This window comes from Empidonax traillii, unplaced genomic scaffold (genome assembly GCF_003031625.1).
Source record: "Empidonax traillii isolate 1590-97213 ecotype Southwest subspecies unplaced genomic scaffold, ASM303162v1 scaffold39:size2480183, whole genome shotgun sequence".
Classification (NCBI taxonomy): domain Eukaryota; kingdom Metazoa; phylum Chordata; class Aves; order Passeriformes; family Tyrannidae; genus Empidonax; species Empidonax traillii.
The window spans coordinates 1115350-1177766 of record NW_020955232.1 but is presented as its reverse complement, the minus strand read 5'-3'; the positions used below and the strand labels follow the sequence as shown (position 1 = coordinate 1177766).

Below are 62417 nucleotides of genomic sequence, written 5' to 3'. Positions count from 1 at the left end.
AGCTTTATTACTTAATGAAAATCATACATTCTGGAAGAATTCAGTATTAGACATCTAATGAACTGTTAGGACATCACATTTCATATTTTGATCTTAAACTGATTTCTGATAAATATTTTCAATGATGAAGGCTGGCTATTGTGACTAATCTTGGAAAAGTATTTCATACCAAGAGAAAGCCACAAAAGATTTGCTTTTTGTACATAACCCACAGAGAATAAGCATGATACTACAAACTGATTTTCAGTTATACAAAATGCTCTGCTAAGGCTGCTGGAAATTTTTCCATTAAGATGGAAACTGTATTGTTAGATGAACATTTTTATTAGTATTTGCTTTAGTTACATGTCCATTTTCAAGCAGAAAACTGATATTTTTTTGGCTGAAAGTTCTTCCCTCCTCCAGTTCCCAGTGCAAAAATGTCCAACCATTTTCTACTAAACAGGTTTTTGGCTTTCAGGTTTCCAAGAAACAAGGCAAATATATCCACTGTATCCCCTGTCTAAGCCGCTTGATTTTACTACAGCACTGGGGAGGTTCACAGCTCAGTAGAACAACAGTGTGCAGTGTGTGCCAGCAGATATGCAGGAAAATCATGCCTCTGCCCCCACAGCTTGCGGTGTTCAGGGAAGAGAGGGAGAGGAAAGAGAAAGAGTAAAGATGTGCCTGAGCAGAGATTTAGCTGTATTTTATGAGTCCAGTCATTCTTTCCTTAGTAAGAGTTCCAGTGAGACCATATGCCTTGGGGTGAAATTTGGAAGAGGATGTTATGAGTGAGGTAGGAGGGAAGAATGATGGAAAAATAATAGTGGAAAGGAGAGAAGGAAATGTGTGAAGTGGGAGAAAAATGATATAGAGAGGGAAGAGATCAGAAAAGGGGGAAAAAAAACCCACAATAGAGGAGAGTGATGGTTGATGGGGGACCTGAACAAATAGGATGGAGCAGGACAGAGGGGTCGCTGCAGGTGAGGAGAGCAAAGCCTGGAGTCTCAGAGCTGAGGAGGTGGCTGGGGCCCACAGAGATGCCTCTCCCCAGGGCTGCTGCTCTTCTGTGTGTGGGTCACCCAGTTCTGTGTCCTGGCCAGGTTCCTCTAAGAGGGGAAGGTAAGAACTAGAAGCCTGTACAAGGGTTAATGGCTTCAAACTGTCAGAGGGCAGATTTAGATTAAACGTTAGGAAGAAATTCTTCCCTGGGAGGGTGGTGAGGACCTGGCACAGGCTGCCCAGAGAAGCTGTGGCTGCCCCATCCCTGGAAGTGCTCATGGCCAGCTTGGATGGGGCTGTGAGCAACATGGTCTAATGGAAGGTGTCCTTGCCCGTGGCAGTGGGGTTAAAACTGGGTAATCATATGGTCCCTTCCAACCCAAACCATTCTGTGATTTTATGACTTCTCTCCCTTCCCATCTGCTGCTGGGACACTGTTGATCCCAGGGTTTTTGCCCCTGTGGCAGATCAGCGATGGGGTGTCTGGGAGCTCTCGGTGGGGAGCAGAGCACAGTGGATGATTTGATTAGAGTGGTGGCTGCAGAAAAACTATTTACCACAGTGGAAAAGGATACACACAGATGCATTTCATTCTTCTACTCTTAAATCGGTAACAGGCAGCACGGCTGAGCGAGCCAGGCGATCCTATTACATTTCAAAAGGTAGCTCTAAGAATTCATCTTCCCCACACTCTGCGCTCCCATATGTTGTGTGAAGGAGATGGCTTTACTGGAGCTACTATCTCCTATTGGCACGATGGGTATATTCCAGGAAAGCTATTAAGTGAAACATCTAAGTCTGGTGCCGATGGTATTTTTCCTCCCCCACCCCGAGCAAACTTTCTTTCTTATCTCTGGCTGTCTCATGTATTAGCACACATGAAAATTTCACTGATACGAATTGTATAAATCCACTGGAGAGGCTGCAGAACAGGGAGGCTCTACTGTAAAACCACAAAAAGCACCTCATGGATGAATGAATATAACAGAACAACAGAAAATCATTAACAATCCACAGGCCAGCTAAGTGTGCTGACCATAATTTATTCGTATTTGCTTAGGTTTCTCTTCTGATTCTGACTAGGCATAAATTAGAAAACCTGTTCAACCATATCATGATCTCAGGGACAACTGCACCTTAAAAAACTGATGGCAGAAGTGCCTTCTTTTCAGCAATCCTCACAGTCTTCAGGAGGGTAACAGACATCGTTTGGTGAATTGCATCCAAGAAGTGTAAGATGTCACCACCTCCCTGGTAGCAGAAGATAACACCCAAGGTCAAGTAGTCCCCAAGCCTCCAGTGGCCTCTTTCATCACTTTGCTCCTCCATAGATGGCTTGGACATGGTGGAGCAGTGGAGTGAGGAAGAAAAGACAGTGAGGGGAAGACCCTCACATATCACAGAATATTCAGAGTTGGATGAGATCCACAAGGATCACTGAGTCCAGTCCACTCTTCAGTGAATGGCCCATACAGGGACTGAACCCACAACCTTGGTATTAGTAGTACCCTACTCTAACCAACTGAGCTAATTTCAGGGTCATGGCAGGTCCTGGGGTGCTTTAGGTCTAGAGGTCAAGGCCCAAATCTTCTGCTGGCAAAGCACAGACAGCCTGAGAAGACCTGTCACAAGCAGTGGTGGAGGAAAGCCTCATCCCAGGCAGGTGTTTGGACAGGGGGCTCTGGTGCTCCCTGCATACCCAGCCTGCAGGAGGAAACAGAAATGCCAGGAATGTTCCTTGGAGCGGTGATGAGCAAAGTAGTGGAAACACCTGGTTATAAGCTATCTCCCTGAAACAGCTTGTGGAGAAAGAAGCAGCCCTGGCTCTCTCCAGCACCACCTGGTAAGTTGTTGAATCTCTCCCCAGCTGTCCCTAAGTCATGTTCACTGAAACACCACTTAGAGACACCATTTTTATCTGTTCCTCAATAAATATTTCTCTCTTTGGGAGGAGACAGAGCCCACCCAAGTCTGGCCAGACAATGAAAATTTGCTGTGCATTTGGCCATCTGAGTCAGAGACAAGAAAAAAAAAACTCATTGTGTGCATGAAAGTCCTTTTTGTCTGGTGTGTGTGTGGGTGAGGGACCCTGCCGGCATTTTGATGATCTCTTCTGTTTCCTTGCTGAAGTTCTCATCTCTGTGCCCTGCTCCTTTGATAAGCTGGGGACACTTCTGAGAAGCCTCATATGGTGTCAGTCCACTGAGGAGAACCTGGCTGGTATTTTAGGTGAAGATACTGCCATAAAATCCTTTGAAACGAACAAGCCTATGTCATCTTCTAACTTTCTGAGACTCCTTGATGCTCACTGAAAGAAACAAGGTGGAGAAGGGCTGAAGTGAAGTCTGAACTAAGTTACAGAAGGGTTTCATGGTCATCTTCCCCTTGACCGAGGGTACGAGTTCCTATAAATGTATTTGTAGTTATGCAGGTGGCTAGGTCAGCCTCCTTCTCTATCAGCAACAGAGGAACAGCCAACCTGAGATGTTTTCAGAGCCACCTTCTGGAATTGAAGGAGAGTGTTCCCCAGAGGGTGCAGGTCGACAGCTGCCTCTGCTGTTGAGGCAGGATGAGACCAAGGCAAGGAAATAAGAGATGCTGCTGAGGCAAAACTTGGATGGTGAGGTTGCTTTGGTGATAACTGGCATATGGGGTCCTAATTGCTTTAGGGGACTGACGACATGGTTTGGAGTGGCACAGGTAGTCATCAGCCTGGTTCTCATGGACTTTGAAATCTGAGCCACTGCACAAAGAGTTGGGCTGTTCTCAGCTGCTGATTTTTTCAGCAAGGCAGTCCTGATTTCCAGCCCTTTTTTGAAAATAGGTCTTGAGATCTGAGATTAACATTTCCCAAGATATCTAAATAACTTAGGGGCCTATTATCTGTTGCATTTTTAAGCAACAATAGATGTAGCCTGGATGATAGATTATTTTTAATAATTAAGAAATTACCTAGGTAAGTCCTCCAAAAGGCTGTGCAGCTACTTCTGGGTTTCCAAGACATTCTGCTTCTGTATCTTCTGTGTGGGATCTGTGGTTCTCTATCCCCAGGGAACAGGCAACCACCCATCTTTTCTTGATGGCTACATGGAAAAGGTCCCAAATTTTTCTCTCTTGAAGTATGGGATCATGTCACAGAAGAGGCTGAGAACCACTGGTCTATATTTATAATTTCCTATTTTGTGCCAATCGTGTTATCGTTCTCCTACTATACTGCACTTTCAATCTTCCCAGGGGTCTAGTTCCTTTGAAATATTTTCTTGTTTTGTTTTGTGTTTTTTTATTCTCTGCATTTTTGTACTGAGATCATCTGATTGAAAGTAAACCTTTTTATTTTGTTTTATGTAGTACCGGCATTTTTGAAGAAAGATATTGCTACATTTCCTAGGACTTTATTGTATTTAGGTCTAATTGCTCTTTATTTAAAATCCATGGCTAAACTCCTGTTGACCCAATAAAAGAAAGTTCTATAAAGAAAAAATATATTTATAGGATTATGAAAAGAATGGATTATTGCATAAGCTTTTTGTGAAAGCAGTAATTAACCAATTGAACTGTGTTTGCATGGCCTATTTATTATCAGGTATTGTCAATGCTTCTATACATTTCCTTTATACATTTCTAATTCCCCGCTGAGCCAATAATATTTCCAAAAATACTTAGGCAGGGGGTGAATTCATGCCTGTCCTACTAAATGGTGGCGTGCCTATATTTCTGTGATCCAGTCACAGCAGGAAGGTTAGCAACGTTTGGAAAAAAAAAAAAAATGCTGCAACCTATGTAATTGTTCTCCTGCAATATCTGGGGCAGGGAGTGCAAATCACATGTTGCAGAAACCTCGTGGGAGAGGCACGTGGAGGAGCAGGAATCCAAAGAGCAGCAGTGCTGTGCTGTGCCGATAATGACAATCGCTGCGAGGACCTCTGACATCACCAGTCGCTCCCAGGCACCCAGTTAATAAATATCCATGATGGAATTATTGCTGAGTCACTGTGGGAATACATCCCCTTTGGCCTCATCAGGGCCAACGGGAGCCGATCTCCGCCATGCAGATGTTGGTCTAAACCAGTCTGCCATTAAGCAGATTGCCATCAATGAGTTCTCGGTGGAAGGGCACTCAGGGACAAGTTTTGGCTTCAGTGACTGTGTCAGACATTAACTGTGTGGCTGTAGATACAGCCTGCTGGTTTGCTACCTGGTAACCAGTGCAGGATTAGAGGTAGTTAAAAAAAAAAACAACCACACAACAACTTTGGAAAATGTCTAGAGGGGGAATAAGTATCAATTTTCCATTACAAAATAATTGGTTAGGACACTATCATAAATTCTTTCTCTCTCCCACTTTGCTTGTCATTCAGGCTTGTTACTGGGGGGAAGAACTGGCACCTCCAAGGCACGGTGGGTTCCTGCCTTTTGTGCCTGATGTCTACGAGCTGCCCTGACACAAGTAGTTAATAGTGAGAGCAGTGAGCAGACTTCAAATGGTTGCAGCCCAAAATACATCCCTTGCATCAGAGACCCTGTGTTGCAAAGGGGATACCACGTTGCTCAATGTCCTCAGTGACTGCTGGCTTTTAGAGAGTTGGAGCAACAATCTGTTTGGAGGCCTGAGCTCACAGCTGGACTGAGCTCTGATTTACCCTTCCAATGTGTGGGGATAGGTCTGCCTGTGTCTTTTGTTCTAAATTTCCATTTTTGTCCAGTACTGTCAGCTACATTTGGGTTGCCAGGACACAACATAATGGTGTAGCCCTAAGGACAGAGCTGCTTCTGACCCAGGGCTGAGCATTTCTGCTTTTATTTTATTTTATCCAGGAGTCCTACTATAGGAAAGCAACATTAAGCAAAGTCATGTCACTGGTTCACTGCATTCTCAGTAAGTCCTGGGCTTTGTCAATTCCTCACGGAGGTGCTCACACACGTTAAGTTCTGAGATGCCAACACTGAAATTTTTCCCAAGCATCTGTCGATGGATCATCCTGTTGTTCTCCTCCCTTCTCCCACCCATCACCATTCCTTAAGCCTCCAGAGAAATGATGCAGTGAAAGTTTGCATGGAAAACAAGGAAGAAGCTGTAGACACTACTTTCACCTGCTGTGATATGCACAATAGCTGGATGCTGAAAAGGCTCTCCTCATTCTTCTAGGAGGAGAGTCTCATGTGAGCTCTCAAAATAGGACTTTAGCAAGCCAGAGCTGAATTTCATCCAGTCCCATTCTCTGCTGGAGAAGGAAAAACTTGATATTATTAACGTAAGAGGTGAGGTTAGCTCAGGAATCTGTGCCAGAAGAGGCTGAAATCCCTGCTGTACGTTTTGGAGAGCTGGAGTGTGATGGTTACAGCATGGGGTAGGTGCCCAGTTCTGTGGAGTTTCAGCTGGAACTGAATGGCTGATGTGCCCTTGAAAATCCCAGCCTGCAGTTCCTCCCCACTGCAGTTACAACAGCACAAAGACAATGTGGTAATGTCTGCTGTTTTACAGAATCTCTTTATCTGGGAAAAAAAAAGTCCTGTCAGACTAATCAGAGAATTAACAGTATTACAAAAGTGCTCCTCACAAATGCTAAAATGCAGACATGACTCAGATTAATTTTCAGATCAGGAAACTTATCTTTCTAGTGTGCAGCACTAGTCCGTGTGAGAGGATTCTGGCTTTAATATGGATTTGTTTGGTGGCACTTGGCAGAGAAACAGAGAGCTTTTTTTTTTTTTTTTTAAATTATTATTATTTCAAAATCTACTGGAAAGGATTTAGCAGCCTTTTGGAAACATTACATTTTCTCTATTTTGGGGAGAGTTTTGACCTTTCCTATAGACTTTAGTTGTCCAGGATTGTCACATCTTATTTCTTTAAATACCCATAAGAGGAAAAACTCACAAAGCAAATGGAAGGTTAGTGAACTTTGCTTTATTTTGCTCACAATGCGAACTTTCAAACGATTGGAAAATAATTTCCTTCTATTTTGAATGATAGAAGTTAAAGATAGGAATGACCTATTAGATCACTGCGAGCATTTCCTTGACAATGTGGTTCTGTTTCATTAACTGGAAGAGAGGAACACAAATTTTGTCGGCTGAGCAGCTCCAGGGGCCAAGAATGGTGTGTGGAGACCCTCATGGTGAGGAAGACCTGAGCCAACTCAGCAGGGACCGGATGCCTTCAGCACCAGCCCTCTGTTTGGTGGCCTTATGAAATGAATGAGTTGCGTCTGCCCGACGTGGAGTGACCGGGGATGAATAGCACAAAAAGCACAGCTATGACTGCTCCATTTATTGGCCGTTTTGGCAGCATGGCTGAATAGCAAATGGATGTGGAAAACTGCTCAGAAACTCCCAAACAGGGACCCAGCTATGTGGAGGAACCTGCACTTCCTTCACCCTTTGACATTTTATTATTAACTACTAATTTTGCAATCCATAGCCCATTTGAAGGGCACAAAGAGAGGCAGCTTAGAACAACAATCATCTTGTTGGGTAAAAGCAGCAGTCTGTGCTCCAACGCTCACATGACAAAATTTGTTTTCCACAATGTTTCCTGGGCACTGCTTAACCGCAGGGTAAGTTTTTAATAGCTTTCTTCTTTTTTCCCCTTTCTTCCCTTAAACCAGTGTTACACTGGTAGAATGTATTTCAGAGGGCAGGGAAAGATTTGTTCTTGTCCGGTTTGGAAGTAATCATGGAAAAGTCTCTATCTCAAACAGAACAAATTGTTTGGATCTCCTGCCCACTGGCTCTGCAGAAGCTCCTTGGGACAATATCATTCAGTTCGAGGATTTTCCATGGCCAATCTGCCCTGGAGTTTAAAGGTCCTTGAGCAGTGTCAGAGGGTTTTGCTTTCTCTACATCTCCAGAGGGTGACAAACACAATTACTGCTGTTCCAGCGGAAATTTATCCTGAGCCTTCATGGCACTTTATTGACTTTGGCTGAGGCTGGCTCAGAGCTCCTGTGCAGCAGGATGATGGATAAGGCACATATTGCAGGTTGTCAGTCCCGTGCACTCCTGAAGCTACGATGGCACCTCCCAGTAAGCTGAGAGCTGGGTATTCAAGCACTGTGATCTTCAGAAAGCTGATCTGTACCCCACCAGCAGACACTTACCTCTTCTTCTCATGGATCCAGAATGAAATCCTCCTTCTTTTAGGAGATGGGAGAGGAGTAGGATACTGTCCCAAGTGTGCTACGGGTAGGGAGAATTTAGTGGGAGCCAAATTGTCATAATGTCCTTGTTACAGCCAAAGGCAAGGGTTGCAGAAGCAGCTGTTTCCTTATCAGAGACTTGAGTGTGATATGCAGAGTTTGGATATGTAATACAGCTGTAGAGGATCACATCTGGAATGGAGTCAGATCTAAAGAGGCTGAGGTTGTTGGGCATCATTTTGTCACTGGGAATGTCCTGTCAGGTTAAATGCAGACCTGTGGCCCACACTGCATCTGCAAGAACTGAGAAGTGAAATGGGAAAGAGGAGAAAGTCTGCTGAGGGATGGGCAAAGAGGAGGGTGGTTGTCCAACTGCAGGGCAGTGTCCTCATCCAAGTGGCCCACCAGACAGGACACGGGCACGCTGGCTCCACACATCCCTCACGTGGCCTCTGCCATGGGGCTTTCTCTTTTTAAAAGTGCTCTTTCCTTTGTGGCTGTCACTTTGGTCCTCTAAGTGGGGCAGTTCCCTGTAGAAGATGCTGCTGATGTAGAGATTTGCATGTTCCAGGTTCTCCTCCATGGAGGCCAAATCCAGGTCATGGTTGAAAGATGAAGCAGATCCACATTTGCTGAGCCCTGTGAGAACTCCAAAGCTACAGGAATTGAGAAGCACAGTGCTGGGAAGTCCATCCTCCTGCAGTCTCAGGTATCAGGCCCAATAGTCCCCCACTGATTTGAGAAATTAATTTCTCTCTGTCCCCTCTCCCTCTGTCTCTCTGGAGGGTGAGAAATACATACAGATGCTGTTACAAGGCAGGGAGCTGAGCCCCTCTGAAGCTCTGTGTCTTGTGAGGTGTCAGTCCAGATTTGTCCTGCGGCTGGGAAGACAAGCCCACATGTCACCTGATGCACCTGACAGTCTTGCTGTGGGGTAAATACTACACAGATGAAGATTTATTTCCATGTGTATAATGCCTCCTTAAAAGACTGAGATGGAAGAAACAAACAGAAAGGCAACAAACCCTGTTGATCTGTGTGTGCCCATTTATGTTCCTGAATAGAAGTGCCCAGCAACTTTTGAGATGCCTTTGAAAACTTTGGCCAAACTCTTTCCTTATAAAGGATTCAGTTTGATTTGGTTTTCCCAGCATGGTCTCAGCTGCAGAGCATTTAATTCTCTTGAAATAGGTAGACTTTCTTTAGTCCTTCTGTATTTGTGGAATTTTGCATGTCCCTTCATTTCCTAGGTTTTGAGAACATTATTCTCTAATAGATTTGAACTATATTTATCTCATAATTTATATTTTCTCCTTGTTATCCTTTACCCTGACATAAATTGCTTTGGGGTGGATTGGCCCTTTGAGCTCTCTTGCTTTCCCTCTGTTTTCCAGTATTTCTTTTGATATGTTATACAAGAACACACATTTCACCTTGGCATTTGGCAGCACCTTCCCCTCTTATCTTGCATTCATGAGCTTTTAGAAATGTCCTGCAGTAGCCTTGCCTGACTGCTGGGTGTCTAAGGCTTTTAATAGTTCTGCTAAGTTTAATTGTACTTGATTTTGCTGCTTCGTTTTTATACGCATGCCAGACAGCTCATCCCCTCAAGAATGTCCTGAAGGCATCCTCTGCCATAATAAATAACAGAAGTGATAGTTAAAGTATACATATATAAATAAAGCTTGCTCTGGTGTGTGAGTTTGCCCAGCAAATATGAAAATGCGACCGAGGGCCTGCACCTCTGCATTCAAATCCTCGCTGCACAGTGAAATGAGCTGGAATGTGCTACAGTGATTTTCTTTGATAATGTCTGGTTTATAATTTACTTTTGGCTGAAGCATTCAGTGAGGGAAAGCCATTTGAATAGCTTTGTAAGAACGCTTTCTCTTTCTGGTGCTGCAGGCTGCAACTTTCACACTCTGAGACTAAATCCCTTTTGCGTCGTCCAGGTCCTGGGGAGAGACATTTATTTAAAAGTAGCTGAAATGAAGCACAGAAACAAACTGTAAGTGATTTTTGGCATTACAAGTGCAGTGACTGTAAAGCAGTGGCTCGGCTCCATACTTTAATAGGCTTTAACGTATCAATTATAGTGCTGAGTAGTAATTAGGGCAACACAGCAAAATGCAGAGTGACCTCTAAACTGTTCCAAAGTTGTGGGAACTGGTGGGAAGGGGGATTTGGGAGCAGACTGAATTCTGGTAATCATACCACAGGGTACAAAAGAGAAAATGTGACTATTAATAGTTGAACTTGGTTTCAGCAACGCAGGCAAGCCTTGTGGGAAGAGGGTGAATCTTCCCAAAGCGTGGAGGTAAGTAAATGGGCTGAGCAGTGGGTAACACTTCTGGGACCACAAGGAAGAGCGTGCTGGTCCTGCCAGCCTGCCCACTCCATTACATGAAATGTGTCTAAAAGCCCTGCACCACTCCACTGAGCTCAGCTGCTCGAGAGCCTCTCAGGAGGAGGGTGAAAGCTGAGAGCTGGGGAATTCTGCTTCTCGTTTCAGCATGGCCTAACGACACCCCCAAAAATTCCACGGTACAAAGGGATGCCAGGCCTCCAGATACGCTCCTTCCACCCTGCACTCAGATGCTGAAAATGCACTCATCCTGGCTCAGAACGGGTGCTCCAAAAATTTTGGAGGACAGAGGCACTGCACCCCCTTCATGGTAATAATGATAATGTTAAGAGCGATATAAACCACAAAATTACAAGTTTTCTTCTGTTAATGGTTGTTTTCTGCTCAAATTGCCCTGGAAACAGAGTGAAATGTCCGGTGGTACTGTGTATGTTTAGTTGTAGGGATGGCAACCTATATCCACGTGTGCCCTGAAAGGGCCAAAACCCAAACTCTTGTTTTCAGGGTGGAGTCAAAGCCCTGAAACACTTCTCCAATGTTTATAGCCAGTGATCAGTTCTAAGCTAAAGAAATATTTATTTTAAAGCGTAAACTGAGCAGTGTGATTTTTTTTTTTTTTTTTTGCCCAGGATATTCCTCTTGATGTTACTATTTTGATATGCCTAAGTTCATTGGTATAAATAGGGTGCAGTTGTCATCACATTTAACTATAAAAAGCCCTCCTCAGCTGACAGCATAGGTATCATAAAGTCACATCACCCCCTACTAAGCAATTTTCACTAGAGCCATATGTAAGCTTCTGAATGACAAGCCTGCCTTTCTGGCCTTGGCTGGCATATAATTTAGGAACAAGGGAAGAAGCAAAGATTTGTAGGCTTGACATAGAGCACCAATGAATCATATACTTGAAAACTTTATCCACTATAGCTGAAAACAAAAATCACATACAAGCCAAAAATGCAAAGTGGGCCCCCTGGATGTGACATGGCTTGGCTCACCTCCAGGAGGCTTCAGCAATCTCCTAGCACGGTTGGAAACGTGCCAACAAGTGTCCTTCACGAGGGTGGAGGGAATGAAATGCTCAAACAAGAACTAATTTCTTCATGTGAGATCTTACAGGGAAAAATGGCTGTACTATCCTCATGAAGAGCGAGATGAAAGCTTATCCCATTTTAGGACTCGGTCTTGTCTACCCAGCAGAGTACTTATATGGGCCCCATACTGTCCTGCCTGAGCGAGTCGTGGTCTTGAACACATATATTTTTGTGGGTAGGAAGGGCTGATATTTGTGCTTCAGCTGGTGAAGGCATGAATGGGAATGCAGTGTTACACCCCACACTGAGAGAATGGAAATTAGCACTGCTTGTCTCAGCAGCAGAGCAAGTCAGGAGGAGCGTTACTTGAGCGTATCTGAGCATAAAAAAAGTAAAGGAGAGGAGAGTCAGACTGTGCGAAGGTAGGGAGAACTGCCAAGACTCAACTGGATAAGTAACACGTAGTAAATGCTTAGAGTCACCTTGCCAGACAAATATTTGCCTTTCACTTTGAATGAAGACCAAATCATGTTCTAACTAGTAGGACCAAGAAATTCCACACATTTTAGTTAAGTTGAGTGTCCTGCAGAAACTCCATTGGTAAGTGTGTGAGGGCAGACTTTGGGGCTTTGCTGGACAGACAGGAGGAAAAAAAAATAACTCAGGAAGATATTTCAGTGCAGGAAAAAGATCAGAGGGAACACTGGAAGCTGGGAACGGAGTGGAAAAAAGCTTTGTAAATGAGTGTGGCTAAATACACCACTGTACTATATGGATAGACTTCATATGTAGCAATGGTCAGAAGGGTGGAATCCAGGAGCTGAAGAGATCAAAATCTCTGGAGAAACACTGGAGACAAGCTGCATTTCCTCCCTAAATCAGGTTATCTCTGATAAGTATATTATGGGAGGAATTAAAATCTAGACTAAAGACCACAGTCCCTGGACATTTCCAGTAATTTCTTGCAACCATGTAGACTTCCTTCTCTTGTTCAGTGAACCAAATGCAGAAGATGACAGCAGACAAAGGACAGTAGTAGAATTGTCCTTTTTGTGACAGATGTGATCTTGGTGTCATTATTTAAGGACTAAACTTACAGGCAGTATTCATTGTTCTCAGGCCATTTGTTCTGTCTTCTGTAATAGCTTTTTATGACCAATTTTTTAGAAACTAATCTTAAACTGTTACTAGGTTGTTACTAGGTGAGTAGCTCTGATTGGGCTTAAATGCGTCTAACTCAGTTTTAATGAAAAACAATACAAAAAAAGAGGGAGAAAGGCTGAAATGGACCAGCTACTTGATCATTGGGCTGTGCAAGATCGTTGGGCTATGGTGTGATCCCTGTTAGTGCAGACTACCCCTCTAGTTTTTTTTTTTTTACTTTAAAATGAGCCAGAAATGACACCTTCACAATTTCCCTAGGGAAACCTGGGATCCAGAGCTCTTTGCATTCAGTAGGAATCTTTCCACTGACTTTGATGTCCTTTGGACTAGACCTCATATTTCCACGGTATTTCTGGGATGTGTGTCTGAAATTCACTTGCTTTCCTCAAGCTTTCTCATGCATCATTCTGGCCAGCACATTTACTGCCATGGATACAGCCTGGTGCACAGTTACGAGTTCTCCAGTTTTTAGTCAGTAGCAAACACTGTCTGATAGTCTCTCTAATTTTCCTTTCCAGCTTCATCCCATTACAGCTCCTGTATCCCCTTGGGCAGCTGTGATTTCTCTCCATTCTAGCACCTGTGCAGTCACGTCTTGTGACCTTGTATCATGTATGTAAACATGAAAAAACTTAATTAAAATGAACAAATATATCAAATTGTTCCACAATATACAATCTAAGTACTCATGTACCCTTCAAAGGCGTATCTGAACCACCGGAATAACACACTGTTTAGCAACTATTAATTAAATGATGTTTATACAATGCTTTGAACATGTAAAGTGATGAGAGTTTCCGAGCATATCACGAACATCACTGTTATACAAAAATCAGGAATGTGCTGAACTTCTGTGAATCCCTCCCAATTACCAAAGATTCTGTGAGTTGAAGAGAATCAGCCGTGGCAAGCTAACAGATAGTCTTTCTTCCAGCTGGGCTGTTCTTTTGTCTCCAGAAAATGGTAAAAAGTGTAACTTCTTTTACCCATCTTGTTTATTTAAGCCCATTTGTCAAAGCCTACCGCAGAATGGTTATTTTAGCTTGCAGAAATCCTTCCGGGTCAGAAAGTCCTTTGGAAATCCCAGATGCAACTGCTCTCCCTTCCCATTCCCTCCTTTTAAGTCCTGAAAGTCTGTCAAAGTCTGGGCTGAATTCCTGAAACCAGTTGGAGTGTAGCTCTTCTTTTGTTCCCTGCTGCCAACTGCAGAAAGCTGCGTTCACCGGGTTTTGTAGTCACCAGCTTTAAAATCCCTAAGTCCCATTGCTTCCTTTGAATGGCAAAGCAACATTTTAAACCTAGGAATGACTTTACAGAGCTTTTCACTGGCGGTGTTGGATGGACTGCTGTGCTGTCTCTGATTTCAAGGAAGAATGCTTTAAGCAGCCCGTCTGTTTCTTAAGACTATGAGAGGTAAGGCTAAAACTTGCAAAATAACATCTGGAAAGCCCAGATCATTCTCTAATATAGAAATACTACATTCATCCTTGAGGTTTTAAGGCTATAAATGTAGTTCTATCGGTGTAATTAATTCAGCTTAAAGGGATGTTTTCGGTTTTTAAGTTATATACATTTAAACATGGTTTAAATGGAGAACTGCTTCAAGTGCTGTAGGGCTATTGAGTTTTACTGCACTCGAAGGTACTAGATGTTTGGTTAATTTTTGTCCTCTTACTATTCATCAGCAAATTAAATTACTGTTCTGCTTTCGGATAGAAGTACAATCCAATTCATTAATCATATTGAGATTTTTAAACCTGCACTAGTCTGTTACGACTTGTTCTTCATGAGGCTGAAAAATATTTCTTTCATCAGAATGGCTTAATGCCTATAAACATGTTCTAATTATATTTTCTTGGAATTAATCAAGTTCGTTATGTTTAGTTTGGGATCTACATATGAAGTGAATCTGAATTGTGAGTGTCTGCCACATTCCCTTCAGACATTAGTGATAAAAATATTGGTGTGGGATTTTCAGAAGTACTTGCTTTTGGCCTAATCCTTTTCCTCACACAGTCAGCTGGAGTTTTACCCTTCTTTTTGCAGTGTGGATTTTGGTAAAATATGAGCACTTCTCAAAACCTTATAGTTTTGCAAATTTGTCAAACAACCTAAGACAAAAAGTCTACACAAGCTGTCATTTAGAATGAACTGTAGTTATCCCTGCTTGGCTGGTGTTTTGCTTTTTTCCCCTAAAATAGAGGCTTAGTGAACATTTGGGATGAAAAGTGATTAAGCTTCAGTGTAGTCTGCTATCAGAAATTTGGGTTTTTTAGATGAGGAAAATCTGTCAGATACCTAGAGAATCCTTAGAGAATCCAGACTCAAAAAGTCAATGGGCTTATACAAAAAAGCCCCACTTGTACAGAAACTAAGACAATCTTTTTGATGAAAAGCCCTCTGAGAGGGAGATCTTCATCTCATTAGCTCAAGCACAGTTGTTTCCATTACAGCTTATTCACAAGGACCAAATCTTGAGGTCCTTAACTCAGCGTTTGGTCAGGTCAAGGAAAGCTTTTTCCTGAGTAAAGGCACCAGGATATGGCCAATCACAGATTCCTGATCTTACCCTATGGAAGGTAAATAAAACCATACTTCAGAACCGTTCAATGTTAAGGATTGTCCAAAAGGAAAGGGTTGAAAATGAAGGAAGAAAGTCTTGGCCCACCAACCCATCATCAGTGTTGTCAAATTCCATACCTTAGCAAGCCCAGCCTTATGACATGGTCAGGCAGTGTCCAGAAACACACCACCTACCAATTCAGGTGTTTCTTTCCCTTGGTTCTGTTTGGTTCAAGTGCTATGGAGTCAGCAGTGGAAGTGATGCAAGGGGATGGAATTCTGAGAAGTCAAGGAGCCAAAATAATTAATTTCCCGCAGACAATTGTGCCTATCAACATTTATGAATCTCGCTAATTGCATTCCAGCAGCTCTGAAGGCCCCTCACTGAGATCAGTGCCTGCCACTGTAGCAGGTAGATGGGATGTGTTTCCTCCCTCTTTGTTGTCTCAGAATTGGCTGTCTGGCTGCAGGTAGGTGTCTAGACTCCCACTGTAACCTGTGGAGTTATACCTACTGCCAGAAGCCAACTCACCATATCTGACCCATAACTGAGGTGTGATGAATCACCCTCTGGCTGTTCTTACCTCTCTCGATTGATGACAGGGAAAACCCAGATGGGTAGGCAACTCTGTGTTAAGAAGCTGAAATTGGATGAGATGGATCCCACCCAGGTTGCTCACACATTGCTAATTGCAATGTCAAAAGATCTTGCATGTACTTAAAAATATGTATATTTATAATAGGCAGCTCAGGCACAGGGTGGGCAACGGGACGTGGGAGGTAGGTTTTGGGACCTGGCCTGAACTGAGCAGATGTTGTTGTAGACCACACTGGGAATGTCCAACTGACCTTCCTCAAAGTCAACATGACTATGTCACCATGAGCTGTGCAGCTTGTGGAGCTCTGGGGGCTCCGCAGGGGAGCAGGACAGCAAAGGGTGAGGGAAGGAGCAAAAAACTCACGTATGTGGAGGTGGCAGTGGCAGCAGTTCCAAATCCCTCTGCTGTACCCACCAGAAAAGACTTTGGCTTTGCCTGAGTGTCAGGACATTTGCAACCACACCCAAGAACTCCCAGGACGAAAACTCGTCTTTATCTCCCCTACACCAGCTTCTAAGTGGTTTGACTGCAAACAGGTTCTACAGCTGATGCATAATTAAAAAGCCATTTTCATTCATTTCACAGGCAGTGCCCAGATTTCTCAAATGTCCATTTGTTACAGACTATCACAGATAGACCATTAAACTTGGCCCTGAGCTGTACTTCTATTCCTGCCTTTTGGTTAAGCACATGTGTTTCGCCTGTCAATAATTACAAGGAATTGAGTCTTGGCTCTTTTATTCTGGTAACTGCCCTGCTGCTGGAAAAAAATCTAACAGAACTGTCCTAGTGCAGAGTGTTCGACACTGTGACACTGCTTGCCATGAGAGATAGCTCCTTCTGACAAGTCAAATGCTGATTTTTATTGAAGCTAACAGTAAAACGGGAAATTGGTCTCTGCACTTCACTTAGGCAAGAAATCAGGAAGAGAGCCGCCAGCAGTCTCTGTTTCAACATTCTAAACTTTGCTTTACAACATGCTGATGAACCAGAGGAAGCCCTCTGATTATTAGAAATCCATATGGATTGCTGATGACTGGGGAAAATGTGTTATTTTTTCCCTCCACATGGAGACAAATCCATGTTTCATTGCGGGGAGCTGAAGCAGGAATTATTTTAGCCATTGCAACATGGCAGTGCAGTAAGCCTGGGCCAGCGATCCAGGATTTTAATCAATCCATGGAAATATCTTCTACAGAAGGAATGAAGTTTAAAGGAACAGAAGACATCATGGAGCTTGCTAGCTGTGCCTGACCCCAAGTCCTGTGAAATCACTGACCATGGGTTGACCAATGTGTTGCTGTGTGGCTGCTCGGTGCAGCTCCAGCACCTGGATTTTTGCTTGGGTGCCCAACAAAACCCAGGAATATTTATCTGAATTCTGCCAGTCTAATGCCTAAACATTTACTTTACCTTGCATTTTGATAATTTAAAATGAATATTCGTGTCTCATCTGGCAGGTGTCCAAATACATGAGATGAGCTTAGAAAATGGAGAAAATAAATACAGGGTGTAAAATATGGGACTTCTTTCATTCAGCTTCTGGCTTGTTAAAACCATTGTTCAGGTTTTCCTTCATAGGAAAAGTTAAAGTAACCCTAACCCTAACCTTAATGTTAAAAACATAGGTAAGTTAAAAACTTACAATTTCTTCTATTTTAAGAAAAAGCTCTGAACCTCATGCAGACACTTGTCTCCAGGGAGACCATTTAAAAAAACCAAAATACCAAGAAATGAGGGACAATTCAAAAGAGTTATAAGCAATGTATTAGTGTTAGAAATATTGACTGGCTTTTTTTGAATTTAATTTTCTGCTCAGCACTCCAAAGGCCTTAGGTACTGAAAGCTGCACTATTACTCATTTTATCTTTAAAGCTCTCCCCCTTACCACATCCTGTAAAAGCACTCAGGGTGTTGTATGGTAATTAAAAGGTGACATTAATATTTCCTGACATGCACTATAAAACATCTTCAATCAGGTTCCTGTAACTATCATACACATAAGAAAAGAAAAGGCATAGAGTATAAACCAAGAAAGAAAATGATTGTGAAGGTGGTTCTGTATCAGACTGTGCAAAGATTTCTCTGACTTTCTGCTTGAGTGTCCTTTTTTTTTTCCCCACAAAAAATAATAAATCATCTTGGTTTCCCTGCTTGTTCTTCCTCTTTGACCAAGACAGCTAAAATCCCCAGATACTGATGTTTTTCAGGCTTGTTTCCCATTTGCAGCCTCATGGGCAAACTACTCTCTCATACAAATAAAGGAATTTATTCCTTGGAGTTCAGATTTCTCCAGCCTTTGTGCTGTCCCAACCAGCGGCACCAGAGACGCCTGATTTGAAGTGCAGGGGTAATTTTTTGTGCTTCTGTTGTGATGTTTTGTAATGTGGGCTGTAGGCAAGGTGACCTGCCAGATGTTTGCATCACTTGTCCTTCCTACGAGAGAGAGATGTCTCTCAGAGCAGTGCTTTGTTGTGGAGAACATGGTTATAAAAAAAGGTCCTAAACTAAAACTGCTAAAACATCCATTCTTGCAGAAAGGTCCCAATGCTGTTTAGTGCAATTGAAAATGATTTTTTTGCCATGGGATTTGAATTTCTGCATTTAATTTGGGTTTTCTGCTTGTCTTGTTGCCCCTTTTTTCTCCCTACACTGAGTTTGGTATCTGCAACTTCCTTTCCATGTGACCTGCATGACATCTGTCTGCCAGCAATTTGTAGGCAGAATGATGCCAAGATTAAAAAAATAACTGCTAGGAAAGACGTCTCAGCTTAACAGACCCAGGACAGGTTTAGGCACAGATGTATGAAAACCTGAACCACACATATAAATACAGACCCACCCTGAGCTGATGTTTTTGCCCCGTATTTCAGGACATAGTTAAGATCTCACTTTTATCATCATGAAGAGGAACAGGGTATTTAGAAACTGTGGGATATAATTTAGAGTGTTTTATAGATGTGGATGTTGTCTGGTTGGGCTAACTTTACAACATCAAGACAACCTTTTCTAATGCAGTGCAACCATCACCCATTTATTGCAGGAGAAGCTTGAGTTTTAAGTTTAAATTCATGTGGTTCATTTAAGTGCTGTAACTGTTACAGGATTTTTTTACACACCAAAGTTCAAAAGAACAGCCATAGGGATGGACACACACATCAGTTCTGTGTGAATATGACAGTGGTTGGTACAAAAAGCTTCAGAGTGACATGAGGGATACAAACAGAGGCTGCTATGAGGTTACCTGCACTCCCTCATCATTTCCTTGTGGGTTGCACCTTGATTTCTAGCCATTAGAAACTGGATCAAGCCCTAAAGAAGGATGCTGAGTAATCACACCATAATTTTCCCTCTTGGTATCATTTCTGTCACTGTCTGGATATCCTCAGAAATATTCAGCCTCTTTTTTGATACTGTTAAGACCTCTGTGACTTCCTGTGGTCATTGCACCTGGATTTAAGCTATGTTCCCTTTTATTGGTTTTGGACTTGTTGCTTTTCCGTTGCACTGAATGTCATTTTGTTCTTCTGTGGCAGCAGCAGAGAGGTCAGAACACCTGCTCTGACCTCTGGGAATTTCACAGATATCAGACATACCTATGCAGGGCTGTTTCTAATCCTTCCAATCTTTGTCATTCACCTGGGAGTTTCAGCTATCCCTTGAACATTGTCTTCCCTCCCTCCACCCTTCCCCAAATTCCTCTTTCTTCCAAGTTCAGTGCTGTGCATTAGTTTCTGCTCTGCCATGCTTTGTTGTGTCAACCAAACTCCACACTAAGCAGTTCAGCAAAGCACTTTAGGCCCAAGGTAATCTTTGAACTCAGAACATACTGAAGGGCTCCACTTAACAGAGATCAGATCATTCATGTACTTAAAGATAAGTATTTGCTTAAGTACTTTGCTGAATTCAGGTCTAAACACACATATTAGATTCATCAGCTAGGACCCTTGACAAATTTTACCACAAAGGTGCCTATCTCTCTGCATTGACTATAAAGGGAGTCTAGATGACTAGTTTAAACTAGATAGCTAATCTTTAGACAGCTAAAATTAGGTGAGAGGAATCCCACCCTCTGTATCTGTCAATGGTGTCAGGCATTGATCTCTGTTGGGGGCCCTCTGTATTCCTGTGAGGCCATTAATGAGAACCAAAACTGGTGATGGGCTCTAGAGGTGGTGAGGAGGGAATTTCTGGCTCCCTTCCTCCAGCAGAACAGCACCCAGGTGCAGTAGGTCAGAAAGTTAATGGTTTATTTCATTCTCAGACCTGAATTCTGCCCTGCAACAACACTGGGCAGTTTTTAAATGATGCCTTGGCAAAGATGAGATTTTGAAGTCCGTGTGCTTCGAAGTGAGCTACGTGGCTGTCCCGCTGAAAAATTCCTCAGAAAACCTTCAGCCTTGACCTCGTGGTTCAAAGTTACAGAGATTGAGCTGAAACGTGACTTTAATGTTATCTAAGCTTTTTGTTTCAGTTTTGATCATTAAACTCGGGGTTGCCACATAGTCAGGAGTGATATTGGGTTTCTGCCAGATCTGCCAGTGTCACGAACACATGAGCCATTACGTACACAGTAACTCAAGAGTGTTGTAAATGCTGATGTGTCTGCAGGGTTGCCTTCTCTATAATGTAAAAAGTAAGTGAGAGTTGTCAGCTGCATACTGAAATAGTGCCTATGTGAAACACCATGGTTTTGCAATGACCAAGATTTGCGCCTCAAAACCCAGACTGAGGGTCCAGAGCAGCTGACAGAAGGGATGTACCCAGATTTGCCCTCCCTGGCTATAGGATGATATACTGCAAAGTATAGTAACCAAGATATGGTACGTAACTCCCTACGTGGCTTCTTCATTTTGGCTGATTATCAATTGCCTTGGGAGATTTATTGTAGCCCAAGCCTTGATTACCCAGTTCTGACTTTGCATAGCAGGATCTGCTTGACCATGAACAGAAGAGCTTAATTCTGGTGTAAAGAAAAGGAAATTTCTGAAGATATTCCTATTTTTCTACTGAGTTACTCTATTAAGAGCAACATATCTCATTAAGCTTCCAATGCTGTGTCACACCTTTAGGTCAGTTGCTTCATCTGGGACTCCTCGTGAGCACACTTTTGGGCAGGACGATGGATCTGTGGTCTTTGGCCAGGCACACAACCAAAACCAGGGCTTTGCAGCCTTACACAGAGGGTCAAAGACAAACACAAACCTATCTGACCTGGGGACATGCCTGCAAGGTGCAGAGGAGCCTTTCCTTGCTACACGGCAGCTTCAGTCCTCGGTGTGTACTGTGGAGAAAGGCTCTGTCATTGGGAGTTCACCAAACTTTTTTCCTCCCTTTTTCCCCCTTCCCTTCACTCATTCGCTCCCTTCTGCATGCCTCTGTTGCTTTGTATTTGCTTTCCACATCAGTCCTCCAAACAGGAGCCTTTCCTCTGTGAGCAATGTTGGCATCACGAATCTAGAGATGCTGATCTTCGCCCTGCTCATCCTGGTCAGAAGGTCCTCCCTACAATCTTCTCCAACTGGTTCCCCACAGCAGAGCAGAACAGAACAGCACAATCAGCCTGGATCTGAGACAGCGTTTTGACTTCCAATAAATGTTGCTCTTCTTACGTGATACTCAGTGTTCCCTAACTAAATGTCACTAATAATAATGGCAATCCTTGGAATGGAAAGACTTGGGGTTTCCACCGTGAAATGGTTCATTTAAAAATAATAATAATAAAAAAAATGAATCAGAAACTCACACTTCTTGAAGCCAAGAACATTATGTTGGCATTGATGCATCAGAAGGGAATTAGGAAAGTCTCTCCTGGGCTGCAGTGCTTCCTGGCTGATCTGCAGGATTCCTGTGTGTTCCCCACTGGGACCTGCCCCAGACACAGGCAGGGTAATTCGACAGTGGAGGATCAGATCACTCGGTCTGTGCCCTAGGAAAGAAAAGCTTGTGTCCTGACAATGGATTTGAGCAGCACAGTCTGGGCAATACATCGAGGCATTAAGCTGTGCAAGAAATGGAATGTCATAATTACTGAGATTTGAAGGGGAAAAAAAATCAGCATGGGAAGAGTTACCCCCCCCCTTTCTCCTCCCCCCAAAGCATGTCATTTCTTAACTGTGCCTCTGAAGTGTTAGTTTGCTTTTGGCATTTTTCCCCTTTATCTAAACCTCTCAAATAAGCCCTAATGACAGCATGAGTTGCATGTTACTTCATGTACTGCCTTGCAAAGCACTGGAATTCCTTAGGTGTCTTAAATTATGGGCTCCTTTATGACAAATGACTTATATTCTGCCTGATATTTACTAATATACTGCAAACAGCACATATATTGGATAGGGTTCATATCACAATTACATAGGTATTCATTAGTCTATTCACAGTTAAAACCTTGTGTTTTATTGAAAATGGACGTAAGAGTCTAATGAACTCTCACATGGGACAAATACAATGAGTATATTGGTAGATCTGTATGTCACAATCAGAAAAACTAACTATATAAACCCTTACCAAAGCTTCACTCCCAATTTAAGCTCCTTCATTCCCCTGAATGAAAGGATTTTTGATAATAAGTTCTTATTAAAATTTCCTTTGATTTTTCTACTTGGATCCTTTTTTTTTATTTCATGGAAAACTCTGTCAGACTTTTATCCAACATATTTTCATTAGGTTGGGACCAGAATTTATTAGAAATAATACAAAAAAAGAGCTAATCTCAGGGAATTTTTCTTCCTGGGAAAAAGCAAAAAGATCTGAGGAGTTTCAGCTGAACAACAGCTATTATGGGGCCATTCCTCCCCTGGCCTATAATAGGTTTTGTCATTTAAACTTTTGGAAACTGGGAAAGCAGGAATATTTCTCTACTGCAATAGAAATTTATATCTACTTTGCACATGTCTAAATGAGCACAGGAGGGACGCAGTGGTGGGAATCTGGACTGTGGATCTGCACAGTCTGGACCACTAAGCTTTTTCACTGATTCCCAGAGTGAGGAATGATTGCTCTGACATTTTTTCCCTCCTTTCAGTACTGAAATTCTTATGAGAAATCCAAAGCTGCTATTTTTGGCAGGCATGAACAGCATGATTTTTGGTACCTTACTTAAAAATGTAATAATTTCTTTTTTTAAATTGCCACAACAGTTTTATGGTCCTCAACCCTTCTAAAATGTTTCAAGCATTAAAAAAGAAGCCTATAAACTAATGAAGAGGGCCCTTAGTGCAACATCCTGCTCTCCACAATAGTAAAGTCACACAGAATATTAAGCCCTGAGAGATCAAACACTTAACACTCTCACTGATACAAAGCCAAATTCTGCTCTCATTTGAACTACATAAAATTTAGGCCAGTGGACATGAAAAATACCCCAAACCTGCAGTTTTCATGCTAATGAAAATAAGTCATAATACCTGAGAGATCTTTGCAAGTGTGGGCACTACTTCTTGACCTCTTCTTTTTGGGTTTGTTCCTAATTCAGTAACGTTGAACATGACTTTAACTGTATGGAGCTGCCAGCTCTAAGAACTTAGGTCAGAAAAAGTGCTATGTTTTGGTTTGTGGTGTTGGGTTTGTTTGTTTGTTTGTTTGTTTGTTTCCTGGGTCTATGTATTTATTCCAAATAAACCAATTGGACTTAAGCACATTATTTAAAGGGAAACAATTTCTTGTGACTGTGCTGCTCTGATTTGGGCTAAATGGGAATCTCAGAAACTTGTCAGTTGTGCATACTGACATTTTCTGAGGTATTTGTAGGTGAGCTTTTATTAACAGCTCTGTCCTTCAGTAGAGGTTAATAAATCACCGTTGAATTTGCAGGCACTCTCAGAATAGATAGGAAGCCAATTGGGCTCTGAAAGATTACTCCTCTATTTGTTTAGCCACTGGCTCTTTGGTTGTAACCGATAGGTTTTAGAGCTGGGAACGCTGCATTTCCCTCTATGCTTTAGTTGACTTGTTAGAGATTGTTGTTTGTGTTTGATAAACGAGAGGATGATGAGGCACTGGCTAAATGCGGGGGTGGTTTTTTTTTTTTTTTTATCTGAAAAGGTTAGAGATGGGAATTCCTCAAGTAGGCAAAGCCACTGGCTTCTGGCAATGAGTAACTGTTTTGTCTTGGATGCAACCTGAGCTCATTAGTGCTCTCTCTTCCCTTCACACATTCACACACACCCTCTTGGGTCAGCTCCAGACCCGCGTGATGGCTTAGGGGGAGCCAAACTGCTGCTTCTCTTCACTTGGCTCAGAAGTCTCAAAGTGTGTAAAATGCACGTGTGTATCCTGAACCCCCAGCTGCCTGAGAGCACACTTGATTGCACTGGAAAATGTGCAAAATTGCAAATGGAAAGGTGCTAAATGTGCAAAAAGTGGAAAACGTGGGGAAAAAGGTGTGGGGGGGCGAGCCTATCTGAGGGCTGCAGTTTAGAGAAGTGTCAAAATGGACCAGGCAAATTTAGGGGCCACATTTGTGTTCATGTGGGGGTAAACACAGGAGCAATTACATGCAGTTTGCTGCAGCACTAAACAGAGAGTAAGTATTGGACTTACTGTGCTGTGTGCACTTGGCTCCTACGTCCTGACTGCCAGCCTGGAGGCTCGTGTGTGGATACCCAACAAAATAAATTGTGTGGACAAATTATTACAAGGAGTAAATACCCCTGTTTTTTCTGAAAGTCTGTAGTTAAGTGCACATGTCGGGAAACATTTCAGTTTTAAAATCCTATTGCAAATGCTGAGATTTGGACATTGCTCTATTGTGAGATGGTTTGAATTTGCAAGCTGTCTTCAGTTTGGCTTTTCTGCCTTACATAGAGGTTATTTTTGATAGGTGCATAATCTAAAAAAATTGATTTGAATGTGGTGATTAGAAGTGGGTCGAAGAGGCAGGGATGTGAATTGTACCATGGGAGTGTTTGGAGCTTGCATGTTAGCTAGTAGCTCCCAAAAGGCCCTTCAAATAAACAGGCAGTAACTGCAAAAAGATTGATGGTTTGGCAATCGAAGTGGCCACTGATCAAAAGTTGCCCCCTTGTTGGTGGAAAGGAATGGGTTGAGTGACACTGGGCTGCCTGAATTGTAAATTATCTTAATGAAGAGTAAATGTGTAGTGTGAAAAATGAAATAAACCAGCTTTTTTTCCCCTTAGGCTTATAAAGGATTATTTCCCTGGTGAAAGCAGATGTTTAATTGCCCAAGACCAGAAGCACAATAACACATGGCTGGTCTACCTGTTATGTTACAGCTGCGTGTGCTGCATGCTAAACCTGCTGTGTTACAGCTGCAAACGGCATCTGTTCACAAGGTAACTGTGAACGGTGTCATACTGTCTAAAAAATCAGACCTGCCTGGTACAGTGGGGGAACAGGGAAGCAAATGTAATTCTTGCCGTTATTATGAATACCTGCATAGAAAGAGTGGGAGTAAGCCCAGTACAACCTCCCACGGGATTGTAGGACTGTGCAGCAGCGCTGATAAAGTCACAAGGCGTGCTGGAGCAGTGGAAGGAGAAGGCACTTCTTTAAGACAAGTAGCATGGTCAGAACTTAGAAAATCATACATTAGTTAAAATTTGTACAAGCAGTTTGTTGTTGGGTTAGTCTGAGAGCTGAACTGCAATCCCTCCTGTTAGTGTTTGCAATGGGCAATGGGAGATAGAGCCAGCATGGCACTTCCCAAGCCAGGACTTCCAGGACAAATATATTCCACCTTTATTTCTTCTCAGGGCAGGGAAGGGGGGAGGAATCACCTCGCTCTTGGTGCAGCTGGCAGTGATGTTACAAGAAGCAGAGGGACATCTTGGCACCCTGAGTGACTCTTGCAGGGACCAAGCCAGTAAAGATTAACACCTGTTTCCAACAACCACATGCTTAACTATCAACTTCCTTCCACAAAACTAATTTTTTTCCTCTCTCTTTTTGTTTTGTTTCTAGCAGCACACAGTTTTGTTGACAGCAGAGGCTTGTGGTGCCCCATGTGTCCTGGTAAGTCTCTCAAACGAGTAAGCAGACATACTTAGCTTTGGAAAGTCTTCCAAGGTAAATGATGTAGGACACTTGGGATGTCATCATGACACATGGTTTGTGAGACTGGAAATCTGAACTTCAGGTCCAACATACACAAAACTCCCCCAAGCCTCCAGTTTAGGACAAAAAAAATACCTTTGAATGTGTTTGATGATTAAGCTGGTTATTTTTATTTGAAAATTGTGTCCACCTTGCTGGGCCTGAACCCCTGGGAGAGCCCAAGGAGAAAGGCAGTAGAAAAAGGAGGAAAAAAAAAAAAAAAAGCAAGGCCTTGTGAAAGTCACAAATGAGGGAAAATATGCAATATTCACTTATTTCTGCTTGTAGAGCTTATTTCTATTAATGCACAGTCTCAACAATAGCTGGTTGCCACGATACAGGGTGGTTGCCAGAGAAGGTGCAGAGTAAGGAGGTGAATAGGATTCAGAGTGCTCCAGGGAAGTATAAGATTTTTATGGTTTTTCAACATCTGACCTCCTAAAAATCTTTTTCTTTGCGTTGTCTTTGATGGATGGAATTGAAACTCCCTGTGGAAATGAGATGTCACTGCCATTGTTTTGGCACTCAGCTCGACAACCGCCCTCCCAACTCCCCTGGGATCAATAGTGATAATTAATATTGGGATGAATACAAGTAGCACCAAGCATTGCCCTGCCATGCTTCAATGACAGACACGTTGTTTCTGAAACAATAGGATGCTTTGGCTGGCATCCTACTGGACTCATTCCTATGTTTTTCAGTCCTCAGGTGGCAGTTATGGCAAGAAAGGCAGCTCCTTTTGGCTTACCCTTAAAATGTACCATTTCTCTTTAGGTGAGTATCTGAAAAGGAGCTTAGAAAATTCATCAAAGCTACCCTGTACACTGATAACTACCTGGATATGGGAATGAAGACAGTGTTTAAAAGGGAAGTTTCAGAAATAATGGAGATTGACTCCTCACTTCCTCAGTGTCTTTCTGCTCCCTCCCAAGGTCAGTGCTAGTGCCAGCTCAACATCTTGACCGTACTCTTTAAGCTCCTGAGTAAACTAGTCATGTCAGAGATCACTCACATCTTTCCTACCTTTCCATGAGGCAGTTTTATTGTGATATGACACAATTCAATGGACTGTAAGGGAGCCCTTCTGAGACCCAAAGCCTCCAAATGCAGAGTAGTGACAAAGAAAGCATTGCAGCAGTCCTGTCTCACAATAAATGAGATAACAAGCACGGAGACAACAGGAACCTCACAGCAGAGCTGCCCATGTCAGCAAGATCATGTCTTGCTGTGAACCACCTTGAGTGAGGTGAAGAGAGCTCATGATCTGTTTGAAGGCCCAGGCCACCCATGGTTTTCTTGAATCATCTTTGTCTCTCCAATTTTTCTCTTTTCTAGGCTGAAAAGCTCAGTTCCTCCTGGTCATTCCTCTACTCAGATTCAGAAAATGTACCGTTATGGCTCTGTTGTGTATTTACTCATCTTCTGTGAGTGTTTGGGAGGAAAGTCTTAAAGGCTATTTTGCAGACATGGTCTATCACCTGACAGTAATAAATAAAAACATGGATGCACCTTGATTATGAAGGCCAATCAACATCCCTGTGACAAGGAGCATGTTTTCTGTTGCTGTCGTACACTGTTCCATCTCTGCCCTTACCAGCCCCATCTTCACGCGCTTTGGCCGCAGTCAGAAGGCTCACAGGCCTTTCCTTTCCTCTACCAGTGTGCAACACTGCCCTCAACGAAATCAGGACACAGCAATCCTCCTCTGAACGTGACCTTTCCTTTCAGCTTGTCCCTGGCAAACACAACTTACAAACGGTTCAGTTTCCTGCTGGCTCGGTGTAAATTTTCCAGTGTGGGGACTTCTGTCTGGTGTTGCTTTGCAGCACGAAGCTAGCAGGGGTTAATGGCTCAGGAGGGACAGAAACTCTGCCAGGTTAAACTTTTGATGCATGATCCCATCACGTGTCAATCAAAATAGCTCTGCAGACTGATTTCTTCTCCTCTTCCCCAGTGATGATGATAGTTGGGCCCTGTCAAATAAGCACGGAGAAACCCCAAATGCTCCAGCCCTGTGGGTACAGGAAGAACAAATATTTCTGTTATCAGCGGAGCAGGGGAAGGGTAGTGCAAGGATATTTTGCTGACAAACTCAACTCATTGTGCAATTAATTGGCATAGCCTGACACCTTGTATTCATTTGCATACGTTTAAATGAATTAGACAAGTCCTAATGCCAAAGCTGTCACCCAAACATTTGTATTTATACAAATACGCTCACCTTTGCTAAAAAGGTCATAACTTTCAGCATGGACTTTGTCTCTCTTTCACTTGATTACACCTATCTCCTCATATAGAGAGTTTTAAATTATTTATATAGGATACCTCGATCCTTATAATATTTCTAAATGAAGCATAAAATCAAGAATTGTCTCACATATTTTAAAACACACAAGCTCCATTACTGTTTTATAATTGCTAATTAACAGATAAATGTTTAGTACTCCCACATTTTTTATCCTCCAGATACAGCAAAGCAAACAGATTAACAGAGGAAACCTGAGGACTGCAATATCTGTTTTATGATAAGAGCATTTAGTAACTTAATCCCTACTACGCTCGGCTCTCAAAGACAATGTACTAGTGGTTATGTGATACAGAATAATGAACTGATACAGAGGTACATTTGTGTTGTTCTCTGGTTAGAGTAGGAGCTGAGACTTAGATTGTTGGTTTGGTTTTTTTTTTGTTTGTTTGGTTGGTTTTTTTTTGTTGTTGTTGTTTGTTTGTTTGTTTTAAACTTGCTACTAGTTTAAATGACTTGTCTAAGGCTGTAGAATAATTTCAACCATTTTATAAGTATTGTGCTACAAAATGGAGAAAATTCAAAAACCCCTCTCAGATGTGCACCCTTGGGTACCATTGCATGGGGGCGTCATCATTATTAGACTAACATAATAACCTAATGCCAATGCCTGGTATAAAAAGTAATGATAATTAGCAGTAACACAGGATGGCAAATAATCATCTTCAGGTGACAAATGCAGGAAACCTGAGAAGAACTGAGAGGGGAGTGGGACTTCTTCAGTTACTTCTTAGGACTAATTACCTAATAAACCCAGGATGTGATTGTGTGATACTGAGTCATAGATTCAACGTGAGACGCTGTGCTATATTAGAAGATGAAGTAAAAAGGTATTTTGAGTCTCTCTGGCCAGAGGTAAATCTCTTATCTAAAAACCCCACATACATTATGGTTTCAGATATCTGCATTTTTCTAGCCTAATTCTTGATTATTGCAGAGGATTTGTTTAGCATGGGACTCTTCCCAAAGCACCACCACTTAAAGTCTCCAGCTTGCAGCAACGCACTTTCTATTTTGGCAAGATGAATCTTCTGGTATCTGCATACCTCTCCTGTTCCTTCCTTCCTGTAATTAGGGGTAAATCTGCTCCAGGACCTGTTCTTTTGTAGAAGCACCATTTTTAGAGCAATACATCATTGGCAAGTCATGACACTAACAGATCCTTGGAGAGTGCTGCCTCTCTAAAGAGATATAGTATCACCTTGATCACTGCTAGACACCACTCAGGAAAGAGCTCCATCAGTTGGTGAGGAAGCAGGAATAAACTCATTTTAGCTATAAAGATGCAGGTTGAACCTGCTTATCAGTGAAATAGCCTCAATAATTTATGTCCATTTTATTTCTTCCTATTTGCCCTCAACGCTTCCAGTAACCCTACTTTGATTTTAGGGATTCAAGCTGAGCTAGATGGATACCTAATGTTGGGGGTTTTCCCCCCCTAGAAATATTTATTTGCATCTGAAAATTATTCACTTCCAATTTTGCACTTCCTGTGCCTTTGCGTTCCACGGACATTGGGTCGATATTTCTGTATTGACACAAATGTTTGCAGAACGCAAACATCAGAAGGAGTTGGGTCTGTGCCTCCTTTCATGGGACAGAGGAATCACTTGTGTTTACATGTCAAGACTCTTTTTCTCAGTCTAAGCACTCGCCCATAAAGAGGTTTGTGAATTGGTTACTGATCTCAGCCCTGGAAAGCTACAGATGAGAAGCCAGTTGTTTCAGAAACTGCTGTTCCACAGACCAGTGTGGTCCCCAAATCTTGTCTTTCTTTATTTAAGATGAAGATCAGCTGATCAAGGTGCTGAAAATAAACCACGTGACAAAATTGACCCATTCATCAGCACAGTGTAGAATATTGTCCAACAGCCAGAAGGCATTAAAAATATTCAAAATAGAACTGAAGATACTAACATAAATAAATGTGAAAAGAGCCACAGGTATATTAGTGTAAGAGCATTTTTGGGGTGCTTTTCTGTGTTGTTGGGGGGGTGATTCAGAATAACTAAATGAACATTCTCAAAGGTGGTTGCTTAAGGAGCTCAACCCCAGTGACAAAATTAAATGTCCAAAGCTGGAACTTTGAATACTGCCAACCTCTTGGTAAACTTGACCTCATCTTTAGTTACCCAGAACCCTCTTGAAGATGCAGATGCTGGAAAATGAAACCACTTTCCGTGTCATGATGATATTTCCCCTTCTTACTGATACCCGGAAGGAAACCCGATGGATTAACAGATCGGTTGTACCGTCAGGATGATTCACGGGATGATGTCCCCTTGGTCCTGCCATGTGCCTTGCTCTTTCATCAGCTGCATTGCCTTGCTGCCTGTCCATCCATCCATCCATCCACCCACCTACCCACCCACTGCAGCAGTGCGAGCTGAGCCAGCCCTGGTGTCTTGTATTGTTCTCAGCTGAACTCAGAGCACGTTCGGAAGCAACACCCAGAGCCGGGATTTCCTCCATGTCAGCACACAGAGGGGCTCTCCGCTGACTCATGGACTGGTCCCAAAAATAGCAGGTTCAGAATAGAAACCTTCGAGCCCTTTCTGTCCTGGAGAACAATGCCTCACACTTTTTTTCTTCCTGAGTATGAAATAAATCCCCTTTTTGCTTCCAACTTGGCAGTGTTAAGCTGGAGGGGCTTGGTCCAGTGCTCAGAGCACCTGACTGTGCTCTCGAGGAGAGGAGTCAGTCACTGGGACTCGAATTCTCTCATTCTCAGCAGGGATGTTATTTAGTTCATTCTGATCAGGGCTGTCTGATTTTTCTGGGGGGACATGGGAACTTAAAACGGAAAGAGATCCAAGCAAAGACTTCTCTTCATAGCCTGTTTTTTTATCTTTTTGCAGGGCAGTTTTAAGGACCCAGACAGGACCAACAATGAATACAGGAAGAAAAAAGAATATTCATGAAGCGTAAGATCCCTCACACAACTGAAGTGCCCATGGGTTTTTGGAGTGTTTGTTTACTTTCTGTTGTTATTTATAAAATGCCTAAACATCTGTCAAGCCCATCTGAGAAAGAGCAAGACCCTTCTATGTATAACTGTGTTGTCAGTGCTTTACAAATCCAGTAGCCAAATCTCTGTGGGTTGGCAGCTGCTGGTGTTCCCTGTACCAACCCAATTCCTGTTGGGCTGCAAGGGAGTCCTCAGGGAACAACATCGACAGTGGGACCCCAACCTGTCAGCCCTTCTGTTGCTGGCACCCATCGCTCGTGCAGCCTGGCTCCTCTACAAGCTGGCAGCATTCTGATTTTGGGAACTGATCTGCTGGATTTTAGCCACTTACTGTCTGTAAGGGCTTATCCAAACTGCATCTCTTCAGCTGAAGACAAAGCTGGGTTGCTGGGCTAAGACATATACTCTCTCAGCGTTGGGTAGGCAGTCTAACAATATCAGAGATGATTTTCACAGCTTCAGATAATTTTCAGAGCTTCATTTCTTCAGTTATTCTGAGAATACTGGTCTTGTAATCCCATGTGAGAATGCTTTCAGGGAGCCAGGTTGTTTCCTCAAGGGAGATGGTGACTGCCACACAGGGAAACAGAGTAAACCATGCCCCAATAAAAAGTAGTCACAAACACTGGAGAAAAGCATTTTAATATATCTCTCCCTGGAAAGTAGGAGAGGTGAGATTGAACTGGATGCTTTTTAGAGAGAAAATCCCAAATCTTCTCTAAAGTATGTGTTGAAGTTTTGAAAGTCTTCCACTTCCCCCTCCTCCTTTCCCATCTCTACAACAAGTACAATTTTTAGACAAGGCAGGTCTTTGTGCTCCAAATTTAATACCTAGTTTTTGACCCATAGAGTGATAAGCTGGAAAATAATTGGCTGGATTTTCCCCAGTGTTGAAGAACGCCTTTCAGATTGACTTGGGAACTTGCCTATTCTCGTCTGCCCACCTGGCTTTCACTTTGATATCCCTAACATTATCATAACTTTTATTGTGTTTGCATGTCAATCAAGCCTTCCTCACTAAATTACTTTCATTTATACATCCTCTCCTGCTATTTGGTCTCATCATCATCTAAGATTTAAGGTGAAAAAGTTTCTTCTATTTGACAGGGTGGGAGGTGGAAATTACTATGTGAGCAGTAAACTACAGGTTACATAAATAATATGTCATTGTGTATCACCCAGTGGAGCCTTAAACCAATTAATTAGTTTGTATAAAGCTTTTGTCTGCTTTTTAACTGCATCCTATCCAAGTTGATTGCACATTTGCTCTAAGTTGGTTGTTTTGTTTTCTTTCTTTGTGTCGTCAACTTTCAGGATTCTTGTATAGTTATGCTGTGTGTGTTTCTAAAGATTGTTTTTCTTTCTTTAGAGGCTTGGTTTATGTTTTTTCCTCCACTTCTTGACACATCGCTAGCCTGAGGCAAAAGTGTACATTTAGTTCAAGAAAGGTAGACACAGGGATATTCTTCCCTGCCCATGGAGTGAAAGGCAGGCTGAGATATGCTGGATTAATGGAAAAGGTACTGAAAAGCAGCTGGTTGATTCCCTTGCTTTCATGCTGGTTAATAGCAAGAAAAAAATAATCTATAGACTGAATTGTACTGTACAGATAATTTATCCTAATGCCAAGAAGCCTACCATCCTTTTCACAGGCAAAGTTTTCTCTTACAGGAGTGCCAGGAAAGATTGCTTTTTGGTTGAAATTGAGGAGATTATGGTAACCCAGGTGAACCTTGTTTTGGAAGAAAACAGAGATGGTGAAATATTATAATTTTTTTCAGTCTTTAGTGAAAAACTTAAGAAGTTACTAGTGCGGGGAAACAAGGAAGAGAAAGACATTTTATTACACTGTAACTGCCCATGCTGAAATACTGGTCTAGCCTGACTGCAAAGCAAAAATAGACATTGCTTTGATATGATGATCGATTTTATTATTCCAGCTGAGATTTTTCTCTTTCATTTTTCTGCATATCTCCTCTGCTGAGTGAATCAGGAACTGTACAAAAGTCCTTTACAATGCAGACTTGATGTACAATAATATTAAGCAAGAAAATATTCAAACAGCCATGAAACAGTCATCAAAAGTGCTGCTCCTTGTTTCAATCCCTGCAAGAAATCAAAACCTTTCAAGCAGAGCCAGATTTTAACGAATGGTGGCTGTTTAAAGCAGAGTTGCCAAAAGCCTTGGCTGTGCCTGGACTTTTATTTTAAGTATTTGTACCATTAAATATTAATATAGGTCAAATAACTGATCCCCCTGAGCAGATGAAATCTGCACAATGAAAACAAACACACTGTAAAACATGAGCCAATGTTACCCACAATGTTGCTGCATAAATATGCAAATGCAGACCCCGATTTCCCTGAACAAGTTTTCTTATTGACGTTATGGGAGAATGAGAAGGAAAACATAAAAATTAAATAATAGTCACAGCACTGAAACTTTTAAGAGCTGATCTGAGGCTCATTGACTCAAGGGAGCTTTGCCTCTAGTACCTTAAAGAGCTGCAGGGCTGCAGAACCTGAAACACACCCAGGGAAATCACGACGTGGTGCCACACAGGCAAGGCAATGTCACATTTGACAGCAGATGTGTCCGTAAGGACACACTGCAGTAGGAATTAAAAAGAAAAACGTGGAGTGGATCTGCTTGTTTTTTACTGGCATCTCCTGCATAATTTTACTACAGGCTCCCAGTTTTTGCAGTCCTGTCAGCAGCTCGGCCCATGCTGCATGTCACCTCTGGAGCCGGGAACCGGGGTTTTGCACCTTGGACTGCTGGTGATGATGGGAAATGTGGGAGATCCTACAAGAATGTGTGAGATGTCTTAGGTCAGGGACCTTGGTGAGGTCCAGGCAAGATGTACTCTTCGTCCAGCTCATAGTCAACATTTTGAGGAGTATTGATGAAGAGCTTGCAATAAAATTGAAAAGGAGGAGAAGTACATAGCAAGGATGGAAACTGAGAGTTCATTGAATTGATCAGTTTGTATACAGCCTCAAATGCTACTGTGGAGGGGGCAGCCACAGGAAGCCTTTGCCCTTGATCCTTTGATCTCCATTTGTCCCGGTCTTCACAGCTGGCAGAAGCTGCAGTTGGGTTTGTGTGTGCTTTGTGCTTGAGGCCTGGCTGCTCTGTGAGGTGTGAGCACTTGGAAGTGCTTTGAGTTTGAACTGGATACAATAGAAATCTAAAGAAGCTGTAAAAATACCCTGGGCCAACTCCTGATCCCTGTTATTTCTCAGCAAATTAGGGATACCTGTTAAAATTATGGCACTGGTATTGCAAAGTTGTACATTAAAAATAATGAGTGAACTTACAAGAGCACTTAAAATAATAGTCTAAATTATGCTTAGTAATAATTTTTGCTTCAGTCAATGTTTTAAGGTTTTCTTCAAAATAGAAGGTGTGAATCCCACCTAACCCTGTGCTTCCAGCAGGTGAAGAGTTAAGAATAATCCTGATACTGTGAAACTTAGAAACCTTCACTCAGGGAAATATGGATTCCTGTAGCCAGAGTACTCTGACAACACCCACAACAGTGGATGCAAAAGTCCAATTTCAAATTTTAAAAATGAACAATTACATGACCTAAGCTGCATTTTACCATTTTTCACTCCCATCATGTTTGGGAGCAAATGATACAGGAGGACATGTATTTACTTCAAAGAGGTAGATACTAGATTTTCAGCTTCCCACAATATAGTTTTGAATTGCTCCCACCCAGTAAATGAAATCAAATACATAGAAATATTTCCTTCAGAAAGAGGAGTCTAGGTTTCTCCAAATATTTAAAATATTTGAAATATTTCAAATATTAGGTAAAAACATTTGCCTTAAAAAGCAATTATTTTATTTTGAAAATAAGTTCTAAAAAAAATCTAAATATTCAAGAAGACTCCATATGATACAAAATTTCCATTTAATTTAATTTTTAAATATAATCTTTCCTCCCTGTTGAAATCTGCATTTGAGGAAATTTTCTCATTTCTTGCATTTTGAGTAAAAAATTTATTCGGGTTTCATAACGATGTGCATCATTCTGGAGGCTGCTTCTTAAAATGTAACCCAAACAGTCCAAAATATTCACATTAGTGTGCTGATGTGAATGAGACAAAGCAAGCCTGGCTTAAACCCAAGTGCTCAGCCCTTCCAAAGCACACTGATTGGAGTCATAACCATCCGGCTAAATGGAAGCTGGTAATTAAAAATATGCAAAATGGCTTGGAAATAATGTGGATCTCTCTGAATGTGGATTTTGAATATGGGTGTCTCTCACACGGGTAAAGTGGATAATTGCCTGCCTATCCTGCTTCCATTCACTGCAAATAATTGAGTTGTTGTCAAACACTTCTAACACTGCCTATCACAATAAATATGAGAAGACAGAGGGGCTCTTTGAATAATCTCATTTTTGCGGCTGAGGAAGCTGTTTCTTTTGTACTTGCCTGGGGAATGGCATAGCAACAGGAAATGAGAGCAGCAGAAAGAATGGAGAAAGCACTGCAGACTTTGCTTTATTTCTTTATTTCATATCTCTACATTGCATCTGAGACTCCAGTCCCACACCTGTGCTTCTCCAGGGACTTCTTTTGTGCAAAAGCCCATGGCTTGTGCACATCATAGGAGTGGTAGGACGAGCCTGGTGCATGGGGACAGTAGAGTGGGGACCAGGGATACCAGACAGACATGTGGAGCTTTGCCTAGGTCCCCAGCTGAGGCGCCTGTAAGTCATGGGGTGCTTGCCAGAGAAGTGGGGCATCTTTGGGTAATGATTGAACAAACACCTACACAGCACTGTCAGGCTGCAAAAATGTCACCAGTGTGACTGAAAGCCCATCAGGGCGCACAGAAAACCCGCTTGTACACGACAAACCACCCTGACCGCGTGGAAGGGGTGTTGCTGTCTCCAAGCAAGCTCATGTGCTGCTCTGGGCTTTGCTCTGGTCCTTGGGAGCTGCAGAAGGACTCAGGTGACACTTTTCATTGCTGTGGCTGCCTTTTCTTACAGACCAGCATGGCTTTGCTTCTCAACAGCCTGTCCCGAAACACCTCCCTCTGCACATCCTTCCACCACAGTGCTACTTCAGCAGCATTTCCTAAGCCCCATTTCCCACACTCTCACAGCTCTCCATATGCTACTGCAATTCCCTTTTCCCCCATCTTTTAATCTTTTCCTTCCTACAACAGGAGTATCCCCCGCTGATTTCAAGAAGCCCCTTGCACTTTCCATCATGATGCTGTTTTTGGGGCGGGGGGGTGGGGGGCGGTTTATCGTGTTTTCCACTCTTGGACTTCTGCACAGAGGGTGTGGATTGGGTGGCTGGAGCATTGAAAATGTGACAGTGACACTCCCAGAGATTTGAAGAAGACAGATAGATTCCTTCACCTCCATTTGAATCTCACTGGGGGTATGGGTACACAACCCTATGTCTCAAAACACCTTCCTGTCTGCTCCCCAAAGAAACACTGACCACTCCCCTTGGCTCTTTCTTACCTCACATTTGAATTTCAGTTTTACTCTGAGCTGTCTCTTCTCCAGCCTCTCTCAGTCTCTTTCACACAGTTTCTGAAATGATAGTGCAGGCTGAGCCAGAGGAACAGCCACAGAAAGAATCACTCTCACATCTCCATCCTCAACATTTTCCCGAGGATCAGGATCCTGCCTGGATTATTTCTGGACACACGGTGATGAGTTTCTCAAAAATTCCCTGTCACTTTTAGGGCCCTGACATTTTTGCTCCCACCTTTAATGTAAAGCAGAGCTTAACCCAGAGATGCTGCAGCAGAAAACTGTTGCACTTGGCAACCAGAGCAAACCTTTGATACCTGGAGGCTGATTCAGCTGTCCCCTTCAAAGGGCTCTCACCGTCAGACAAGTTTTTGCCACAGTAATAATGCAGCAGTCTGAGGGCCCAGAGATGGTTTTGTCTGTGCAGCATCACTTTTGTGATGCACTTGGGACCTATTATGGTCCCTAGCAATTAGACAGAGTGCAGCATCTCCAAAATGCCATTGTCCATGCAAATTAATGAATCCTGTGCCCCTGAGACGTGGATTGTCAGCAATGTCAGTGCTGGAGGTGGCTGACCTAGCTGAGTGTGTTGGCAGCCTGGGGCTGCTGGGGAGAGGAAGGGAGTGCTGAGGCCACCTTTTACCTGGGCAGTTCCATTCCTGGAGGCCAAGTGACTTCCAGAGGCCACACATCAAGTGCTGGGCATTGTCATCCCTGGAGCTCAACCAATGCCTGGCTGAAGGCAACAGGCCACAATATCCCTTTCCATACTGTAATTGTTGGTGTGTTTTAATAAATTCCTCCAGGGACCTGTGCCATATAAAGTGTGTAAGTCAAGCAAACCGGAAAGCAGATCAGCTTTGCACTGCCATTTATACTGGAGGAGTAGGCATGTTAAATCCCCTTTTCCACAAATCCCTTTCAATAAACCAGTTTTCGAGCAATGCAGCTGTTTGTCAGGTGCTTTTCTGGTGCTGTGCTCTCAATGACTCTCTGTGCTAAGGGATGTTCTTGAAAGTTATGCTAATATAGACCGAGCAGTTTTGGAAAAGAGAGGAGTGTGTCCAAATAGCTGGAGTGAATGACTTCATTCTATATATCAAGGAAATGCACAGCAGTCAAAGAGTGGCCAAAATTACAGGCCAGGTACTTTCAGAATGTTCTTGGCTGGCTCCACAAGCAGGTGTAAATCTGCTGGATGCATTAGAAGCCAGGGCAATTCAGATGCAAAGTGAGAGCCTTTGAGTAGTCCTGGAAGAGACAGCCTGGAATAGAGGAAAGCCTGGCTCCTGCTCATTAAAATAGCTGTGCCTGGGAGCTTGTTGGCTACACCTGCTCTGTAGGAGTACTGGCAGTGCTTCCTGCAGGGCACCGGTTGGGCACTGTCTTCTGAAGGCAGATATAATGCTCAGAGGCACACCCCAAATATGCACAAGGTGTCCTGGCCATTGGCAGTAATTAATTTCATGGAGTAAAAGGACTATGAGGAAAGCATAAAATGGAGGTGATGAGAAAATTGGGTAGCTGATTGTTGTCAAAATATCTCTCACTAGCTCTGTTCTAATGAATAACTCATTGTGGCTGCTGAGCTGGAAGGCCCCATCCCTTTCCACTGTCTTCACTTACCTTAGTTTTGCAGGACTTATCTTCTCACACAGGAGAGCAGAGCCCCAGGATTTTATCTTGGCTACAAATGATGTGGGAACATTACTAGCCCCTGTTAATACTCTTCAGGGCAAAATGCTTTTATTCCTGATTCATTTCCACCGTTCTCCAACTTGGCTTAAAAGTGTTCAAGCAAGGGGAAGGAGGAGCCAAAGCACCCTGGATAAATCTTGTGGAATATTGGTAAAATTTAGTTTTCTTTCCTAATTTTCGAACCTTAAAGATCTGCATTGCCTTCAGTCATGTAACTACACAAATTAAAAACTCAACTTGGCAAAAATCACCCCAGAGTCCTTTGCTGGCACCTTTCCTGGAATGCCAGCTGTTCCAGTGAAGCAGAGGCCAGGCTCTGCTGATTTCCCTAACCTTGCAGATACCTGCTCCAGATTTGCTTTTTTGTTTTGTTTTGGTTTTGTTTTTTAAGAAATAATTTAACATACAGGTGGTTTTGGAGTTGAAAACCACTGGTTTTTTTGTAGATTGCCAAGACTCATATGACATCAGGTTCAGATCCAACTGCTATCATCAGGGAATTGAATTCCAGTTTTAGCAAAGGATGCAGTTTGAAGTCCATCTCTGAATTCAGTGGCAGGTATTTTGGGACAGGAATAAACCCAAGAACCATTTTCTTCTGAACTGCAGTTCAAATGAACTGAGTTCTGTATCACGAATGGTGATTAGCGCAACTGATTTTATTATGACAAAAAAAAACCCTAAAAAACAGCGATGGGAAGTGCCAACATCAAAGCCTGTGAACATTTTCTATGTTTGCATGTTGGAAGTTATATATATATATTTTTAAATGTTAGACATTTAAAGGTTTTGCAGATTCCTGATGTAGAGCAGAACACAGTGAATTGCTTTGGATTCATGGGGCCACACTCCCACATAATGCCACTATACATTAATTGGCTGCATAAGCAATACCTCTGCCTGAAAGTTGTATTTTTGCTTCCCTGTAATGCACTTCGAATTACCTAGAATGTTGAGTGATTTCTTTTACTGAAAGCTTCTATCATGTAACATATATGCAAGAAAATCAGCCCTAAGTGAGAGAGAGGTTAATGGGGGAGCATGAGAGATAACAGTGATAAATGGAGAGAGGGAAGGTTCCAACTAACAAAAGAGTTGAAAAAAGATAATAATTCACCATGAGAGACCTGTCCACATTGGAAGAAGTTTCCCAGAGAGGCTGCATTTGGAGTGTTGGGATAGACAAAGCCTTGGGCAAGCTGGGCTGAATTCAGTGTTGTTCCCTCTCTGAGTAGGAGATTGCACCAAAAATCTCCTGATGCCCCTTCAAATCTGAACTGCTCTATCCTTCTGTGAGAAGGCTGTGAGGCTGCTGAGCCATGAAGTAACCACTCAAATCCTCTCCCTATTTTTTTCCTCTTCTTTGCCCAATTTATCACTTCAAATTAAAAGTGCTGATGGGCTGCATTTGGCAGAATAATAGGCAAGCAACACAGGTTGCAATCTAAATATTTGATTCTACCATCATTTTATTGCTGTTGAATGAAGATGTGGGTGAATTCCAGCAGGGAATTTACAATCTACCTCTGTGTTACTAATTACTGATTTTATTTCCAGGTGTCCTACAGCTGAATACTGTAGTTTCACATTGATATAAAGTTTCCATCTTTCCTTGAGATTTAATTGTGTAACATGCAAACAAGAAATCAGCCATGAAAACATGGAAATTCCCAGGTCTTCATTTCCTCTCTATTGTTCAAAATTCTGTTGAGAAGATGGGGTTGGGTGGACACAGCTGGGACAGGATCAAGGGCCTTTGAAGTCAACACACAAATTAAAAAAAGGTCAGTTAACAAGATCTTGATTCTGAGTGTCACAGTACAAAGTGTTGGGGGAAGGAGGATGCACAAATTTCAGTCTCTCTCTGTTCACTGTGCTTATGCAAAAGCCCCGTGCCACACACCAGCAGAACTGATCAGGCTGAGGGCATTTCACGCCAGTGAGCAAAGATGACCATGCTGAAGGCAGAGCCATTGCCCTCATCCACTTATTCAGAAAGGCTTTGACATAATAGCTTTTAAAAGGAGGAGAATTTCTGTCTATCCAGACCATGCAAATGCTTTGCAGTGCTTGCTGTCTGTGCCTCACAGGTAAGAGTCCTTCCTTCAATATGCAGCCCTGTCAGCACAAACAAAATGGCAAAAAGACACCATGAGAAGTTCACAGCAAAAGGGTATGAAATCCTTTTTTCATTCCTCAGGACGTTTCTTCCAACTGAATCTATCTGCAGCTTCTAAATTAATGCTATGATTCCAATGAATACTTTCTTGCCTTTGGGGCTCTTCTGGGTAGAAAGGCAGGTAAGGTTTAAAGAGGAGGTCCCTGATGCTGAAAAAAATGATGGCTTTCAAATCTGAAAGCCATCTCAAGCATCCTGGTGCAGCCAAAGGGATTCACCAGCTCTCCCTCCTAGTGCTATGTCAAGGCAAGCATGAAGCTCAGAAAGGTGACCCACCCCAGAGGCACTTTAGGCAGACTGCTGCAAATAGAGACTAGCTTGGACACATAGCAGTGACACAGAGCCAAAAAGTAGCTGGTCCCTGCAGAGCCCTAGTGCTGTCCCACATAAAAACCTGGGCCAGGTTTCTCCCCAAGCGCCTGCTCTGCTCCACTGCCACCCCCCACGGCTCCAGCAGAAGTGCTGCTCTCTGAGACCAGCTTTGTGTTGTGCTTGGCACGCAATAAGGCCCTGAAAATAATCTCTTGTATTAGCTGAAACCCTCTCATGCCAACTTCGTGATCCCTCTGACATATTTGCTGCCAGCTTTTGGTGTCAGTGTGTTGGCTCGTGTCTCAAAGCAGTTACATTTTTAATGCTGCACAATGTGTACCTTCTCTCTGTGCATCCCTCTCCTGTGGATGAGCAGGACTTGGGGAATTTGGCTGGGCCATCGTTTTCCCCAGTAAAGACTGTGAACTGATGGAGAAAATGATCTGTGGTCCCCCACAGTGCGTACCAAAATGGCATGTGCGAAGTCTCATTCTGATTTCTAAAATGCTGGATAATAGCCAGCATCCCTGCTCCTCCAGCCCCATACAAAGCCTTCGGGACTGTCAGTTCTCCAAGGCCTTATTTGAACAATTCACTGAAGAACTGGAAGGGATAAGGTGATCTAAAAACACAGTGAAATTCTTCAAAAAACCCCAGGAAGGTTACTGTTGGTTTTTACCGTATTAAGAAATAACTCCAGTCCATAGAAAAATAGTATCAAAGCATGGAGGAGAATCAAACAGCCATCCTTATAAAAAATGACCTTATAGTCACAATCAGTGGAGCATACCTTGAAGTAAAACCTGAGTAGGTGTAGGAAAGCAAATGTTTTAATGTCCTCCTGTAACCTTCTTCTCCCAGGGGCCAATTTTCACTTCACCTTTAGAGCAGCCAGGCATTTTGCCTAGCTGGGTTTTCCTGGGCATTAACAGAAGCCCAGGCAGGAATCCAGTGTGGACCAGCAAAAAAGGGCCCTTTAGCTGTTGAAAAGTAAAAACTGGTTCCAGTTCTGTGATGGAGAAAGATTGCAAGGCAGTTGGTGAAATCAGTCTTGCTTTGTCTTTCAGAACTTTAGTGACCACCGTGCTGTGCCAGGCAGTCTGGGACCTGAGGTGTAGAGACAATTGCTGAAAGAACAAGTTTTATAATAGCAAGACCAAAACTCAAAGCAACAAACCGATGAAACATCACAATGGAGAAAAATAAATAGAAGGTGGCCACAGCTATGGCACAAGGCCGTGAGGAGCATCAGTGACCACATAGCATTGGATGTGCACCTGCAGAGCAACCCAAGCCATTCATCAAGTGGAAAATGAAACAGCATCTGTGTTTTTCTTTAGCTCAGGCTTGTATTCGAGTCTACCACTGAGTATTTTGCTGCAATGGATTAAATATCTCAGGTGGTATTTCACTGGTACAAAAAAAACAGTGAAAGGTGTGCAGTGCTGGAGAAATTCTTCTGACTCAGCATCTCAGTGGTCCTTCATAGAGGTGGTGTTTTTCTATCAAATAACACTCGGTCTCCTAAATTAAGAGATCAATCTCAATTTTGTTCACAGATGGGGAAATTTTGGTATTTCCATTTTGTCTACATGCACAAAATAAAAGCAAACGGTAATTTTTCTTTTTGCGGACAAAATGAGTTTGGGTTCTTTCACTTTCCTTTTGGCATTCCTTCCTGTTGACAGCATGATTTGCACAAAATTACATTCCGTTGATAAAAATGTGCTGAAATGTCTTTCGGTTTCATTGACTGAATGATTTGCAGTAAGGGGTTTGACAAAATGCACGCTGTCGACAGAATGAGATGGGGCGGGTGGAGGAAAGAATACACTTCAGACATATGGAGCGAGCAGTTACACACTCGCTTGGTTTGTTAAAAACTCTGCTCAGAGTCTATTAAAAGAATTGTCTGGGATTCAGATAAGACAATAGTTACTTTGGAAAATCTCATTTGCACAGATACATCTGGCAGCGGGGAAAAGGCATAAAGAAAGTTAACGGGTGCAGAATTTGGCCAGAGATCATTGCAAGTGCTGTTCTACTTCTTTAGATGTCTTTCTGTCCAAATAAATTTCCTCCATTGAGTTTACAGATTTCCTCATGCAGCTTTTAAGGGAATACTTGTACTGGAAATGAATGAGACAGGGAAAAGAAGTATGTTAAAATTTATGAAAACATCTGTTGGAAGTTCTGAGAAGGATGCTTTTGTTTTAATCATCTAAGTAAGACTGATGGATTTTATCAGAGCTAAGTACCAAAGAGTCCCAAATGGGCTCTTTATCCCAAAGGCGAAGCACTTAAGCATATGCCTAATTTTAAGCATGTGAATAATGGCCTCGTTGACTCCAGTGGAAAATTCAAGTGCTACAGGCTGAGTATGTTAGATTCTAAGACACTTTGGATTAGTGTTAAAATCATGAGCAAATTGTACCAAAAAATAATCTTGAGTGTAACCTTATGAAATTATTATAGTTAGGACAAAGTGGTTTTGGTATAGTAAGTCACATTAGGTGTATGCTTCTTATTTTGATATGGTCTGATACACTAGAATAGAAAGAAAGTTACTGATAAAACAAGATAAATGTTCATTTATTCAAGGAGATTGACTTGATAAGCCTCAAGTGCAGTAACACGAAAAGCATCAACCTGGTGGGGAAGCAAAAATCTTGTTTGCAGGGATATAGCTTAATTTTATCCAAACTTGTTCATTACACAATGTATTCACTGCTTTAAGTCAATTCTGCAAAGAACTTTAGCACCTTTTTTTTTTTTTTTTTTATCTTAGCTGTTTTCTCACAGCAGCATCCTTTTGTTGAGCACCAAGTCTGGCTGTCAGTCAGAGAGGAGGAGGAAGAGCAAGAGTCAGATCTGTGCTTTCTTTCACAAGTGGTTCTGTAGGTGTGGTAATGAGCTGTGGCTTCTTCTGGGAAATTTGGGTTGTGAATTAAGTTGTAGATGGTGTTAAGTTTCCACTGCAATGTCCAGCTCAATTTTCTGTAAAGGTTGCTATGGATATCAGAATACGGTGCCAAAATACCTTAAGCCCCTATTCCAATTATTCTTATTTCAGGATGTAAATGCTTTGATTCCACCCCCACACTAAAAATCCCACTGGCAGAAGCTGTATCAGGGGAATAAACAATCGTTTTTCATGTGCACTCATTTCACTCTACTGTCAAAATCGATTGCATTTTTCTGTTCAAACAACAAATGTACCAAACCAAAGGAAAAACCTGTGAAAAATGCTGCTTGCACAGGGACAAGTTCCTTGTGTTTGGATGAGCTGAGGAACTGCAGGAGCTGAGGAGCAAAGTGGGCTGTAGTTGATAGACTGGAGAAAGAGTAAGTCCAGCATTTACCTCAAATTAAAGTAGATTTTGGGTTACTCTGATGTTTGTGGTCCTAAAAGAGCTGATTTTCGGGAGTTGCAGTGTGACATAATAATTAACCTGGAAACTGGGGGAATGAGCTGAGACAGGACCAGTCATGTAAGGTAAGAGCACCTTCCTGGCACCTATCAACTCTTGTGTTCTGATGGGGAGGCCAATGCTCATGGTCTTTTCAGACAGGCATTAGCCAGGAGACCAAATCTATCATGCTTGACTCATTCCAAACACTTGTACCTGATGGCTGTTGATTCCTAATTTTGGAAAGCCCTAATACGCATCGCACATGGCCCTTTTGAGTAGAAATGCTGTTTAATGGCATTTAACAGTGAAAGAATCACGGCTGGAAAACAAAATGTTTTACAGAAATTTTGGAAATTGCTTTTTTTTTTGTCCATGAAAAAGCTTCTTTTATTTTGCTTGAATGATTTCATCATTCTTTTAGTTCTTAAACAGTAAGTGTCATCCAACTAACCAACAGTTGGAAGTGCAAACTTGTCTTCAAACCTAGCAGGGGATGTTGTTTTATGTTATGATGTGTGCACAACTTTTCACTTAAAATTTTCATGTGTTTGGGGCTGGCCCTACATGTTGGGCAAAATGTGGGTGCCTGTCTCAGGAAAACAAGAGTGCAGGTAGATTTCTCTCCATGAACTCAAGGGGAAGTCAGCTGGAGGGAAGATATAATGCACATAATATTGTCAAATTCATTATTTAGAATGATGGGGGAAAAAAAAAGATACACAAAAAAGCTGGATTTTTCCAAGCCATGGAAAGAAATGGTAATAGTAGAACTGAAGTGAAATGGAGAACGCAGGTCAAATTGCTTTAGAGAATATAAGCCATAAGCTGCCAAAGAGTCCATCAAAGCAAAATTTACACTTGAATTTAAAACTAGGCAGATCTTTCTGGAAGAGGGAGAATGCTGGAGTACAGTAACCAAGCAGAGAGCTGGGGCTTACCTAACCATAGGAAAGGGTAGAGTCTGTCAGAGCATTTTCTAATTCTGTTTCTATTATCTGGGAGTAGAGCAGATGACAAATCTGTTAGTTCTGAGTGTTGACACAGCACACTTTTATCACTTTTTGTCAACAGAACATAATTGTGTTCAGATTACTCCATGGCAGGGGAATAGCCATAAGATCATGCTGTCCATAAAAATAAATGTCATATTCTATTTCTGGGAAAACAAGAGGGAAATAGGAAAAGCAGTGCAAGAAGAGAAAAACCTTGAACAAACTCTGTTCTTTGGACAGAGTTTTAGTTACACAGACACTGTGATAGAGCAGTTGTTCACCCAAATATGACACCCTCAGGCCCCTGTGTTAGAAGCCAAGCTCCTGTGCTTCTAATTTGTTTCCCTCCCTGCTACCCCATCCCACCAAACCCAAACAGTTCAGTGCTCTCTTCCAGAAATCTTCTGTAACCGATGCCAACTACAGATCACGAGCAGTGTGTCATCAGCAGGGATTACAGAATCCCACTGAGGAGGGAGAGCAAAGCTCTGCAGGGCTTGGAGGTAGTCAGGGAGTGGAGCAGTGAGGCTGAGATGATAGGGAGGTCTCCAGTTGGAGTTACCAGCCTGACTGCCTTTGTTGCTGGACTTCACGGGTCACATTCCCAAGAATCTGAAGTACAGCTCTTGTGGGATGATGGCAGTTGTGGGCTATCAGCCTCTCTCTCCCACGCTGGATGCTCTCTGCCTCTGAGAGGGGAGGCATTAAATTGCATCTTGCTCAGTTCCCCCAGAAGATCATTCCACCCCAGGCATTCATTTCCTAGACAAAATGCAAACTCAGCTGCAGGAACATGTCACATTTTTCAAGATTAAGCAAAGCAAGAACTAGCATTTTTAATAAAGTGGTTGGAAATATTCAGCTGGCTTCGTTCTAACAGAAGTAAAATTCTGCCCATCCATCATCTTTCCTTGTGACACTCTGGAGACAGCTGTAAACGGAAATCTGGGGGCTGAAGGAGTTTTGGGCAGGTACCTGTGCACAGCAGACAAAGGGGATTAGTCAGTGTGAGGAGGAACCAGCGTCACTTTGGGCTCTCTCATGGTCCAACACAGGTGCAGTCCCTCCCGATTTCCTGTAGTAATTACGGTATGAATCACAGCAATGAATTCAGGTTTTAAAATAGAAACATATTCTTAAGTGGAAGAAACAAACAGAAAAACAAAGTTTGTCGTCAAAATCCAAATTCCATCTCCCTTGTCCCAAATTTTATTTTCTTGTAAAGTCATGTCACGTCTCACACCTTCCCATTAGTTTTTGACATGCTGCTTCACCAACTTAGAGACCCAGAGGGGATGGGGGATGTAGGAGTCTTAAAAAAGAAATAATTAATCTCCACTGAGAGTAACATGCTGCCACATATCACTCAGCATTGTAGCAATAGCCTGATGGAGTCAGGAGAGGTGACTGAGAAGGAAACAGGAACTAGCTCTTGATGTTTGATCTTGAAAACTGAGATATTTAAAATCTCCAGTGCCCATTTGCTATGCAGTCTGCTCAGACACATTCAGTGTGATTACAGCACCCAGACAGAAGAGTGTCATCTTCACTGCTCTTGGTGCCACTTTTATGGCAATTTAGAAAATGATCACATAGAGATGGAAACACTGATTAGTTAACACAGAGAGCCTTCATGTATTCTGCTCACGCAAAGCTTTGAACTTCTGGAAGCTGTCGTACTGAGGAAATGTCTCTCCTGTAGGTAGCTATGATTACATTGCAGTCATTATTTACTGGCATTTTGTGTAAGCTTTGTGCAAGCTTTGTCCATGAGACAGAGCGTCACCAGTCTAGAGAGGCAGCTACATCTTAAATGCAGAGGAAATGCTCATTAAAGCTAGAGGCTGTTGGGAGAAAGCATCAGCCATCATCTTCTTATTGCTGTCACCTTTGGAAAAGAGGGGCTGATATATCTAAGCCTGAAACCCTACAAGACTGCAGTTTTGGTTTGAGTTTTCACTTTGCAGCCTAAAAAAAAGCCATTTAGGCTGAGGTGCAGGGTGAGAACTGGTAGCTTCCCACAGGTTAATTGTGAGCAGGTACACAAACAGACTGTTCTTTCTACATTGCCCAGCCTAACTCTCCTCCCTGACCCTGCCCATGTCTCTGTTTCAGTAGCATTACATGGTGGTGGAGCCTGGCCTTCTGTGCCAGTTTTCAACTCACCCAGGTACACTGAAGCTGTTTAGAAAGGGAATTATGTTTTCACTTGCACAACTGGAACGAGGTAGGAGGACTACAAAACTCATCCCAAAGCTCCAAAACCAGAATAATGAGCAAATATTAGAGATATGGAACAGGATGCATTGCTCTGAGTGGTTTGCAGGATGCACACAGCCACAGAAGGGAGCACAGCAGGCTGCAACCCACTGCTTCCAGTATGTTCTCTAACTGGCCAGTCCCTTGTTCAGTCCTAGTATGTCAGCACACTCCCATTCAGTGGGACACCCAACCTTGGAGTTTCTCTCTGTGATTTGCAGCCAGATTTTGCAGCCATTTTTTTTTTGGTTGTTTGTTTCTTCACAGTTTCCACTGGCTTCAAAAGCAAATGGTCTGATTTCCCCTTGATTTGGGTTCTGAGATATTTATATGAAAGGATGAGAAAATGGCCATATGCACAGCTAGATGTCCCGAAGCCTGCCACCAGTGGTGAGGATTCAGTGAGCAAGTAGCTGGGAATTAAACTGATGTTTCAAAGAGAGAAGGGAATAAAGTGTCAGCTGGTCACAGCTGTTCAGCTGCTCAGATGAAATGCAGAGGGTTTCTCAGGTGGAGCAGGCAGGAGGGAGACACCAAAACAAGTTTTCATCTTTGTTTCTGGAGAGTCTAAATGAGATCACAGTGGAGTAGCAGCAACAGATGTTCACTCCAACCACTATGTCAACATCCAAAAAATCAGTGTGACAGGGAGGCATCACCCCCTGAGGTATCGTATTTGACGAAGTGGCCCTGGAGCAGGTGGGGAGCTTCAGATAATTGTTTTTGCTCCATGACGGGTGAGCAGTGTCCAGCTCTCAGGAGATGCATTCAGGACTGCCTGCCATCTGATCCTGATGAATTGTGGCTGAGTCTTAGATGTAGCTCTCAAACAGGCTGAACTGTTGTTAGGCAGATTGTAGCGAGGGGCACAGAAAGCATATGAAATTTTGAGAGTACAACAGCATAACTGGCATATATGGAGGAAAAAAAAGTACATTCCCACTCTCTGGCTTTGCTACTTAGAAGGGGAAAATTTCCTTTTAATTTATGAAACAAACATCCCTGACTTGCCATTGAGTTTAGCTTACTGGAAATTTTTAAAGAAAATTCTGACTCAAAGTTGATGAGCCCAATGCCTTATTTTGCATAATCACTGGTGCCAAGTGCTAAAATACAGCACTTTAAAAAAAAAAAATTAGGGGCTTTGAAAATAACACATCAACCTCTCTCCAATTTCACAGTCACCGTTGTTCTTCTCACCTAATTTTTCTCTTTATTAAAATAGACTGATTAGTGGTGCCTACTCGGTATGAAGCACAACTTCTCTTTGAAGGCACCAGTACAAAAGAAAAGGTAAAGGGGGAGAGAGAAGGAACTAATAAATGATTCTTCTGGACACCTTGTCTGGTGATACAAATGTCAACACAGCCACAATTCAGTGAGACACTTAGATGTGTGCATATATTTAGGCATGTGTTTAAGCTTGTTCTGATTCAGCTTCCTGCCAAGGACACACTTCACTCGTGGGACATATATGACTTAAGAATGTGTTAAGTGTTTCAGTGATTTGGTACCAGACCAATAAATGCCCTTCACAAGTAGTTGACTACGTATGTGCAGTTATTTCTCAGGTAAATGGTGTTCACAGCTGCACAGTTCGGTTGCTGTGCTATCAGCCCTGCTGGTCTTCAAGAGCTGCATTGATTGAAGGACACTGAGGGATAGAAGGAGTCTGATAATGTGTCTCCTCATCTATGTACCTAGACTTCACTTTGTGAGCACTGGCAAACTTGCTTTGATATCTAAGAAGATCAGCAGAGCTGCCAGTTTGTGAGTTACGGGTGGGAACAAAGTGTTCTGCCATGATGGGCTCCAGTGCTGGCCAAGAATGCTGTGGTGAGGCAGAGAGAAACACGAGCTAGACCTGTCAAACAAAGGTGTGAACATCTTCAGACGGGGTCTGGCATTTCATAACCATCTTTCCAACGAAGATGTCAAGGATCACCTTGGGTTTTCCAGGTGTTTATGACTTTGATGCTTTGGTACTTGGAAGAGAACATAAGGCCTGCCTTTGATGCAGCAGAGCGAGCTGATGTTCTGGAGCTGTTCCTACGAATTCTAGGGGAAACTTGGCAAATTATGGAGCTGACTGGAACCTTACAGTTTTGTGAATGACATTTCTTTCTTTGTGGAAGTCATCTCAAGCTGTGGTTTTCCCATCATTTTTCCTGTACAGTGTCAGGACAGGACAGAGGGAGGAGCAGACTCAGCACTAAGGGTGTAGAGGGCCTTGCTGGGCAGTTGTCAGTGGTCCCACTGCTTGTTAAACATAACAGTGGAGTGTGTGGATGCCCAGTAAATGACTGCAGTTCATCATAGCCTTTAGAAAGCTAATTGGCTACTAAGCTATTGAAGGGTCAAATACATTAGTGTGTAGCCCCACTCAGCTCTTTGAACAGTAAGTGTTTAGGAGCAGGTCTGATTAGCAGAGTTCTTCACTGTCTTCCACTCCTGATGTACACTTATGAGTGACCTTTTGCTGTGGTGGGTGTGTGAAATGGATAGAGAAAGACGCAATCCCTAGAAATAGCTTGCAGACAGAGTTAAAGGCTGTGCTCAATACAAAGTGCATGATGCTTTTAAAGTAAGTAATTAGGGATAGCTTTGTGGGTCTGCACTTTACTCAGAGTTTGAAGCAGATGAAAAGCATCAGATTTGATTTTCAGCCCTTCTTTCAGACATAGAGAAACTTCAATACAGGTGCATTTATATCCAGGCTTGTTCAGCCTGTCGATGGCTGAAAATCCATCAGGATTATTTTTACAGGATTTATTTTTTTACAGATCAATCCTGAAGTTTCACAAATGTCATCCAACTTAAGAGGACAGACCCCAGTAGCAACACTAGGTGAAATTATTTACTTGTGTGTTTTATGAAGAGATGGCCAAACATCAGAATTGGTTCCAGGAATGCTGATTATTGTTTTGATTTTGAAAACAATTTCTTGTGGCCTGTCTGCAAATGCATGAACTGCTGTCTTGAACATTCCCCAGAACTCAGATAGTTATTTATTATTTAAATACAAGCTAAGAGCGGAAAACTCTTAGAACTCCCCAATGCTCTCCTCTAAAAATAAAGATCCATTAGTTCAACTGTGATAGATAATTCTTAATTGTTCCCTCAGGTGAAATTGGACTGCTAACTTCTATCTCCTTGAGTTTCCTTCTTGGTTTTCTTTGACTGTGGGTGCAGCATTTTTGTCTCATTCTTCCAGTTACATTCAAGTGTTAAAGCCACTCTTTGTGAAGCCATATGAAGGGCAATGCTGGTTCTGATGTAATTCACAGAGTAGCCTGGAATGACCCCCATCCGCTCATGGTGACTCCTGTTTGTTTTGGCCAGTGCCTAGAGCTCCATTTTTTCCCCCCTCTATCTGGAAGTTATCTTGCATATCCTCCCTGTTTATGATCATACTCGCCTCTGATGTTTCCCTTTTAGCATTGTTATCCATCTTCTGGATTAGACATAAACCCAAGGTCCTGAATGCTCTGAGTCACTGAAGATCTGATGGCACTTTTCACAAAAGGAGATGACTAACTTCCATGTGCTGGCCACGAGCCAACTTGGCTAATTATGCTCTGCCTACCAGAAATGCCTCCTGCCCTTTCAATGACCATGTTGTTTTTCACTTTCTGTCCCAAATAGCTATTGAATACATGCTATTTTTCAGTCTGTGCTACAGTTCAGCAGTGAATGGCACTTCAAGCTGGTAGCACTTCTTTCTGCTTGTAAAATGCTTGGGGTTTGGGGGCAATGATGAGTTGCTACAGTTTAATTTTCAGAGGCAGTCCCCAGTTTTTTCACACCTTGCTCTGGAAGGATTCTGTCCCCGTTTTTTCTCTACTAGCTATTATTATCTCTAGCTATGCTTATCTTGATAACATTTTATGGAATGATTCCAGCATTTTTTCTGTTTCCCATCTTTCTTTTCTTGATGCCTTTAGAAAGAAGTGCTGTGGAAGGTGCTCAGCTGCTGTGAAACAGCCCATGGTCCATGACCTCAGAGTTGTGTGCATTTCCAGCTGCTGGGAAACCCAGCCAGGGACTTTTTCCATATATGGGAGAATTTCTAATTTAAATAAGTGCTATTAACTCTGTTTGTCTTCTGGTTGGCTTTTAGTTTAAAATTAACTGAACATATGACTGAGTTTTTCTCAGTGTGGGTTCCAGAAGAATCCAGGGGGTAGGAGACTGTGGTGAGACTTGGCAGGTAGGAGGGCTGCCCCTGTGAAGCCTCCTCACTCCAGCCACAGAGTGCTCTCACCCTATTGCCAATTACCATCTTAGAGATATTTCACTCAATCAAAAAAGATGTGGTGTAAAACAAAAGACACCAGGTCATGCCAAGAAATATGTGGGAAGGGTAGAGAGAATGTGTGAAGCACCAAGAATTATGTGCCCAGGGATAATCAGATTTGCACCATTTTTCTATTCTTTTCTATTCTATTTGATCATGGTTTGCCAAAATCAACACCAGTGAGTTTAATACAGGTGCCTTTGTTCTCAGAAATGGTCTGAATGAAACCTGGAATTCTGAATTCTTTCCCATGTCATGCTGTACCTTGGGAAGCTTTCCATTCAGTGGGTAATCCTTTTATTTTTTATTTTTTTCTTGTCCTCTTTACTGTTATTAACTTTCTCCACCCAGCTTTGACACTGCTGGTGTAGTACTTCGCTCTCCCACACCATGGTGTGACAGTGGAGCACTACCTGTTATAGATGGAGCTTGGAAATGTGAATTTGGTTGCTAATGTGTCTTGGAAGGTCCAGTTCAAATAATGTCTGAGATTTTAGTATTGCAAATGCTGTACGGAGGGGCTGTCTGCCTTAGTAGCGTCAAAATTTGGGATCAAGGCTGAAACAGAAAAAGCCCTTGGAGGTTTGCAAGCTGCCTTCCACACAAGCCCTTCAGGCACATTCAGGTGTAGAATATGTGAAAAATCGCCTCAGTTTCACTGTTCCTTTAAAACTTGAATCTCAGTCCAAGGTCACAAATAGGTGCTCTCAGGTTTATAGACTTACAAAGGGACCCTGGCCACTGTTTTGAGTAAATCTGGAGTAATTGATGCCTTAGTATTAAAAAAATATGGGAAATCTGTGGTTCTGTAGAGTTCCAGTATGAAAGCTGATGAAACTTTTTGAAAGGGAAAGGTGGTTGGTGGTAAAGCACTCACCTGAGGCACAAGCAATGAGGGTCCCTCTTAGAGAGGTTTTTTGGGACAAGTCATGTCACATCTTTCTGTATCAGGTTTATCATCAGTAATGACAGGATGGGAAGATTTATCTGCCCTACCTGCCTGCCTTATTTGCAAAATATCTTGAAAATCCCTGGAGATGGTGTAATAAGTGTTAAAATTGCCTCATTGAAAGCCATTTAAAGTTTCTGTCTTTGGAGGGATAGTAAATCTTACCTTTTATACAGTGAAAAGGCAGCAGCTGACCTATTAGTTTGCATCCTATATATAGTGATCCATCAACACCAGGATCAATTTCCTGAAGGTCACTAGGTCTTTTAAATCCTTCCATTGTCTTTGAATTCAGACAGTGGGGATTTGGCTTCTCTCTTCCTCACCTGCATTTTCCCTCCTTTCCCTTCTGATAAACACAGGCATTGCAGCTTTAAGATTTTAAGACCTTTCCCAGACGGAAAAGGTCATTTGTCTTTCACTACTCAACACTTCCTTCTTGAGTTCATTTAAGCATTGCCAGGCATCAGAAGAACAGAACTCAGCTGTAGGGTTATCTGTGTCTTATTCCCCTTTTGTGTAGGTGGCAAAACTGATCTAGAACAAAACTGTTTGGTTCCCATAGCAATTTACAACATGTATGACCAAAATACTGTACTCTTCCCACTCCTTATCTGCACCTATTATTTCTTCCTCTGCTACCCAGCTAAGAGCTGTAACACTGGCACTATTTTGAATGGCATCAAGCAGACCATTTCCTAAGTTTCTCACAATTTCCCCCTATTTTTGGTAAGGACAGGATGCATTTTTAATCTAAGTAGCAAAAAGCAAACATTTTATTAGCCACTTCCAATTGGATTCTCAATGAAAAGTTAATTAAGGGAGTGGAATGAAGAGATGTTACAGTGCATCTACTAATCTTGGTACATTATTTATGTGAAATCAGTCATCAAAATTAGTCATGTGCACTATCTTGCTGTGTGTGGTCTGGTTTGAAATGGTGTGTTTGTTTCCATTCAGCTCTGCTGGATGCAGTTAAGATACACATTTGGTGCGTTACGCAGTTAGATCATATTTTGAAAGTTTATTATGCTCTCTATCTCTCTGTATCTGCAGGCTCAGAGTCAAGGGACCGTTAAAAGCTTTCAGCTAAACTTTGCAGTGTGCCTGAGATAAGTGACAAAAGTCATCCTTTCCTGTAAGTTAACGGGCACAGCTGCCGAAACCTCTGCTGGCGTGGTGCTGGCTGCTGGCACGGTGCTGGCTGCTGGCACGTCCCCTCCCAGACTTCTGCTGTGTTTCAGTCTGTGATGGGTGCTGGTGGTGCTTCTGGCTGCTGGGGCAGGTGGAACAGTGGCCAATCAAGCCCTGGGACAACAGGGCCCTGCTGTCCTCCCTGGCAGTGGCAGCAGAGCAGCATCCCTTGCCCCCAGACCCTCACCAGTCCTTGGAGTGCTTCCACTCCCTCTGGCTCTGCTGTTAGACACCAGTGAGCTCTTTGCCCACTGCAGGTACCACACTGCCTGTTTTTTTTCCTCACTTTTCTCCTTAGGGTGTGCATCAAGAGGAATCAGGGCTAACAAAGTAATTTTAAATTCTTCCTTCTTTCTGGGTGGTCAGTGGACTGCTCCTTCCCTCCCCGCCTTGTCTCATCCTCTCCTGCAGGGAAAGCAGATAGAGTTACGAATTTCAGGCAAGGAGAATAGTTTAATGATCCCTCCTTAAGGTCACTGTAAATGCTGTTGCATAAATTGACCTACTAGGGGCTTCTGTAAGAGCAATGCTGTTAACTGGACACGGGGGAGTGTAGCGTTACAAAGCAGTGCATGGAAGTTGCCCACTTAAATCACTGAAGCATTTTAATTGACATTCAGTAACTCTCTCCTTTTCTGACAGCTGCCTCTAATAGAGAGAGCACGGCTAATGCCAGTCATGGGGTCGTTCTGTACTCCCTGCTACAGCTCCTGGCTTGAGCTGCAGGGACAGAGCAGTCCCTGAGAAATGTGACTGAAAATTTCACCTGTTCACTGCAAAGGGGCAAATGTAAGAACACAGGCACTTGCTCAACACAACACATGGCTGTGAGCAAGTGCAGCTTCAGTGGGAAGAGCCAGGTTATGAAATAAACATCCATGGTGGCTGTGGACTGTCCAGCTCTGAGGATACTCTGAGTTTTTCCCAGAAGATGTGGGAGAGTTTGCCAGCTCGTTTTGGGGAGAAGGGAAACAAGTGCAGGGAGGTGGGAAAGCATTCCAGTTGATTTGTTTTCCCTTCAGTCCTTCCTCATTCATGTCCTTCAAATCTATTGCATTTTTAAACTGGTGAAAGGCCTCTCAAATTTCACATCAGCATCTCATAGTTTGAAGACAATATGCTTTTGCAGACTTTATAGTGTGGCAATAATTTCATCAACTCCAGCTTTACTGTGCAACAGCAAATAGGCAAAATACCCTTTCACTCTCACACTGCTTTGCTTACTTGTGGGCAACTTAAGATTTGATATAAGGACATTATACGAAATTCATCTTGCAGTATCAGATCAGATATAAAATCTGATATAAAATATATGAAGATACAAAATCCCCAGGTCCTACAGAATGGGGATTTGTGCTCTTGAGCATCTTCTCTCATGTACATAGCTGCAGTGCACTGTGCTCACAAGGGAGAGCAAAGTGGCTTAAAAAACCCCACAACCCTGGTGAGCTCAGTACAGCCTCTCCTGCTTCTGTCGGGTGGGGACTCACTCTGGAAACAGTCTAATTTTTTCCCAACATTTACCTCTCTGAGCTGTTTCTCCCAGTGGGTGAAAACTGTGATCCTTTTTGCTCTGCTCCTGATAAATGGGGCAGGTGGGGTAAAGCTCTGAGACACAGTGTGAATGAATGGGATACGAAAAATCTGCTGGAAATTTCAGTGCAGCTTCTAGCAAAGCTAAGAAGCAAGCCACAGTCTAGATTATTTTCTGTGTTTTAAAGCCTTTTCTGATTATTATTCTGGTTACAATGACTATATCAATATCTGCAGTTTCTCACAGAGGCAAGATTCATCCTCTGTTCCGGAATGAACTACAGCAGTAAGCATTAAATGGATATCTCTTGATCAAGGATACATCTCCTCTGACTTTCCTCATAAGATATTAATAAGACATAGGCATTATCAGTTTCCATTTAACAGGTGTGTGGAAGAAGGGGGAATCTCATAATCATTTAATACCTTCGGCAGGAACATCCTTCATCAGCTTTTGCTAATTATGAAGCTGAAGCCATTTTCTATTTTGTTTTCCATTTAAAGCTGAAGACAAACTTCAGGAGACAGCAACAGCTATTTATTTACTAGGTTTTACAAGGTAACCTCACAGGGTTTCATTTAAAAGTAAGAGCTCAGAGGAAAAAATACCATGGCTTTAGCCCACTGTCTCTGTTAGTTTATTAAAATATTAGTCTTGTAGGTGTGCTAGATTGATTTGCCTTGCAAGGTGTTTAAAAATAGCTGTGAGAATAATGGGTTTCATCAAAAATCATTAACTGGGACGTTACTTTCATTTTTTAACCACAGAACAAAGTGTCACAGCCAGATTAAACAAGCCAGAAAGCATTTGGAGTGCACACAAGCAGTGAGCAATTTTTAAATATACCTTAACTGTGGAAAATCCTGAAAGATATCAGCCAACTTCCACTGCAGATTGGTCAGAATCCCCAAGAAAGGTCAGATTGTTTGAAGTGACTGCTATTTGTACCAGTTGACATGAAAAGGTTCAGTTATTTATGGGGATTTGCCTGCATCCCCACAATGCTAAGGGACTGAATGAGATTGCAGAGATGAAAAGGACGTTGCAGTCTAACAACTGCAAATAGCTGTAGCTCAGCAAACTCCTAAATTATGGCATTACCTAGCCAGAGAGCTGCCCAGCTTAAGCACAGGTCTTAATCCCTATGGGGTAACAGGATCCCATAGAAACCACTTTTTTTTTTGAAGGGTGCCTTTTATTTCTATAAAGCTTAGTTCCCTATGTAGTGCAATCAAACTTCAGGGCTTCCCTTCCAAGTTTCCCTTATGAGCTGTGTCGTCTTTATCTGGTTGTGTCAGCCAGCCACTGTGATGGAGTTGTTTTTTTTAGCTATAGGACTTGGACAGCAAAAGAAGAAACTGGGGTCATATGAGGAGAGTGTTAGGACTGGGAAGAAATGTGGATTCAAGTTCATCAGGGTGAATGCTCACCCCTTTTGCTGAATATTTGGTAGGCGAGTGACCCACCAGAGATCAAGAGGGAGTAAAAGAAGACATTTCTGATGAAAAGCAAAACATTGCTGACAGTTATGGAAAAAGATAAGGACAGTGATCATGGCCAATAAGAGTGAAAACTCCTGTAAACTGACCCAAAATTCCAGGAGATCTCTCTTGAAGAAACCACCCACAATTTCCAGTTTTATTGGGGTAGTCAGGTCTATGGGAAAAAGGTACTTTCTTCTTACTGGCAAGTCCAAAATCAGCAGGGAATTAAAAGACATTGGAGGTTGGCCCAAACAGCCAAATGGGAGAATAGGGCCCTTTCAGTCAGTTCAACCTTATGGGAAAACTCCCATTTTGCACCATGAGCAGCAGACACAGAACAGCTGAGCTGTTGTTTCCTTAAATCAGCACTGGGTTTGATGTGGGATGCCCTTTGGAGCACGGCTGATCAGGCCAAGTACGAACAGGGTGTTATCTCTGAACAGCTCATGAGCCTTCCTGAGCAGATAGCCTGGAAACAGCCCCAATGACTGGCCCTAATCCTAAAGCCTTCCCTCATGCAGATAAACCCCCTACAGAGAGAGGGACAGAGGAAATTACTGATATTCACTCATCTGTTTATATTTAGACAAAAGATTAAACAAGTTGGAACTGTAATGATACGTCCACCGCGTGGCTCCTGCAAACATGTAAGCACTTGCAGTACTTCTCTACACGGGCTTAACTGGAAATGGACTGGAGATTGTGGACATCTTCCAACAAAGTGTACTTATTCCACGAAGGAAAGCTATGTTTGGACAGGAAACCGATTGTTTTTCCAGGAGGAAGTTACTGAGAACCAACGTTTCGATTAAAACAAAAGATCGTGTTTTCACTCAAAAATTCCCGTTGAATTCGTGTTTTTCTAAAACTCTAAACAATTCCATAGACGTGAAGCATTGTGAGGACTGCAGGCACGTTGAAACAAATCTGTGCAAATAGGATGTTCTGATGCTATCAGGGCAAAATCACACAGGATTTCCATTTCATAGGGAATTTCTACCTTCCTTGTTCTTTTTCTGGTTAAGTATGAAAAAAAAAAAAAAAATTTCAGGGAAATTCCAGGTTTCAACCAGCTTTGCTAAACAACCCTCAATTCTTGACTGGCACTGCTCTCAATGCCTCACTTTTCCCTCATCTTACCCCTGAGTCCAAACCTTAGACCAGTATCTTGTGCTTGGAATACTCACATGAAAATCAAGAGTGACGACTCCCACACCGTGGAACACCTTCTCTACCAAAGCTACCTCTGCAGGACAAGAGTTTTCTTTGGGATGGTCTAACAGGATGGCATGAACCTCTGCAGGAATGCAGTGTCATCACAGAATGGGTAGGAGTGGAAGGGACCACTGGGGGTCATCTAGTCCAGCTCCCTGCTCAAGCAAGAATCCCTAGACCACAGTGCTCAGGACTGTGTCTAGAAAGCTTTTGGATACCTTGGGAAAAGGAGACTCCATGACCTCTCTGGGCAGCCTGTTCCAGTGCTCGGTCACTTGCACAGTAAAGAAGTTCAGAGATCTCTTTTCCAAATGCCTGGACTTTTAAAGTATAAATATAAAACTTACTCTGATCCAGCAATCCAGAAATCCAATCTTATAAATTCGGTTTGCCCCTGGCCTTGCCAAACACAAGGCCACAAGCAGAGCTTTCTTCCCCGAGAAGAGATGAGGGAAAAGACTGGTGACAGATGTTAATTAGAGTGTAAAAATCACCTTTGGAAAGTGCTCAGACATGTTGAGGAGCCTCCCAGTATAAATGTCTTTCCTTGGAACTTACTTGTGAGTCCTACAATTAGTGTGGAGCCTGGCTATGCAGTGCACAGTGCACAGGAGGTGGCATTAAGGAGGGCCTGTTTTCTTAGGCTTGTTATTTTCCTCCTTGCTTTCTGCAGTATATATTTATGTTAATTGTAGCAATACATCTGTCCTCAGAGTTTATCAGATTTGAGGAGATAAGATATTGCCATCAAAGCCTATTTTGAGCAATGAGCTCCTCAGTAAATCAATGTTACATGAATTAAGATTGCCTTGAGATTGTCTAGAACATTTCATCTGCCCATATCTGGAAAGAGTTTCTAATCAAAACTCTGTAAAAGACGGCTTTAGGAATTTTCTCTTGCAGCTTACAAACTCTGTGGTCTCAAACAAGCTTTAATTACCAGGGCTTTAATGGCAGCAATTTTATGATGTTTCAGAAGTGAAATGGTTTATACTCTGGTGATAAGGACTTCATAGGAGACAGTAAAAAATAAAGCAGAATTCCACAGCAGGTGATGGATTTTTTTTTAAATGGATTTTTGCAGATAACTCTTAGCCTTTTCAACCAAAAGCAAAGATACAAAATGTGTTTATGGGCATTTACATCTTCTTTATTTTCAGTAGTTTCACCTGTTGCTCCTACCTTTCACTTTGCATTTTTATACACAAATTTAATCCCATTTCTGTCCATTTGAATACAAAAAATGCCAAGCATACTTCCACCTACCACAGTCTACCTTTCTTAGAGACCACCTTAGAGAATCTTTTCCCTGCCTGCAGAGGCCAGCTATCACCACAACACAAGCCCTACCACAAGCTCCACGTGGTCCAGAGTGATTGGCATTCTGCACTCACAATGGCCACAATGGAGGGTAAATATGGAAGGGTGGTCTTGCATGTCAGAGCTGAAATAAACCTGTGGTGGTGTCAGGAATAACTTCAATTATCCAGTGCTGCTGAGCTCTGGACCTCTAGAAGAATAAATATTTACTATTCTAAAGGAAATATGTATTCCATATGAGTGTTTGCTGCAGTCTATCTTGGATAGCTTAGGGAAGACTAAAAGTTGACAAGGGGTTCTTGAACTAAAAGCTTTCCTCCATGTAGAGACGTGCTGTTTTAAAGTTCTACCACCAGCAGGAATCTTCCCCTCAGTATCAGTCTCATCTGAAAAACTCAGGTCTGTCTAACTGGTGACACTGAGCTCCCTGCAGGCACTGGGGGCCAGGGCAGAGCCTAATAACTGATGACTCTGGAGCCCTAAATCCTTTCCCTGCCTTTGCCACCAATCTGTGGGGTGAGAATGGGAAAATTGTTTGTCCTCTGTGGTAGCGTCAATCTCATATCTGAAGTGCCAGCCAAGCCTTTGCTCAAGGCCAAACTAGGGCATGAAATTTGGATGCAGGTGCAGATGAGTCAAAAGCACAAGGAAAGAAGACAAGTTTGACTTTTCTGGACTGTGACTCCCCGCACTTTCACAGTGAAATGACTCCAGGAGCTACTACAAAGCAAATAATAACACCACAGCTTTTCACAGTTCATTTTTAGTTTGCTGGAAGGAGTGGGTCTGACCCAGTCTCAGCCTGGACAAGCCTCTGTCATGTGAAGGCTGCTTTGATTTATACCTGCACTTAACAGGATCCAGGTGGCCCAAGGAGAGCGTTCAGTGGTTGTCGCTCCCGCTCCAGATGAGCGCCGGGTGTTTCTCACCAGGTCACTCAAACAGCAATAATAATGTTGGTCATTCCAGAACACTGTAAATCAGGCTGCAAAACCCTACATTTGGAACAGTTAATGTCATTGCCTGGGGCAATACCGCAGACACGGCTTTATTTGCTTTGAACAGAATTAAAATGAGAAATAAAAACGCTGCTCTTGACAGCGGTTTAATTTTAAATAGATGGCATATTAAATGCTGTTCATTAGGGCAGCGGGTTAATTATGCAACCTCTTTCCATTGCATCTTGTTTATAGGAATGGACTGAATCACCCTGGCTTGTTGTGCTTCACGTCTCTCTGGGCTGGCTTTCCTTTTGGCAGAGCAGTTACCCCTTTGCAGTATTTTGATACACATCACAGTGTTTTTGTCTGCAAAGCCATGTTATCAGACTAACATTCTCAGACAACCTTCGGGCTGAGTGGGTTTCTGAATCTTGGCAACACAGCCATCTTTCTATTTACCATCTTCCTAAAAATACAAGTTGTTGTAGTGAGGATAATTGATCACACTCAAGAAACACGCTGGTTTGTTTGTGCCACAACTTCCTTAACCCTTTTGCTGGTTTGGGCACTTCTGCAACCCACAAATTGTTGCATTTAAGTGCGACAAACTCACATAAAGTGAGTATTTTCCTTAAACAAGATCTGTGGGGAAGCTCCAAATGGAGTCTTGCTTAGTAGTATCAAAATTTAGTCTATATATCTGGTTGTAGATTATAAAATTACCTCTCATAAGATAAAAAAAAAAAGGGTTAAAAAATATTAAAGAATTGGAAGCCAATAAAAATACCCTAAAATCATATGGTTATGGGTCATCACAATGAACATATATATTTCTAAAACAATCTAGAAAGCTGTTCTTGAGTGCCAAGAGCAGTATCAGAGTGTCTGTGCACACACACACAACACATGTACACATGTGCATGCACACACTAACGTTTCTTATCCTTTTTTACTGGGTATCCTTCCCTTTTAGGAGCACAAAGTACATTGAAAGGGCCTCATTTTCACTGGCTGGAGCTCAGGATATTTGCACAAACCAGCTTGTATCAGAATTTGGCCCTGAAAAGCTTTTTTTTCCCCAGTGATACATAATAAATCTTCCATCTGAGGGATTTTCAGACACGCTCCTACTTGACTCAGGAATAGTGTTCATTGGAAAAAAACTTTGATGGAAAGGGTTTTTTTCCCCCATCAGTAAAATGCAGTAGCGCTAAAATAATAATAATAAAAAAGAAGTTTGTGAGCTCATGTTGCTTTTGGGGAAATTTCATTTTAAAAAAAGTGATGAAAAAGTTCCAATAATGTTGAAACATCCTAAATTAGCTTCATACTTGAAAAAAACTTCAGATATATTATTTTCTTTTGAACTTGTGTAATTTGTTTTTAAAAATTGATACTACGTTATATATTAGGTATTAAAGAGCTATGAGTGAAACACAACTTTTAATTTCTACCAAATCAAAAGTTTTCCATGTGAAAGAAAATTAATTTTGTTCTGAAATGGAATGATATAATTTCTGGAATCCCCAATTCTCTGTGCAATGACATTTCCTGTTTCTTTTTGCTCAGGAGCAAAGTTATCAGCGGTGAAAAAAATTCCCGAAAAAGCAAACAATGTATTGATTCATTAAGTAAATCCTTTTCTCCCCCCCTCCCCTCCCCTGAGTCCTGCAGTCTTTTGGGTTTTAACTTCACTGGCTTTATTTTATTTCAAATGCCTCTGTTGGTATTTTATGGAAAGCTTTCCTTTTCCAGATTCCAGGTCTGGTGGGTGAAATTTCAGAGAACGCATCCATCCATTTCCTTCTCCTCAACATGTTTTCTCTTGAGGTTTGCTGCATGAAAACTGTGTTATAGTTAATCAGCAAGAAGTTGCCCTAATGAAAGATACATCCACAAGACTTTCTAAATTTTACAAAAGCAAAAATACTCATTGAAG

The 62417-nt window shown here is 42.3% G+C and overlaps 2 long non-coding RNA genes across 2 annotated transcripts; one reads left to right on the top strand and one right to left on the bottom strand.

Moving 5' to 3' along the window:
- Positions 1–10019: 10019 nt before the first annotated feature.
- Positions 10020–31527, top strand: LOC114054731. Its single transcript, XR_003570563.1, has 3 exons — positions 10020–10131; positions 25771–25821; positions 31066–31527. It is a non-coding gene; the product is annotated as an uncharacterized LOC114054731 (long non-coding RNA).
- Positions 31528–45495: 13968 nt separating this feature from the next.
- LOC114054749 lies at positions 45496–56514 on the bottom strand. The gene is made up of 2 exons (XR_003570566.1): positions 56365–56514; positions 45496–46047 (listed from the first exon to the last, which is right to left on the bottom strand). It is a non-coding gene; the product is annotated as an uncharacterized LOC114054749 (long non-coding RNA).
- Positions 56515–62417: the final 5903 nt, after the last annotated feature.